This window comes from Lathyrus oleraceus, chromosome 5 (genome assembly GCF_024323335.1).
Source record: "Lathyrus oleraceus cultivar Zhongwan6 chromosome 5, CAAS_Psat_ZW6_1.0, whole genome shotgun sequence".
In the NCBI taxonomy this organism is placed as follows: Eukaryota; Viridiplantae; Streptophyta; class Magnoliopsida; order Fabales; family Fabaceae; genus Lathyrus; species Lathyrus oleraceus.
In genome coordinates, this window is record NC_066583.1 from 305703335 (window position 1) to 305775423 (window position 72089).

Below are 72089 nucleotides of genomic sequence, written 5' to 3' on the forward strand. Positions count from 1 at the left end.
CTTTGTCAATTTTGACAAATCTTTCGACTCTTCTATGGCTACTACCACGTGGTCGAACTTTGGAGCCAACGACCTCAAGATCTTTCCAACAACAGATATTGATGTCAACACTTCTCCATATACCTTGATTTGATTCACCAATTGTGTAACCTTGGTGAAGAAATCAGTTATACTTTCATTGTCTTCCATCTGAAGCAATTCATATGTTCTTTTGTGAGTTTGTAACCTCACCTATTTCACCTTCTCCGCGCCTCCAAACAATTTCTCAAGAATTTCTCATACTTCTTTCGCCGACTCTGCATCACTAACCTTTTCAAAGTTATCTGCATTAAGACATTGATGGATTATAAAGAGAGCTTTATAATCTTTCTTCTTCAATTCTTTATGTGCAGCCTTTTCTTGATCCATCGCAGCTTCTGCAAGCGTTGCTACTCATTCCTTCACGAGATCCCAAAGATCTTGATAACATAACACAACCTTTATCTGCTTGCACCAATTCTCATAATTTTTGTTCTTTAGAATCAGAAGATTTGCTGGAAAATACCCGTTTCGATGACTCGTTGCCATGGTGATTTTCTTCCCACAAATCGATTAAACCGGAGCTCTGATACCAGATGTTGAAAATCCCCAAAAATCTATGGAGAATTTCAATCAATCTTGATGAACAAGATTGTTATTACCCATACAATAGTAATGAAAAGAAAGGAATAATTGAGAAAGAGAGAGTGTATAGAACGATGAAGGAGAAGAGTAATATAATTCTGCAGAGTTTCTCTTTGTCCATAAATTGTGGAAAATTTGTTATTCACTTTGCAACTGCAAAATACTGTGAATACAATGTGTTGTGAATACTCTATTCACCTTTATTACAAAATAAGGGTTACTCCATCTATTTATAGATTTAGGTTAACTTGGACCTCAAGCCAATGCCCAAAACTGTAAAAGCCAAAAACAATAAAAGCCCAAAATAGCTAACACTATTAAATAGGTATAGGTGGTTTGACACTTTCTTACTCTGTCGAACAACCTGCTTCGACACAAGAAATTACAATTTAACAAACCATTGCAAACAAGTAAAATTACAGAAGTCTGATACACGGTGAATTAACAGAGTTAGTTCATTCCCTAAAAATTATTCTGTTGGTAAAAATTTAGTTAAAGGTTTGTCTCAAACGAAACTCTGTTAGTTACTTTGATAAAGTGGCTCTGCAATGTATATAAGAAATGCTTCAACTGTGTGATTGTTAACAACTTTACATTCTTTTCTTCTTTACAAAAGTTTCAGCTCTCAATATATAGTTCAATACATTTTCATATTTATCATGATATCATTTGGTTACGATCATATTCGCTTTTCTAAATCTTTTGCTACTTCTTGGTCCCTACTGAAAAGAGTGGGCCTATGCTCCTATTAAGATCATTATAATATTAAATTCTAATATTATAAATAATATAATTATATAATAAATATATTATAAATTAAAAAGAAAGTTCTATAATGACCCACTAAATAAATAAACTCTAATTAATATAATCTTTTATGCACATCCTTTTATTAAATTTAAAATTTATCTTACTTTTACTTCGTTTTTTAATTTATATTTTTGAAAAATAATTTGTTCCGTGTAAGAAATAAAATATATATTTTTAATAAAATAAAAGGTAATCAATTTTCTTTTATTTTCTTATTTTTTTGAAATAAATCGAATATGTATTATTTTTTCTCTCACGACAAAGTGTTTCTTAATTACTATTCTATTTTTTATTGATGATCTTTTAAAAGATAATTGATAAATTTTAATATATATATATATATATATATATATATATATATATATATATATATATATATATATATAATCCCACTACTCTTAATTGTTGGCTTTGTCCCTGGTCCCTGCTGTCCTACTCCAAACTTTATCCTATTTTTTTTTATTTTCATCTAGCCCATGACTAATTTCATCTGCATATCCACATGCCATAATCATCCATCATAACACATTCATTTACAATCGCATTCTCAAATAAGCATCATTGATTCAAGGGTCTTACTATTTATGATACAAAGTTATGGATTCATGACAAATAACTTTGCAAGTCTTATGGGCTATGTTTCCTTTTATGGTGTTCTTGAGAATCACGTCTAAGGTATCTTGGTGCTACTTTTGACTGGTGATGACCACTTCTCCTGAACTCAAAGCTTTGGAACCCTAATTTTGATCTTTGGCATTTATGGATCATGTGGATCACATCATATCATTGGATTTGATTATGGATTACAAGTTTCACCCAGTCAAGCATGAGAGGTTGACTTTTGTTTACCTAATCTCTTTTTGGGCATTGTTCAATACAGTAATCCCTCGGGTATTTGGTTGGATTCAAATTAATTCAAATCTCATTAAAAGATCAAGATTCATTAAAGTTCAATTCAAGTGTCAATTTTGGAGTGAAGCCATTTTTCTTAAGTTACATTTTATTTTAAAATGAAGCACCTTCAGATGATTGTAACAAATAGACCTAAGCACCTTCAGATGACTCATGTTTCTTCTTTATGCTATTCCATTATGTTAAGGTGTGTACGGAGTAGTTACCTCATGATCAATACCATGTTCTACACAGATTCTTCAAACATCTTAGATGTGTATTCACAACCTCCATCTATTCGCAGAACTTTGATCTTCTTCTCACTCTGGTTTTCAACAAGCATCTTGAATCTCTTAAAGATTTTGAATACTTTGTCCTTTCGTTTGATCACATATATCCATAACTTTCGACTAAACTCATCGACAAATGAAATAAAATACTTGTTTCGACCAATGGTATGCTCCTCAAAAGGGCCACATACATCTGAATGTATAACTTCGAGTATGCAAGAGGATCTCATTGGCCTAGTCGAAACAAAAGACTTTCTGGATTGCTTTCCAACTAAGAAAACTTCATAGAGTTTGTCGGATATCTCAAGACTTGGTATACCAATTACCATATCTTGAGTAATCTGTTGATTGAGTGATCGAAAGTTCAAATGTCCAAACCTCAAATGCCACAACCAACTATGCTTGTGGTCGACAATAGTTTTTAGGCAGTGTACTTCGGTCGAACTAATCATGATCTTGAATGTCCTATTCTTCGACAAAGGAGATTTCAAGACCAAAGTATTCTGAGTGTCGAATAGTTCCAAGGCTCCATCTTTCATAATCATTGTGAAACATTTTTTGACCAGTTGTCCAACACTTAGCAGATTTCACTTCATTCCAGGTACATATAGTACATCTTTGATAATAGCTTTTCCTCCATTGCTCTTTTGAATAACTATGTCGCCAGTACCTTCTGCTTGCAATGAGTTATTATTAGCAATTTTGATCTTGCTCTTCTTCGACGAGTCAAAATCTACTAACCACAATTTTCGACCAACCATGTGATTCGAGTAGCCCGAGTCAAGGAACCAGATCTTGGAGTCAACATGGTCATCTGCAACTGCAACCATAACCACTGCATCATCAAAATCATTTGAACCTTGGCGTGCAAGGTTTACTCCTTCCTTATTGCCTTTTGTCGCTCCCTTGTCTTTATTGTACTAATAATTCCTGGTCAAGTGATCCCATTTTTCATAGTTATAACAATGCACACCTTTTTTCTCTTTGACTTTTTGATAGGAGTTTCCTTCTCCTCTTTTGGAGGATTCAGAAGCCTTATCATAGACTTTATGCTTTTGAGGGTTCGACCAAGACTTCTTGGTGTGAGTATTTTCTCCATTTCTCTTAAACTTGTTGGAACCACCATATTTCTTCCATGTATGAGCTTATAGTACTTGTATCGAATCTTGAACCCCTTTCCTTTCGACAATCCTAATCTCACACGTGTCCAAAAAACCAACCAAATCTTTCATTCAGGGTTTCAAGATTGTTGGATTCTTGAATAGGTACAATAATATGATCAAAGTGAGAGGTCAACATACACATTACTTTCTCAACTATCATCTTATCAGTTAGGATTTCACCATAATCCTTCATGAGATGGACGAGATTCTGCTCCTTCGACACATAGCCCGCAATCTTTTCATCTTCTTCCATCTGCAGCAATTCATACTGTCATCTCAAGGTATGTAATTTGACGACTTTGATTTTCTCACCTCCTTCATAGAAGTTGACAAGAATATCCCATGCCTCCTTTGCCAATTCAGCATGAGAGATCTTGTCGAATTTCGCCGAATCTACCTCCGATTGAATACAATACGCAGCCTTGCAGTCTTTCTTCTTCGCCTCCATGTGCGCGACTCCTTGAGCATCAGTTGCATTTTCAACAAGCTCAAGGACACCATCAATAACCACTTCTTGGGTTTGATAAAAACCGAACAAGGATTGCATCTGTTTTCTCCATCAGATCCAATTCTTGCCGTCAAGAATTGGAAAAGAATTTAGAATGCCATTAGTATCATTCTTCTTTGCAGCAATTGATAACAATCCACGATTCCGGAAACACGATCACCGACATGTGATTCTTGAAAACACGATCAAGAATCTAACAGGAACTCTAGATACCAATTTTTACTGCGTGAGACATTTTTAGTGAGGAGAGAAAGAGAAAAAATAAGAAAATAAGAATTAATATTATTGAATTACATGATATATATATATATATATATATATATATATATATATATATATATATATATATATATATATATATATATATATATATATATATATATATATATATATATATATATATATATATATATATATTACTAAGTTGTCTATTAAATAAATAACAACCTTTAAACCCTAATTAATTTTAGATTTAGGTTATAAAACTTAGATTATATGACAAGATCGATAGCCAAGTAAATCTAACGGATACTCGGTAACCATGAGGAACTTACTAAGGTTTATTAACGAAACTTCATATGATTACCGATAAACTCCACAAAATTAAGAATTATTGTATACTAGCTTTTTTTCTTCTTCTTCTCTTTTTCTTCTTTTTTTTTATATAAGTAACTATCCCTTCTCTTAATTAAGGTGGGTGTCACTTTTGGTTTTTATTAAGGTGGCAATTGTATTTGAATACAAATATATTATATCATTCAATGAGATTGAGACACCCCAACTGATCTCTATACTAATTAATCATTGAATTATATATGAAATAGATTCACCTCCATATTTAATATATACATGTACGTTATTTCTCCACCTCATACACATGTATATGCATACTAATGCTATGCATATAAAGTCAAAGAAAACAAAGAGTTTAAGTCCAAAGTAATTTTCATACTCTTCAATCACTCCTTTCTTAAATCATATATATATATATATATATATATATATATATATATATATATATATATATATATATATATATATATATATATATATATATATATATATATATATATATATATATATCTTTCTCTATCTCTATATATAAACAAATGCCTAAGTAATTTATTTCTTGAATTAAGACCAAGCTAGCATCATCGTAAGGTGAAACAGAAAATGGGAGTACAAGGTACTTTGGAATACTTGTCTGATTTACTCAGTAGCACCACAAAGAAGAAGAAAAAGAAGCAAACCCAAACTGTAGCTCTTAAAATCAGAATGGATTGTGATGGCTGTGTTCGTAAAGTTAAGCATGTCCTTTCTGGTGTTAAAGGTACTTTCTTCTTGCAATTTAGAATTATGTATGATTGTGTTTTCTATTTTATTGAATGGTAATTGATTATTTTGAAATTTGAACAGGAGTTAAGAAAGTGGATGTGGATATGAAGCAGCAGAAAGTAACAGTGAGTGGATATGTTGAGCCAAAGAAAGTGTTGAAAGCTGCACAATCAACAAAGAAGAAGGTTGAACTTTGGCCTTATGTTCCATACACTATGGTGGCTCATCCATATGTTTCTCAAGCTTATGATAAAAAGGCTCCTCCTAATATGGTTAGAAAAGTTGGTGACACTTCCAACACAAAAGAGACCACCTTTGATGATAGCTATGTTGAAATGTTCAGTGATGAAAATCCAAATGCATGCTCTATAATGTAATAATATATAATCTTAATATTAAAATATATGTGTGTGATTAGGCTTTGAGTGTAGAAATTAATTAATGTGTATGAAAGTTAGTTATTATTATCTAATACTAGACAATAATATATTTTTGCATGGGTTTGTGCTGTCATTATGTAAATCTTAATTGTTGTTGGGGTAGTTGGAAGTGTATAGTGAATTAGTGTTGTTTATGCATAATTTGTACTATTGAACTTTTATCCTTTGTGGGTGGCTATATGTACGTTTCGTGTTTGGCAGCACATTGTTCTGTCTCTGTCTTTGTCTCTATTGCCATCTTTGAAATTGGACGTTTACAATCATTTCTGAAATGAATTTGGCGAGGTTTGGTTTTGATGTTAAGAACTCGTGAACTCTAAAATGGGACATCTCTCAACTTTATAGACTCCTAAAAAAGCAATAGAGAAATTTAAAAATGATATCACACACAAGAATCTATAATGTTGAACAAATGATTAGAAACATAACAAGGGACAGATGGATTGTATTATTTAGAAATTGAGATTATTTCTAAAAATTCTTTCTTAAAAATGGTTTGTGTCAATTCACCCGAGAGAAAGAAGTGAAGAAGAAAATAAAAATAAATGACAAAAATTTAAGAGATAGAGTTAAAAAGATATAATCAAATATTTATACACGTTCGATTTACCGTTTGACTTATTTTTGTTCTTAGGTGTTTTTTCTTGAGAGTTTCACTAGTAATGAGTCTTGAGATTTTTAAGAATATGCTCATGAATATTTTACAACAATGAGAAATTTTACCGAGGTTGATCCTAAAACCAAATAAAACTTTTATTAGATTGAACTCACAAATCAAATAAAAAATTTAACTGTCTGATCTCAATGTCATATCCCGATTTTGGTCCTGAATTTTTTCATTTTTTTCACTTTCTCTCCTCCTCATGACCATTTCATCTGGTCACGAGTCCATCCACCTACACTGACTGTTTAGATAATGCTGCTCTTGCTTATACACTTGGAAAGGATGGACGACGAGTGCATGTGATTGAAAGAGATTTGAGTGAACCGGATAGGATTGTAGGTGAATCGGTACAACCTGGTGGATACCTAAAGTTACTTGAGTGGGGTCTTGAAGACTGTGTGGATGAAATTGATGCGCAAAGAGTCTTTGGCTATGCTCTTTATAAGGATGAAAAAACACCCAGTTTGTCTTATCCCTTAGAAAATTTTGACTCTAATGTATATGGACGAAGCTTTCAAGGAAATATTGATCGTGCTAGAAATGTTATTGAGTTTATGAAAAATGATGGATGTTGTCCCAACTCAGCCCTAGTTGATGGATTATGTAAAGCAGGAAAACCGGAAGATGCAAAAGGGGTTTTGGCTGAAATGAAGAACTTTGTTTTGAAACCTGATACGGTTACCTACACTTCTTTGATCAATTTTTTCTGTAGGAATGGGCAAATTGATGAGGCTACAAAGTTGCTTAAAGAAATGAAGGAAAATGAATGTGAGGCTGATACTGTTACATTCAATGTGATACTCGGAGGCTTGAGCAGGGAAGGTAGATTTGACGAGGCTTTGGATATGATTGAGAAACTCCCACGCCAAGGTGTATATTTGAACAAGGGTAGTTACAGGATTGTACTAAACTCGTTAACTCAAAAATGTGAGTTGAGGAAGGTAAATAAATTATTAGGATTAATGCTAAGTAGAGGGTTTGTACCCCATTATGCTACCTCAAATGAATTATTGGTTCGTCCTTGTAAGGACGGGTTGGCTGATGATGCTGCTACAACTCTATTTGACTTGGTGGATATGGGGTTCCAGCCACAACTTGATTCTTGGGAACTTCTAATCGAATTAATCTGCAGAGACAGAAAATTATTGTACGTTTTGAGCTAATTGAAGAATTGGTGGTAACTGCAAATTCCCGATGTCTGCATTGTGGAATGATGTTTTATTTCTCAAGCAGTTTCGGTTTGGAATCCGTAACTTGGTGCAAAGGATGATACAAAAGTGAATTCAGATAAACAACGATGGGTAGGCAATAGACATTCTCTACCCACAATTCCAATAAAAGAATTGGATTTGATTAAGCACTTTAGTTATTCTTACTTATACTTAAGGGAGAGGAAAATACATCACAAATTCTACTACAAGCTCTACTTGAAATTCTTAATTCCACTGAGCCACACTACATTCGCTGTGTTAAACCCAATAATCTGCTAAAGCCGACAATTTTTTCTTTTTTAGCACAACAATGTTTTGCAGCAACTGCGCCGTGGAGGTGTCATGGAGGCAATCAGGATAAGTTGTGTTGGCTTTCCCACAAAAAAACATTTGATGAGTTCGTGGATAGATTCGGGCTTCTTGCACCTGAAGTTTTGGATCATAGTTCTGATAAGGTCACTTCTTGCAAGAGGATTTTGAACAAGGCCGAACTATTTTAACTCTGCATTGCACAAAACCGGGATCAATATAGAAGTCAAAGGAGAATGGAAAGGGTGTACAGTCTGTAGCTAATCTTACATCTTACCCACTAAAAAGTTCGCAAGAGCAGAACTTCACGATTCCAGTTCAGCCAGTGAACTTTTCTTACAAGCCGGGTGCAACATCTGATACGGTGGCGGAAACAGTAAGCAGCCACAAACTTAACAATGGAAGAAATGGCTTGGGATTTGTTCGGCAGCCTGTGATGGATTGGGGTGTCGGAGTTACAATAGAAAGGAAGGTCGACTTGATTCACTTTTGAACATAATACCTGCAGAATTTCCAGATGACAAGATCAGGAAGTCTCCCTTTTATGACTTATGAACAAAATGGAAGAAAGGCATCGTACCTAAGTGGGTAGTGAAGAAGAGACTGTCGTCAAAGAGCTCACCAGAATCTTGTGACACACCATTTCATTTTGTCTTGGACCCTGCAGTAGACCACAATTGTAAAGGCAAATTGTCAAACAACATACAATCAGAAGTTTCGATGATGACAAATGACCACCACGGACGAATCGGCGTTGTTGATTCCAAGTCTACAAACAAATGCAACACATCACCTATCGTATCCTTTCCTATGCTTATCTAAATCTGTTATAATTCTTAAAAACATATGTGGACAAAGTGTGATCATGACGAAATGCATGAAAATCACAAAACGCGAATTTTTGCAGATTTGAAGGCCTTAAGTCGACCATAAGGGCTGGCGCATAGCTCACGGCTCAGCGCATAACTCAGCCCAGTTGGTTACTGGTCAGCGCACGCTTGCTTGAGTCGACCACAGGTCGGCGCATGGCATAGTTCAGTTGGCCACGGGTCAGCTCATGGAGCACTTGAGTCGACCATAGGGGTCGGCGCATTTCCCACGGGTCAGCGCACGCCGACCTATGGTCGACCGCTCGTGCGTGAACTCAGTTTTCTGAGTATTTTTTTTACTGTTTGAAAAGCTATTATTTTGGTTGGAAAGCCAGTTACTATAAATAGAAGTCAAATCACTTTTATCAACTAACATTTGTCAATTTGAATTCAAGTGTTCAAGGAAACAAGAAAGAGTGAAAAAGGTGTCCAAGATTCATCATCTTCATCTTCAACATTTCACAACACATCAACTACACACAACCATTTTTGGTGTGCTTCGTGATCGGTTAAAGGTGATAAGGTTCGAAGCTGAGATTGGAGAATCCGGTTCGGGTTGAAGCTTGTGGCAGGTTCTTTCTTGAATAAAACCGTTAGGGTTTTGTCCTCCAATACCGGTTTGTGTTTGGGGGTTTTTGGACGAATTGCTTCATCAATATTCAGCTGAGCGAAGGTGATTGAGAAGAGGAAGTCTTCATCAGTCTAGTAGCGGATTTGGTGATATTGAAGGGAAGGATTCGGGTTTGATTCGTTGTGTTTGAGATCAGCCGGGCCGAGGGTTTGAAGAACGGAAGATTCTTCAACAAAGGGGCTGGAATCGGAGGTCTAGCAACAACGATCGAAGGTCTTGATTCATCTTGAATCAAGGAGCAAGGATAGGAAGCATCATTCAACACATTGGGAGTTCTGTTGTTTACTTGCTTTGCAATCCTTGTATAAACGGTTAAATTTCACAGGTGATATCTAATTAAATCATCTCAATTCTAAGTTTAGAATTGAGGGCAGACGTACCCCGAAGCGAGGACGACGGGGGAACTGTCTCATCAAATCTCTGTCTTCTTTGATTTTCTGCATAAGTGTTTTTCAGCTTAAAAATTAAGTGATTTTAGTTTAAGCAATTTTACCAAACATTGATATAAGTTGAGTAAGAGATTAAAACTCTGTTTTTTTGAATCCAAAGTACAATAGTATATTGTACTAGATTAATTTGAATTACTTACTCAACACAAATATCACTTGGAGTGTTTATGCACGCCAAGTGTTTGAAAATTTGCCTAAACCAAAGTTGTCTTAAGTTTGTATCTTGTTTAATTTGGTATTTGGATCATTGGAACTAGGAATCCTAGTAAGTGAAACATATCATTGATTGTGCAATTAGTGTAGTGATTTGTATTTCACTTTATCTCTAATCCATTAGCTTAACGCATATCCGGTTTTCCAATAACGGTTCGTTTTAGACTAAAATTTTCCTCGGCCGCTTCCGCACTTAAAACAATTTTTCAAAACCAATTTTAAATTGGTAGCGCCGACTCAAGTTTTTAATTGGGATCTATTCAACCCCCCTCCCCCCATCTAGATCCGTGCCATAGTCTAACAACAATCACCAAGCCTCATTTGAGCCAAAACCTGCAGTGGAAACATGTTACAAAAGTATAACCACCATGATCCTTAAACCTGCTACAAGTCCAAGTACCTGACTTGCAACATATATAAGATCCAAGCACCTGCTATTAAAATCAACCAGCGGCCAATGCAATTTCGTGCAGAGTTCCAAACTTGACAAACCTGCAGCGAAAAGAAATGAAGGTTAAGCATGTCAATCTAACAGAGCAATCTTATGCAGGTAAGAATACATAATCAATAGAGGATAGAGCTGTTGAACATAAGAATCAAGTGGTGGGGATGACTAGAACCCTGGTGTTTCACATTGGTAAAGCTCTTAAAGGAGACCGAACTGATTGGGTAATGCATGAATTCAGACTTGAAGACAAAAACTTAGCTGACAAGGGCATTGCACAGAATTCCTACGTGACTTGTAGGGTATTTCAAAAGGAGGGTCCTGGTCCCAGGAATGGTGCACATTATGACTAAACACAATTGAAGTTGGGGCTAAGATAAGCAGGCTTTGAAAACTGAAGAAGTGCAGGGAGAATTTGTTGGAACTATAGCTGCAAGCAACCTACAGCATACCATGAGTAAACCAAAACACGAATTGTAACAGAAAAATAGAAAGCAAGAAAAACAGAATAGGAGCGTTAAACCAAGGCCATGTGAAAACCGAAGCTCCTCATGTTTTCATCGTTTTCCCTGCAGTAAAAAAAACATAGCATTGGCAACAGTAAGATTTCAAAAAAAAAATATCCCAAAAGGGATTAAGACAAAACAGAGGGAGAAAGTACGTGGTTTGTGTTACCGTTTCCGAAGTTAGCATCAAATAGGGGAATCCCAACTGAGCACACCAAAAGGATTTTGTAGAAATACCCGTTTGGATCTGCATAGACCAAATCGAAACCCTAATCTGCAAGATATAAAGAGGGAAGAGAATCAGAAGAGAGGACGAAAAATTCGGAGGCGGACCGGAAATTGAAAAAACCTAACATCGAAAACACCACAAAACCCTAATCCCACAATCAATACAAACTTGGATTGAAGAGGCGAAGGAGTGAGGTTTAAGCTTCATCGTCGCCGTCGTCACCGCCGAAGGTGAGCCCTTTTTTGTTTCAGCCATGGATTCTTGCATGTTTCAGAGTGATTGAGTGAGACGTGAGCGATTGGGAACAGAATGAGAGATGATGAGCGAAGGAGAGACGTGAGCGATTGGGAACGGCGATGAGAGATTGAGAGAGGAAGAGTTCTGTCTTCGTGAGAAAGATAAACGAATCCTCTGGATTTGTCGTGTCCCCAATTCATTTTCTTTTTATTTATTTTAAGAGTATTTAAAATCCTTTTAAAAAGATTTAAGTGACCGTTTAGTGTTCCAAGTGGTCATTAACTTTGGTGTATAGTAATGATTTGCTTTTTGTTATTCCCAATCCATTAGTTCTAGAACCCAACAGCCAGGCGGCTGGGTTTAATTTCCTGTTTTTTTCTTGGTAGTCCAACAAACTGTTTTTTATCTTAGTTTTTATTTTTAATTCTAATTTTTAATCTATCTTGGTTTACTTATCCAAATTAGCATTAAGATAGCAAATAATCATGAATGGTCTAGTGGAGAGAGGGTAGTTTCATGATCTTTAGTGGAGCGGGTTCGATACTTGGGGATAGCCAATTTTTGTGTTTATATTTGTTATGTTTATTATTTTATTTAATTTCTTTTTCTATATAGTACCTTGCTATTTATTTTAATTTTAGCTTATTAATACCCATTTCCATACCTTTGTAAGTCAATTGCTTTTTAAGCATCGCCATCAACCTCACATAGCTTACTCTTGGGCTTTCTTACAATGAGCCAGTTCTCTTGCACTTACACTCATACATTGCATTATTTGTTGTTTGGGCCCGATTTAATTATTTCATGATTTTGAATCCCCATTTGACAAAATGTACCCCACTCCCCCGATGTGTAATAATTTTGTACTATTTTATTTCTTTATTTGTTTGACTGTTTAGTTAGATACTAAAACAAGAATAAAATCAACCATTTCCAAAAGATCAAAAATAATGACTCGATCCAACGTCGAGTATTTTCTCAATAAACAAATCAATTCATTTCTCCCTCCTATTCTATTCCATTTCTTTCAAACTTTCATCAAACGCTTGATTCAACGTCAAGTCAGTTTTCTTTATAAAAACTCAAAAAATATTAATTCATAGTTAAGACCTTTTCAATAAGATGGAAGTGGAACATGGTGTATACCGCGCACTCCTGAGATTAAGATTCGAGACGTATGCCTCGTCTATCTTAGCTCTCGCCATCATCCAAATTTATCCACTTTGTTCTCTCTCAAACACTCATTCAAATTTCTCTTAAACGTCCATCAATACTTGATCTAGGGTCAAGTCATTTTCACAACAAAACTCAAAATACCTAATTCTTATTTAACACTTTTTCAATAAAGGTGGAAATGGAACATGGTGTATACCGTGCACTCCTGAGATTAAGATTCGAGACGTATGCCTCGCCTATCTTGGCTCTCGCCATCGTCTAAAATTGTCAATGCGGTTTCTTCAAACCCTTTCTCAATCAAATTCAAAACACTTAATTCTTATTAAGCATTTTTTGCAAATAAGATGGAAATGGAACGTGGTGTATACCACGCACTCCTGAGACTAGGATTCGAGATGTATATCTCGCTCATCCAAGTTCTCGCCATTACTCAAAAATACATCCAACCAATCAAACTCTTTCTCGCCGCCGTGCGATTAATCAAAAACCTTTTTCATAAATGAAAGATATATTGTCCTAAGGTGATGCAAAACAATGTTTCGGCCACGATTGTTGAGTAGAGATAAATGACGCTTTTCCGAATGTAGATTTATAAATCCGTTCGATGTGTGGTATGCGTTCACTCCTCATCTGTTTTGGGTAAAATAATGTTTTCGTCGATTAATACACTATAGCTTTCGCTAAAATCGATCAACAAACAAACATTTTTCTACCCAGAACTACGTAAGCCTTGATTTCTCTTTTGAGATACGTAGGAGCAGGATTTTTAAATCTTGTCAGGCCCACTAATAAAAAACTTAGGTTTAGTCCTTCGTCAAAAATCCAAAAATATTCTCTTCTCATCCTTTCTTTCTTTCCCACCTAATAATTCGAAAAGCCTAATATTTCAACTAACACTAACGCACACAACTAACCTAATGGTTCCCGTTGAGTACAACGGACGTGAGGGGTTCTAATACCTTCCCCTTGCGTAATCGACTCCCGAACCCTGATATTGGTTGCGATGACCATATCTTATCCTTTCTTTTAAGGGTTTTATCGATATTTCCCCTTTCCTTTTTAGGAATAAATAAAGTTCGGTGGCGACTCTGTTCAGTCCATCATTGCGAGCGTGCGATCGCGCCTTCGCTTAAAGTCGTATCCCCATTTTTCGAGGTGCGACAGATGGCGACTCTGCTGGGGAAAACAATCCAATCCCTAAGCGAGTCAAACCTAGTTAGGACGTTTGTGTGCCTTTGTTTGTTTAATTTTGTGGCTTTTCCCTTATTTATTGCTTTTTAATATCTTTATTGTTATATTGATATTTGTTGTATATTGGTTCCACCGTGTTGGGTACTTGGATTTTGATTGCAAACCATGTGGGAAAGACTCTACACCCGAGTCTAGAGTGAAAAAAACATAAGATAGGACGATGGTTGAGTAGTACGGACTCCCGAGGTGAATACTTCGTAAGAGTCGGTACGAGAACCTCACTTAGAGTAGATTCTTTTGCAAATATTGTCGCCCGAGGTGTATACCTCGTAAGCTTCGATGTTTCAAAGGGGTCCATGACTCTAAGGACCTTTTAGAACATTGAACCTTTGGCCAACTAGAAATGATGGTTGCGTAGTATGGATTCCCGAGGTGAATACTTCGTAAGAATCAATACGAGAACCTCGCTCAGAATAGATTCTCTAGATGGAGTTGACGATCGGAAAGTATTTTCCGTAAGCGTCAAACAGTCTTTTGAATCCATGACTCTGAGTACCCTGTCTAGAACCCAGTCGATGGTTGCGTAGTACGGCATCCCGAGGTGAATACTTCGTAAGAGTCGGTACGAGAACCTCACCCAGAATAGATTCCCTTGATGGAGTTGACGACCGGAAAGTATTTCCCGTAAGCGTCAAACATTCTTGTGAATCAATGACTCTGGGGATCCTTTATGACAAAGCCCTAGATCATACCCGGTGAGAACCCCGTTTTGGAAAAGCAATCAAATTTATCCATACCTCCGACCTTTGAACCTATCCAAAGAAAAAACAAAAAAACATTGCATCCATCCATTCATTGCATACGCATAAAAAGCAAAACTCTTAGTTTGTTTCGCATTATTTCAGGAATCCAAGACTTGTTAGCAAGATGAATCCTGAGAGAAGAGGCACTTTTCAGTTCAAATACAAGAACGTGGACCTTACCAGCCTGCAGAAGTTGAGTGCCAAAATAACACCAATCAAACTCAACAGCTTTGTACAAAACTATGGAAGAATTCTGGACATCCTAAATGAGAAGATGGACATGATGACCGCAGTGACTATTGCTCAGTTCTATGATCCACCTCTACGTTGTTTCACATTTTCTGACTTCCAGTTGACTCCTACCTTGGAGGAGGTTGAGAGGATCATAGGCCGGAATTTGAAGGATCATAATCCATTTCCTAAGCTCGATGAAGATATTCCTCCCAAGAGGATAGCTTCAGCTTTGGGTCTGAAAGTTTCTGAAGTCGTGGACAATTGGGATGTGAAAGGACCTTTCAGTGGTTTTTCTAGGAAGTTCTTGGAAGATCAGACCAAGAAGATGGAAAAAGAAGGGAATTGGGAAGCCTTTTATGCTGTGTTAGCCGTGTTGGTATATGGGATAGTTCTCTTCCCAAATATTGACCATTTTGTGGACCACCTGGCGGTGAGAATTTTCCTCTCTGGTAACCCTGTACCGTTCCTCTTGGCAGATCTCTACTACACTCTCCATGATCGTCATGAGAAGAAGGGAGGAATCGTCTTATGTTGTGCGCAGTTGTTGCATGCCTGGTTTAGATCCCATATGCCCGAAGAAGGTCCTTTTGTCTCAAAGGAACTCAAGCCCTTCCAGAAGTTAGCTTCCCTCACCTCCAGTCATGTTAAGTGGTATATCAGGGATTGGGAAACCGAGAATGTGATTGTCAGCATTGGAGACTTCCCCAATGTGCCTTTGATAAGAACCAAGGGTTGCATCAACTATAACCCTGTGTTATCTCTGAGGCAGCATGGGTACCCTATGAATGGCCCTCCAAAAGTTGAAGCTCTAGAGCCTTTCATCTTACACAGTGCTGAAGCGGATCATCCCATGGTGAAAAAGATCAAGAGGTCTTGGCAAGCAGTTATCAGAAAAGGTAAGGAGTTGGGTAAGAGAAATGTCATTGCCCAAGAGCCTTACACTTGTTGGGTTAGAGAGAGGGTTCAGATGATTAAACTCCCTTTTCCATTTGATCCTTCTATCTATCCATTGGTTCCTGAGCCAGAACCCATATTACCTGAAGATGTAGAGAAGCTCAATGCCCGTATCAAGGAGTTGGAGTTGGAAAATGCTGATTTGAGAATCAAGCTTGGCCAAGTCTCGATAGAGAATGGGAACTTGAAAGACGGTCAACAAAAGAAGGACAAAGAGCTTGAAATCTCCAACAAAAGAGCTAGAGAGTCTGAAGCAAGGCGAGAAAAGTTTGGACAAGCGCTCTATAGCACCAAATCTGTGTTCAAATCAAAGGAAGAGGAGTTGGATAGAGCTCTACTCCGGATTCAAAAACTCAACAAGACTCTGGAACTGACCCTTGAAATGAAAAGGGAAGCACGGCTGATTTTTGAGATTCGTACTCGTGAACTGGAGAATACCATTCAGAAATACAAGGATACTCTGGAACGTGAGAAGTTGAAGACTGAAGAGTCAGAAAGAGTTTGCACACGGTTGAAATATCATTTGGAACAAGTCGATGCTAGAATCCAGGCACTTGAAGGTGGGGATCAGGACGCTGCCTATATGGTGTTGCTAGGTGAATGCAGATATTGGAGAAACCTCTATAGGGACATAGAGGTGACCAAGGCTGAAGACTTGCGCATCATCCAAGATCTCCAAGGGCTTTACACTGAGTGGAAGGGAAAATTTCTGAGGCTGTCCGGATTTGCGAGTTCCATCATGCGAGAGCTACCTGAGAAGCTACAAGAAGCTGATTGGTGCATGTGTCCAGAGAACACCCCGCATCAAGTCTTTAATTTCATTAAGTTTTGTAAGACAATGTTAGAAGGGTTAACTACCGACCTTGCTACGGTTCGGAAAGCCCATAAGCCATGAGCACGTTGTTTGTATTTGAACTTTGATATGAGATTAATGAAAAATCGCTTTTGAGATTCATTTTATTGTGTTTCATTTCCTTATTATTTTAAATATTTGCGAACAAGTGTTGTGACATTTTTGAAATGAATGATTGAAACTAACCAAGAGTTTTGCAAACAAAATGCATCCATACATGCATTCATGCATTTTCAAAACAGAGTCTCATTCTGTCCTTTCTTCCTCCAGTTTCACGCTGAATTTTCAACACCGGTATAATACTCGTGCCGGAGCAAGACAGAGAATGGCTGAACAAGAACAAGAATTGGAGCGAGTGAGCTCAGAGCTCGAAGACCTACGTGGAAACATGGGGCAAGTCATGGAGATACTACAGGTCATCAGGGCAAAGTTGGACGCCCAAACGACGGTCGTTTCAGAAATCGCCGGTCCCACGATTGAACCCCAACCTGCAAGGACAGTACCAACCACTTGGCCAACCTATGGTTTACCTCCCGGTTTCACACCTCCAGTTGAAGGCGCCCCTGGTTTTGCATAATCCGCTCAGCAGACGACTCCTCTACCGACCATCAATGAAAATCATCTAGTGGTCCACACGTTCGCACCTCCTCTCGTTCGTGCACATGTGCAACCTTACTTTGAGGATCAACAACATGCTCCGGACTTTTCAGACGAAGATGAGGAAAGGCAAGAAGACATAAGAGGGATGAAGGAGAATTACCAGATGCTTGAGAAAAGATTGAGGGCTATGGAAGGTGACCAAGTTTTTGGTGCTACTGCAAAGGAGATATGCTTAGTGTCAGGTCTTGTGATTCCTGCGAAGTTCAAGACCCCAGATTTCGATAGGTATGAGGGCCACTCGTGTCCTAAGAGTCACCTTATTATGTACTATCGAAAAATGGCTGCGCATGTAGAGGATGGCAAACTTATGATACATTGCTTCCAAGACAGCTTGAGGGGTGCTCCATCTAAATGGTACTTAAGCCTTGATCAGAGTAGGATTCGTTGTTTCCAAGACTTATCTGATGCTTTCATCCAACATTATAAGTATAACATGGATATGGCCCCAGATAGGAGGCAATTGCTCAGCATGTCCCAGAAAGATAAGGAGTCTTTTAAGGAATACGCGCAACGATTGAGGGAAGTGGCCTCGTAAGTCGAACCACCTCTGGCTGAGAAGGAGTTAGCGGATTGGTTCATGGATACAGTCAAACCTATGTTCTATGAAAAAATGGTGAGTAGTGTATCTGCAAGCTTCTCTGGCCTGGTCGCCGTGGGCATAAAGGTCGTGCTTGGATTGAAGAATGGAAAGATGATGACTACCTCTGAAACATCTAGTAGTAATGCCAAAAAGTTTCCTGGAGGATTTCAAAGAAAGAAGGAGGGTGATACAAATGCAGTGTCAACCAGTCAAATGAGGAGTCATTCATGGAAGAAACAACACCAATTTGCTCAACAACAACCGATTTATCCAGTACAATATGTTCAACAACCGTATGTGGTAGCAGTCACACCAAATTTCAACCAGTCACAAGCTCCTGTCTATCAACCTGCTCAACAAGCGTCGATATACCAGCAAGCGCCTGCGCCACCTACTTATCAACAGCCAAGGGCAAAGGCTCCTCGTCCACAAAATCCTCCAAATCAAAATAGGGTACAGAGAGGTAGACTTCCGTTTGCTTCAATCCCTATGACATACACTGAATTGTACCCATCGTTACTACAGAAAAGGTTAGTGACGCCCAGACCTTTGGGTCCTCCACCAAATCCTTTACCTCCATGGTACAATCCAGATGCCCATTTTCCTTTCCATGGGGGTGCCCCTGGACATGATTTAGAAGGATGTTATGCTTTAAAGCATATTGTGCGAGACCTGGTTGAGAAGAAGATTCTTTCATTTCGAGACGTCGGACCCAATGTCAAAAATAACCCTTTGCCAGCGCATGGTGATGTTAATGTCGTCGAGGATGCTTCTGATGTGTGTATAATCAAAAACGTGGAAGATGTTAAAACTCTGTTGCTAGCGCTTCATGCAGGATTGGTGGGGGATAGATTGATTGATACATGTCACGACAACTGTGAGGAATGTGTCGTTCATCCAAGAGGATGTAAAGTGGTACGAAATGACATTCAGAACTTGATGGATCAAGGTGTTTTACAAATTTGTGGTCCAACAACAAACGAGGAAGTTTCAGTCATTGAACCCGTTTTTAATATACCAGAACCGTTTGAGGTAACTTATCACAGAAGAGATGTTGTTCATCCATCACCCGTGGTAGTTTGCATGCCTACCCCATTTCCTTTTGAAAGCACCAAGGCGGTACCCTGGAAGTACGACATAACAGTGGTAGATGGAGTGGTAGATGGAAAACCCAAAACTGCTGAAAGTAAGAAAGGTTTGGAGAATGTTGACACCGACATCACTAACATCGCAAGGACAAGCAGGATGACCCGCAGTGGTCGGGTTTATACTCCCGATTTTAATGTGAACCCTCAAGAGCCAACAAGGGAAGCTGCAAATGTAAATCCTACCCCAAAGCATGGAGGGGCACAGCCGGCTGTGAAAACAGACGAAGCAAGTGAGTTCCTAAGGATAATAAAGAAATCTGACTACAAGATAGTTGATCAGTTACATCAAACACCATCAAAAATATCTATCTTATCTTTGCTTCTGAATTCCGAAGCTCATACGGAGGCTCTGCTGAAAGTGCTTGCTCAGGCTCATGTTACCCAAGATATAACGGCCGGCCAATTCGATGGAGTGGTCGCCAATATCACAGCCTGCAACACTCTAAGCTTCAGCAATGAAGAGCTACCCAAGGAGGGGAAGAATCACAACTGCGCCTTGCATGTGTCCATAAAATTCCAAGATGATGCTCTGGCCAGAGTTTTAGTTGACACTGGATCATCCCTCAATGTTCTACCAAAGAGGGCACTTGCTAAATTGTCTTACCAAGGTTCGGAGTTGAAACCTAGTGCGCTTGTGGTAAAAGCATTTGATGGTTCGCGAAGGACAGTAGTTGGGGAGGTAGAACTACCAATACAGATCGGACCGCATGTATTCCCCATCGATTTCCAAGTCATGGACATAAATCCAGCTTATAGCTGCCTTTTGGGACGCCCATGGATACATGCTTCTAGGGCAGTAACTTCTACTCTGCATCAAAAGATGAAGTTCGTTGTCGATGACAAGCTCGTCATTGTCTCGGGTGAAGAAGATTTTATCATCAGTCAACTCTCCTCTTTCCGTTATATTGAGGCTGATGAGGATGCCTTAGAAACCTCTTTTCAAGCCCTTGAAATATCCAATGCCACACTTGAAGAGGTTAAGGATCCTATTGATAAAACCAGTTTGTCGTTCGCTTCTTTGAAGAGTGCAAGATCAGCAGTTGAAAGTGGAGGCCCTGCAGGTTAGGGGCAAGTCATCAACGTCAGTGAGAAAAATGACCGTTTTGGTTTGGGGTACAAGCCTTCTGCTAATGGAGGAGCCCTGGTCCCTGCAAAGGACCGTGTGCGGAGCATACAAGAAGTTTTCCTGAGCAAAGGATTTATCCATGGAGATCAAGTTGGTGCAGTGGAAGATGACATCGAAGATGGAGAAGCATCAGATTTGATATACCGATGTGAAGCAGCCCTGACAAACTGGGAAGTGGTTGAGATTCTAGAAGTTTTTCCCGTGTTGAAGTAATTGTGTTTTCCTTTGTGTTTTTTGAAAATCCTTAGCTCTGCCCAAGGCTAATGGATCATTTGTAGGGCCCCTTTTGAATTTCAAAAAAAATCATTATGACAAATAAAGAGCATTTTGTTCAAATTCTTGTCGTTCATTTACTTTGTTTTTCTTTCCTTAAAATGGCAATCCTTTCAAAAACTACAAAAAATATTTTTTATTATTTCTTTTGCTTTTTATTCCCGTTTTACTAAAAAAACCATCATTAAAAAACATGCAGAATAATCAATAAACCAGTTGAATTCGATGACCCCACTACTTCCTATAATTTTGAACTCCCCATCTACCAAGCGGAAGAGGATAGTGAGGAAGATTGTGATTTCCCTGAAGAATTGGAAAGGATGCTCGAGCATGAGTCAAAGGCCCTTCAGCCGCATCAAGAACCAGTGGAAACAATCAACCTTGGCACTGAAGAAGATAAGAAAGAGGTCAAAGTTGGGACTACACTTGAGGCAAGCATTAAAGAAAGATTGATCAAATTGCTACAAGAATATGTAGATGTATTTGCTTGGTCGTATCAGGATATGCCAGGTTTAGATACTAATATTGTTGTCCACAAGCTACCACTACAGCCAGATTACCCTCCAGTGAAGCAGAAGCTCTGAAGAGCGAGACCCGACATGGCTCTAAAGATTTGTGACGAGGTGAAACGTCAATTTGATGCCGGTTTTCTAGCAGTTGCAAAGTACCCTCAATGGGTAGCTAACATAGTACCTGTACCCAAAAAGGATGGAAAGGTCGGGATGTGTGTTGATTACAGGGATCTAAACAAAGCTAGTCCAAAGGATGACTTCCCCCTGCCACATATTGACACTCTGGTAGACAACACTGCTAAGTTCGCAGTCTTCTCCTTTATGGACGGATTCTCGGGTTATAATCAAATCAAGATGGATCCAGAAGACATGGAAAAGACCACATTCATCACCCCCTTGGGGAACATTTTGCTACAAGGTAATGCCATTCGGTCTCAAAAATGCTGGGGCAACTTACCAAAGAGCAATGGTCACCCTTTTCCATGATATGATGCATAAGGAAATTGAGGTTTATGTGGATGATATGATTGCAAAATCCCAAAGTGAAGAGGATCACATAGACCACTTGCAAAAGCTATTTGAGCGTCTTCGGAAATTTCGACTACGGCTGAATCCTGCTAAATGCACCTTCGGTGTCCGATCCGGAAAGTTGCTAGGTTTCATTGTCAGTCAACGAGGAATTGAGGTAGATCCAGACAAGGTTAGGGCAATACAAGAAATGCCTGCCCCACGTACAGAGAAAGAAGTTAGAGGATTCCTGGGACGTTTGAACTACATCTCTAGGTTTATATCTCATATGACTGCTACGTGTGAACCTATATTCAAGTTGCTCAGAAAAGATCAAGCAGTTGAATGGAATTCTGACTGCCAAATGGCTTTTGAGAAAATTAGACAATACCTGCAAGAGCCCCCTATTCTAATTCCACCTGTCCAGGGGAAACCACTCTTTATGTACTTAACTGTGCTTGAAAAATCAATGGGATGTGTGCTGGGACAACATGACGAAACCGGTCGAAAGGAACATGCCATATATTATCTGAGTAAGAGATTTACTGATTGTGAATCCCGATATTCACTCTTAGAGAAAACTTGTTGTGCTTTAGCATGGGCCGCTCGTCGTCTAAGACAATACATGATTTGCCACACTACTTTGTTGATCTAAAAAATGGATCCAATAAAGTATATCTTTGAAAAGCCTGCTTTGACTGGAAGACTCGCCCGTTGGCAGATGTTACTATCTGAGTATGACATCCAATATGTATCTCAGAAAGCCATTAAAGGAAGTGTGTTGTCTGATTACTTGGCAAGCCAGCCCGTTGAAGATTACCAGTCGTTGAAGTTTGACTTCCCCGATGAAGACATTATGGTAGTAAAAGATTGTGAAATCCCAGGACTTGATGAAGGACCTGAACCCGGATCTCGGTGGAAGCTCATGTTCGATGGTTCCTCCAATTACATGGGGCATGGCGTAGGAGCTGTCCTGTTGAATCCAAATGGTGGATACACTCCTTTCACAACAAGGTTGTGTTTTGATTGCACAAATAATATAGCAGAATATGAGGCGTGCATCCTAGGCATTGAAGCAGCAATTGATCTCCGAATCAAAATCCTCGAAGTATGTGGAGACTCAGCCTTGGTGATATACCAAGTCAAGGGCGAATGGGAAACCCGTGATACCAAGTTGATCCCATATCGTGCCTATGTCATGGAATTAATAAAATACTTTGACGAAATCACTTTCCGTCATATCCCGAGAACTGAGAATCAAATTGTTGATGCTTTGGCTATGTTGGCTTCAATGTACCAAGTTAGATTCCATAATGAAGCACCTCTCATTCAGATCGAGCGGAAAGTTGAGCCTGCCTACTGTCAGTCAGTTGAAGAGGAAGCCGATGGTAAACCCTGGTTTCACGATATCAAATGCTTTTTGCAAAATCAAGAATATCCAACAGATGCAACAACCCTTGACAAGAAAACATTGAGGAGGTTAGCATCCAAATTCTTCTTAAGCAATGGTGTGTTGTACAAGAGAAATCACGACATGATTCTGCTCAGATGCGTGGATGGACGTGAAGCGGACCTGTTGATCAAGGAGATTCATGAAGGATCCTTTGGGACTCATGCCAATGGGCATGCCATGGCCAAGAATATTTTGAGAGCTGGTTATTACTGGTTGACCATGGAATCCGACTGCTTCAATTATGCTAGAAAATGTCATAAATGCCAAATCTATGCTGACAAGGTACATGTGCCTCCGACCCTACTAAACATTTTGACGTCACCTTGGCCTTTCTCAATGTGGGGCATTGACATGATTGGCACCATCGAGCCTAAAGCTTCCAATGGTCACCGCTTCATCCTAGTCGCCATTGATTACTTTACTAAATGGGTAGAAGCTGCCTCTTATGCTAATGTGACAAAACAAGTGGTTGCACGGTTCCTCAAGAAAGAGATCATTTACCGTTATGGAATTCCAAGCCGGATCATCACCGATGATGGGACGAATCTGAATAATAAGACCATGAAAGAATTATGCGAAAGCTTCAAGATTGAACACCATAACTCTTCACCATATCGTCCAAAGATGAACGGCGCTGTTGAAGCCGCTAATAAAAACATCAAGAAGATCCTGCAGAAAATGGTAAAAACCTATAAGGATTGGCACAAAATGCTACCCTTTGCACTGCATGGATATCGGACTTCCGTCTGCACTTCAACAGGGGCAACCCCTTTCTCTTTGGTATATGGGATGGAAGCAGTTCTCCTAATTGAAGTAGAGATACCTTCAATGAGAATCTTGATGGAGACCAAGCTAGAAGAGGCTGAGTGGATTCAAAATAGATTTGATCAGTTAAACCTCATAGACGAGAAGCGAATGACTTCTTTGTGCCATGGATAATTATACCAAAAATGGCTTAAAAGGGCTTTTGACAAGAAAGTACGTGTTCGGGAATTCAGAGAAGGAGACCTCGTGCTTAACAAGATCTTTCCAATACACAAGGACTCACGTGGGAAGTGGACTCCCAATTATGAAGGCCCATATGTTGTGAAGAAAGCTTTCTCCGGAGGCGCCTTGATTCTTACAACTATGGATGATGAAGAGCTCTCACACCCCGTGAACTCTGATGCAGTTAAAAAATACTATGCCTAATAAAGACCCGCTAAATCGAAAACCTGAAAGGGCGATTTAGGCAAAAAAGGAGCGTCCCGGTGGATTGAAAACCCGAAAGGGCGATCCAGGCAAAAGTTAGGGGCACAAGGCATAAACTGCATCAGTTGTTACTGATTAACACCAGAGAATTTAAGGCGGAAGATCAATCCAGTTACTCCCCTTAGAAGCAAAGTTTTGGGGAATCATATCTAGTAGGGATGTTAGTGATTACTGAATTCAACGTAAACCTTTCCTTATTGCCATTTTCCAAAATTTGTAACACTCTATGGAGCTACTCCATTTGTGTGCTACCATTCTTGAATAAAATACAAGTTTTCCCAATCATTGTTAGTTGTGTCCATCTACGCTTTTCTTTGTTATGCAAAATGTCATTTATTTGTTAATAATGAAATTTTGAAACTTGAAAAAGAATTTGAAATTTAGTGAAAAAACAAAATTACTTTGATATATGTGAAAATCAAAGGAAAATCATTTGTTTCCTCGAAAGCCTCGAGGTTGCATAAATATTCCTGGATCACCAACAAAAGTCCCCATGGAGTACAACTTATTAATCCTCTAGAAGGATGGACCTTTGGTTATTTATAACTGTCAATCATGATAGATTCTCCTCTGGATGCGCCTGTTAATTGTACGGGTATGAGTTAGTGGTGTTGAGGAATCAGAATCTCTGTAAACAGTCCCTACAAACTCCCAGTCTGCCAAGTGTCAGCAATCCCATAATCATGATCATTCATATATCATGCATTCAAATCATGCATAGCCGAAATGTACTTCGTGCTTATTATGCATTGACCTAGGTCTTGTTGTTGACCCTATGTCCTTTGACCTCTAATTCCAGTTTGTCTGTGGTATCCTTGAACCAACATCCAGTTTTCGCAGTCATTTTTCAAGTCCAATTGTTGTCGAACTTGATTCCATTATCAGGTCATATATGAACCTGTTGTTCAAGCCATTCAGGTCATATGTGAACCTGTTGTTGAACTTTATTCCATTATCAGGTCATATGTGAACCTGTTATTCAAGCCATTCAGGTCATATGTCCACCTGTTGTTGAACTTTATTCCATTCTCAGGTCATATATGAACTTGTTGTTCAATACTATTCAGGTCATATATGAACCTGTTGTTGAGCTTTTATTCCACCATCAGGTCATATATGAACCTGTTGTTCAGTGCTATTCAGGTCATATATGAACCTGTTATTGAACTTTATTCCATTGTCAGGTCATGTATGAACCTGTTTGTTCAATACTATTCAGGTCATATATGAACCTGTTGTTGACCCATTTTCCTGTTGTTGAACCTTTTTCCTGTTGTTGAACCTTTTTTCCTATTGTTAAACTTTATTCCATTGTCAGGTCATATATGAACCAGTTGTTCAATACTATTCAGGTCATATATGAACCTGTTGTTGAGCTTTATTCCAGTGTCAGGTCATATATGAACCTGTTCTGAAGAGTCTTTCTCTATGAATGTTTCAGTGTTGTCAGGTCATATATGAACCTGCTGTTGAACTTTCATTCCAGTATTGTCAGGTCATATATGAACCTGTTGATACACTCTTCTTGATTTTTTCTGAGTTTGTTAGGTCATATCTGAACCTGCTGTCAGAACTTCTTGATATTCCCCCAGCATTGTCAGGTCATATATGAACCTATTTGTTGTGTTTTATTCCAGTATTGCCAGGTCATATCTGAACCTGTTGTGACATTTTCTTTCTTATTCGGGTCTAGTAAGTCATATGTGAACTTACTACCGAAATCTCTTGTACTCTGAATGTTGTTTATCAACTTTCACTTCGATTACTCCCAAGTGTGTGTCTGATTCTCCAGCAGGATTTGTCTTCCCCAGCAAATTTGTTTTTTACCATTTGTCTGTCTCCTTGTGGACCATCAGCATTCCCCACAGGTTGGTTTGTCTAATAGCATCTCCTGTCAAGGGTCCACCACATCCCTAGCAGATAAAAATTACAAAAAAAAGAATCATGCATCCATGCATATCATATCATATCATATCATATCATATCACATCATGTCATAGGGATTCAGGATCAAAATCCGGGTCTTCTTAGTATTTAACCATCTCCCACTATGATCATATGAAGAGTGTCCTGCTTCATATTCTCTAGTTGAAGATACTTAAATAGGGGCAACTGTCATACCCCGATTTTGGTCCTGAATTTTTTCATTTTTTCACTTTCTCTCCTCCTCATGACCATTTCATCTAGTCATGAGTCCATCCACCTACACTGACTGTTTAGACAATGCTGCTCTTGCTTATACACTTGGAAAGGATGGACGACGAGTGCATGTGATTGAAAGAGATTTGAGTGAACCGGATAGGATTGTAGGTGAATCGGTACAACCTGGTGGATACCTAAAGTTACTTGAGTGGGGTCTTGAAGACTGTGTGGATGAAATTGATGCACAAAGAGTCTTTGGCTATGCTCTTTATAAGGATGAAAAAACACCCAGTTTGTCTTATCCCTTAGAAAATTTTGACTCTAATGTATATGGACGAAGCTTTCAAGGAAATATTGATCGTGCTAGAAATGTTATTGAGTTTATGAAAAATGATGGATGTTGTCCCAACTCAGCCCTAGTTGACGGATTATGTAAAGCAGGAAAACCGGAAGATGCAAAAGGGGTTTTGGCTGAAATGAAGAACTTTGTTTTGAAACCTGATACGGTTACCTACACTTCTTTGATCAATTTTTTCTGTAGGAATGGGCAAATTGATGAGGCTACAAAGTTGCTTAAAGAAATGAAGGAAAATGAATGTGAGGCTGATACTGTTACATTCAATGTGATACTCGGAGGCTTGAGCAGGGAAGGTAGATTTGACGAGGCTTTGGATATGATTGAGAAACTCCCACGCCAAGGTGTATATTTGAACAAGGGTAGTTACAGGATTGTACTAAACTCGTTAACTCAAAAATGTGAGTTGAGGAAGGCAAATAAATTATTAGGATTAATGCTAAGTAGAGGGTTTGTACCCCATTATGCTACCTCAAATGAATTATTGGTTCGTCCTTGTAAGGACGGGTTGGCTGATGATGCTGCTACAGCTCTATTTGACTTGGTGGATATGGGTTTCAGCCATAACTTGATTCTTGGGAACTTCTAATCGAATTAATCTGCAGAGACAGAAAATTATTGTACGTTTTGAGCTAATTGAAGAATTGGTGGTAACAGCAAATTCCTGATGTCTGCATTGTGGAATGATGTTTTATTTCTCAAGCAGTTTCGGTTTGGAATCCGTAACTTGGTGCAAAGGATGATACAAAAGTGAATTCAGATAAACAACGATGGGTAGGCAATAGACATTCTCTACCCACAATTCCAATAAAAGAATTGGATTTGATAAAGCACTTTAGTTATTCTTACTTATACTTAAGGGAGAGGAAAATACATCACAAATTCTACTACAAGCTCTACTTGAAATTCTTAATTCCACTGAGCCACACTACATTCGCTGTATTAAACCCAATAATCTGCTAAAGCCGATAATTTTTTCTTTTTTAGCACAACAATGTTTTGCAGCAACTGCGCCGTGGAGGTGTCATGGAGGCAATCGGGATAAGTTGTGTTGGCTTTCCCACAAAAAAACATTTGATGAGTTCGTGGATAGATTCGGGCTTCTTGCACCTGAAGTTTTGGATCATAGTTCTGATAAGGTCACTTCTTGCAAGAGGATTTTGAACAAGGCCGAACTATTTTAACCCTGCATTGCACAAAGCTGGGATCAATATAGAAGTCAAAGGCGAATGGAAAGGGTGTACAGTCTGTAGCTAATCTTGCATCTTACCCACTAAAAAGTTTGCAAGAGCAGAACTTTACGATTCCAGTTCAGCCAGTGAACTTTTCTTTCAAGCCGGGTGCAACATCTGATACGGTGGCGGAAACAGTAAGCAGTCACAAACTTAACAATGGAAGAAATGGCTTGGGATTTGTTCGGCAGCCTGTGATGGATTGGGGTGTCGGAGTTACAATAGAAAGGAAGGTCGACTTGATTCACTTTTGAACATAATACCTGCAGAATTTCCAGATGACAAGATCAGGAAGTCTCCCTTTTGTGACTTGTGAACAAAATGGAAGAAAGGCACCGTACCTAAGTGGGTAGTGAAGAAGAGACTGTCGTCAAAGAGCTCACCAGAATCTTGTGACACACCATTTCATTTTGTCTTGGACCCTGCAGTAGACCACAATCACAAGCCTCATTTGAGCCAAAACCTGCAGTGGAAACATGTTACAAAAGTATAACCACCATGATCCTTAAACCTGCTACAAGTCCAAGTACCTGACTTGCAACATATATAAGATTCAAGCACCTGCTATTAAAATCAACCAGCGGCCAATGCAATTTCGTGCAGAGTTCCAAACTTGACAAACCTGCAGCGAAAAGAAATGAAGGTTAAGCGTGTCAATCTAACAGAGCAATCTTATGCAGGTAAGAATACAGAATCAATAGAGGATAGAGCTGTTGAACATAAGAATCAAGTGGTGGGGATGACTAGAACCCTGGTGTTTCACATTGGTAAAGCTCCTAAAGGAGACCGAACTGATTGGGTAATGCATGAATTCAGACTTGAAGACAAAAACTTAGCTGACAAGGGCATTGCACAGAATTCCTACGTGACTTGTAGGGTATTTCAAAAGGAGGGTCCTGGTCCCAGGAATGGTGCACATTATGACTAAACACAATTGAAGTTGGGGCTAAGATAAGCAGGCTTTGAAAACTGGAGAAGTGCAGGGAGAATTTGTTGGAACTATAGCTGCAAGCAACCTGCAGCATACCATGAGTAAACCAAAACACGAATTGTAACAGAAAAATAGAAAGCAAGAAAAACAGAATAGGAGCGTTAAACCAAGGCCATGTGAAAACCGAAGCTCCTCATGTTTTCATCGTTTTCCCTGCAGTAAAAAAAACATAGCATTGGCAACAATAAGATTTCAAAAAAAATATCCCAAAAGGGATTAAGACAAAACAGAGGGAGAAAGTACGTGGTTTGTGTTACTGTTTCCGAAGTTAGCATCAAATAGGGGAATCCCAACTGAGCACACCAAAAGGATTTTGCAGAAATACCCGTTTGGATCTGCATAGACCAAATCGAAACCCTAATCTGCAAGATATAAAGAGGGAAGAGAATCAGAAGAGAGGACGAAAAAATTCGGAGGCGGACCGGAAATTGAAAAACCCTAACATCGAAAACACCACAAAACCCTAATCCCACAATCAATACAAACCTGGATTGAAGAGGCGAAGGAGTGAGGTTTAAGCTTCATCGTCGCCGTCGTCACCGCCGAAGGTGAGCCCTTTTTTGTTTCAGCCATGGATTCTTGCATGTTTCAGAGTGATTGAGTGAGACGTGAGCGATTGGGAACAGAATGAGAGATGATGAGCAAAGGAGAGACGTGAGCGATTGGGAACGGCGATGAGAGATTGAGAGAGGAAGAGTTCTGTCTTCGTGAGGAAGATAAACGAATCCTCTGGATTTGCCGTGTCCCCAATTCATTTTCTTTTTATTTATTTTAAGAGTATTTAAAATCCTTTTAAAAAGATTTAAGTGACCGTTTAGTGTTCCAAGTGGTCATTAACTTTGGTGTATAGTAATGATTTGCTTTTTGTTATTCCCAATCCATTAGTTCTAGAACCCAACAGCCAGGCGGCTGGGTTTAATTTCCTGTTTTTTTCTTGGTAGTCCAACAGACTGTTTTTTATCTTAGTTTTTATTTTTAATTCTAATTTTTAATCTATCTTGGTTTACTTATCCAAATTAGCATTAAGATAGCAAATAATCATGAATGGTCTAGTGGAGAGAGGGTAGTTTCATGATCTTTAGTGGAGCGGGTTCGATACTTGGGGATAGCCAATTTTTGTGTTTATATTTGTTATGTTTATTATTTTATTTAATTTCTTTTTCTATATAGTACCTTGCTATTTATTTTAATTTTAGGTTATTAATACCCATTTCCATACCCTTGTAAGTCGATTGCTTTTTAAGCATCGCCATCAACCTCACATAGCTTACTCTTGGGCTTTCTTACAATGAGTCAGTTCTCTTGCACTTACACTCATACATTGCATTATTTGTTGTTTGGGCCCGATTTAATTATTTCATGATTTTGAATCCCCATTTGACAAAATGTACCCCACTCCCCCGATGTGTAATAATTTTGTACTGTTTTATTTCTTTATTTGTTTGACTGTTTAGTTAGATACTAACACAAGAATAAAATCAACCATTTCCAAAAGATCAAAAATAATGACTCGATCCAACGTCGAGTATTTTCTCAATAAACAAATCAATTCATTTCTCCCTCCTATTCTATTCCATTTCTTTCAAACTTTCATCAAACGCTTGATTCAACGTCAAGCCAGTTTTCTTAATAAAAACTCAAAAAATATTAATTCATAGTTAAGACCTTTTCAATAAGATGGAAGTGGAACATGGTGTATACCGCGCACTCCTGAGATTAAGATTCGAGACGTATGCCTCGCCTATCTTAGCTCTCGCCATCATCCAAATTTATCCACTTTGTTCTCTCTCAAACACTCGTTCAAATTTCTCTTAAACGTCCATCAATACTTGATCTAGGGTCAAGTCATTTTCACAACAAAACTCAAAATACCTAATTCTTATTTAACACTTTTTCAATAAAGGTGGAAATGGAACATGGTGTATACCGTGCACTCCTGAGATTAAGATTCGAGACGTATGCCTCGCCTATCTTGGCTCTCGCCATCGTCTAAAATTGTCAATGCGGTTTCTTCAAACCCTTTCTCAATCAAATTCAAAACACTTAATTCTTATTATGCATTTTTTGCAAATAAGATGGAAATGAAACGTGGTGTATACCACGCACTCCTGAGACTAGGATTCGAGATGTATATTTCGCTCATCCAAGTTCTCGCCATTACTCAAAAATACATCCAACCAATCAAACTCTTTCTCGCCGCCGTGCGATTAATCAAAAACCTTTTTCATAAATGAAAGATATATTGTCCTAAGGTGATGCAAAACAATGTTTCGGCCACGATTGTTGAGTAGAGATAAATGACGCTTTTCCGAATGTAGATTTATAAATCCGTTTGATGTGTGGTATGCGTTCACTCCTCATCTGTTTTGGGTAAAATAATGTTTTCGTCGATTAATACACTATAGCTTTCGCTAAAATCGATCAACAAACAAACATTTTTCTACCCAGAACTACGTAAGCCTTGATTTCTCTTTTGAGATACGTAGGAGCAGGATTTTTAAATCTTGTCAGGCCCACTAATAAAAAACTTAGGTTTAATCCTTCGTCAAAAATCCAAAAATATTCTCTTCTCATCCTTTCTTTCTTTCCCACCTAATAATTCGAAAAGCCTAATATTTCAACTAACACTAACGCACACAACTAACCTAATGGTTCCCGTTGAGTACAACGGACGTGAGGGGTGTTAATACCTTCCCCTTGCGTAATCGACTCCCGAACCCTGATATTGGTTGCGATGACCATATCTTATCCTTTCTTTTAAGGGTTTTATCGATAATTCCCCTTTCCTTTTTAGGAATAAATAAAGTTCGGTGGCGACTCTGTTCAGTCCATCATTGCGAGCGTGCGATCGCGCCTTCGCTTAAAGTCGTATCCCCATTTTTCGAGGTGCGACACTCAAGAACCAAAAAGAAATCTTAACAGATTAATCTAAAAATCAAACATGAATATTGCTAAAGACAATCACAATGTTGAATAAGAACAAATTCAATATCCCATCAGTACATTCAAACTATGATAGATATTTTTCACTCTCTTACCACTAAGACAACTTTAGTAAAGAATAAAAAAATAGAGAAGAATGGAGTAGAAAATAATATAATATAGCTTTAATATCGAAATATAGTGCAAAGAAAAAATGAAAAGAAACTCTATATTTATAGAATAAGATTTGGCTCAAAAAAGAAAAGATCCATGAGCTTTTTTTTAATGATTTAATCGATTAACTCTAACATTTAATCGATTAGATAAATTAAATTAGAAAGTTTTGAAATTCGTCGGCACTAATTGATTAGAGACCTCCTTAAATGATTAAGAAGTGTTACAAAAGAATAATCGATTAACCCTATTGTGTTAATCGATTAACTAATGTAAAAATCACTCATAATTTCTTAAGCAGGTCATTAATTACTTAGGTACGTGAAAGAAAGTATGTTCAGGTGTTTTTAACAAAATAAGAGAGGCTTCAAGTCAATTTTAGGTGTAGGTGTAAGTTGCATTAGTACCTCAAGAGTTAATCTTATAACTTTGCATTAGACTAATCACTAAAACATAAGACTAGGCGAGATTTCACACTTTCTATCTTTCACAACCTTGAAGCTTCAAGGTCCCTTTAATGATTCATCAATGATTTAAAACTTCATCTAAGACTTGACTCTTCCAACTGATGATACTTTATATAAATTTTTTGATAAACGGGCCAAATATCACTAGGGACTTCATCGAACGCCATTTGAAATTAGGTGTTGTCATCATCGAAACCACAAAAGTTATCTGATGGTTGTAGAGAATTGTACCAGTAAGAACATAAATTCACATTATCCCTCTTTTTATGATGACAAAGTATCTCTTAGAGAGATGACATTATTTCGTTTTTGATGATTTAATTGATTAACTCTAACATTTAATCGATTAGATGACAAAGCATCGAAGTGGTTAAACTCCCCCTGAAAAATTCAAAGACGATACTCTAATCCCATTGAAAGTATACTTCTCCCCATCTGACATAAGCAAAAAGGCGGGAAACAAGAAAATCAAGCACATATAACATGTATAGCATATAGAGAAAATGAAGAAAAATAAGGAGAAGTATCTTGTAGATTTTAATTCATGCATGATTGATTTAATATTCCTAATCCATTTTTCAAGAAAAATAAATTTTCTTTAGGAAGATTTTTAGTAAAAATATATACCAGTTGATAAGATGAATACACGTGTTCAATTTCACAACGCCCTTTTTCGAAGTTGATCCCTAATAAAATAGTGCCTAAGATTAACAGGTTTCATTCGAGAGTGAAATATCAGATATTTCTTGAGGTTTATGGCACTAGTGTTGTCACATTTTATCGAGAAAGCTTTCACCCCGACCAACCAAAAACCGAGGTATATGTCTTGGGAGCGTCATTTTTATTTTTAATATATATATATATATATATATATATATATATATTATATATATATATATATATATATATATATATATATATATATATATATATATATATATATATATATATATATATATATATATATATATATATATATATATATATTAAGGATCAATTTAATCAAAGAGTAAGTTTTTTAACTTACTCCAAATTATAGTCAGAATTGATTCTAATTTAATGGTTAAATTAACTATTTTACTTAATTAACCATTATATTAGATTCAATTCAAAGGTTATGATTTGAAGTAAATTAAAAAACTTACTCTTGGAATAAGTTGATCCTCACTCATATATATATATATATATATATATATATATATATTGTGAAAATGATATCGGAATAACAAAGTATAATCGGTTTTTTGATTGTCAAGAAACCCATAAGGGTAGAAAATATGGAAGCAATAAGAACACAACAAGTTGGTTATAAACTACTACTCTTGACTTTCTATTTGAAACAAGACTACAAGTGTTACAAGAATAACAAATAATCTCTCTCGGTCTAATTAGGATTTGTGTTATGCAATGATGAGAAACTAGTATGATATTTATAAGAAAACTAACACACTAAACTAATGGGCTTTTACACACAAGCCCATTACTTAAGCCAACTTAAACAATTGAGCATAAAAAACAGGGCAAATTCGACATGTTAATAATCCTAGCATACTTCGACTACAGCATGTGAACAGACTTCTACGACATGCTAATGATCCTATCGGATTCTCGAACCAAGAAGCTATCCTTCGACCATACTAGAGTTCGATCCAATGTCTCATATATCTCCACCTTGGAGTAAACTCTATAACATCAAGGGAACAAACTAGTTTTCTTCATGCAGCTTTATCAACTACATACAATGGAAAAACTTGCAACTTGGTAATGTCTTGGTGGTCATATCAGCAACATTGTGATTTGTCGAAACCTTCAGCAGTTGGACTTCTCCATGCTCGATTACCCCTCTGACGAAATGCAGCCTCACATCGATGTGATTGGTTCGCTCATGAGAGGCTGAATTCGTCGACAAATGTATTACAGTTTGACTATCATATTTAACATTGATAACTTGACCTTGAAGTTTATACTCCTTAGCAAAACCTTCAAGCCACAATGCTTCTTTCACAGCTTCAGTGAGGGCGAGATATTCCGCTTCAGTTGTTGATAAGGCAACAACCTTCTGAAGTGTTGCTTTCCGACTAATTGTTATGCCAAACATAGTGAACACATATCCAGAAATAGATTTTCTTGAATCCATACAACCTGCATAATCAGAGTCGACATACCCTTTAATTTCTTCTTTACTATTTTCACCACATGCTCCACCATAAATCAGGACTCTTTTCAGATACCCATTTATGTACCTTAGAATCCACTTCAATGCTTTCCAGTGAGCCTTTTCAGGATTCTCCATGTACCTGCTTACAAAACTTACTACATATGTTATGTCGGGTCAAGTACAGACCATAACATACATCAAAGAACCTACTATGTTAGCATATGGGATGTTATTCATATAAGCTCTTTCCACCTCCTTATTGGGACACTGATATGTACTCAACTTGAATTGAGGGTTTTTTGGAGTCACAACAGGCATTAAATTCGACATACCAAATTTGTCGATAATCTTCCGTAGGTATATCTCTTGAGATAAGCATAATTTTGACTGCTTTTTGTCTCTTTGGATATCAATCCCAAGAATCCTAAATGCAGCTCCCGGATCCTTCATATTGAACTCCTTAATGAGTTCATCTTTCACCTTCATTACATCCTCAACATTGTTACTTTCTATGAGAATATCATCCACATAAAGCAACAAAATAACAAATGAATTTCCAGGTCGAAATCTGAAGTAAATATAGTGGTTGAACTGACTTCTAATGAAACCTATGTGTGCCATGAGGAGATTGATTCAGTCCATATAAAGATCTATTCAGCTTGCACACATAATCTTCATTTCCCTTTTCTGCATAACCTTCAGGTTACCTCATCAAGATTGTTTCATCTAGATCTCCATACAAGAAATCAGTCTTCACATCCATTTGTTCCAGTTCTAGGCCTAATTGTGCCACCATGGCAAGTAACATTCGAATGGAACTGTGCTTCACAATAGGAGAGAACACACCATTGAAGTCGACGCCTTCTTTATGAGTGAAACCCCTTGCGACTAATCATGCATTATATCTCTTCGACATCACTTATTTGATTCCTTCCTTAACTTTGAAAACCCACTTACAGTTGTCTAACTTGGCTCCAGTAGGTTTTTTGATCAATTCCCAAGTGTGGTTATCATGAAGAGACTTCATCATATCATCTATGGTCTTCAGCCATTCAGTCTTATTTCGAATCCTAATAACTTTTTTATAGTCTCTAGGTTCTTCATCTAGAACCTTACTTGCAGATATTAAGGCATAAGCTATGAGATATGCATACCCAAGTCTTTGAGGTGGCTTGATGACTCTTCTCGGCCTATCTCTTTCCAATAGGTAGTCAACGACGGTATCCTCGACCTCCTCAGTATCTTCCGCATCTTGTGCTTCTTCTTAGACTTGATCTGGGATACACAATTCAACATCGACATGCTCCACCTCAATAGGAATCTCTCCATGTTTCATCTCTTCTTCAAATATTTATGCATTTCAACTAGCATCATCAGTTTTATTGAAAGCCATCTCAGCTTCATTGAAAACTACATCTCGACTAATGATACACCTTATGTGACCTGGCTCTAGGAACCATAGCCTATAAGCTTTGACTCCTTTAGGGTATCCCATAAGCATGTATCTCAGAGCTCTAGGTTCGACCTTGTCTTGCCTAACGTGAGCATAGGTTATGCGTCCAAATACTCTAAGTTTTTCGAGATCTGGTGGGTGTCCCGACCAAACATCTTCAGGTGTTTTCATATTTACCGCAGTCGAAGGAAATATGTTTATTATATATGTTGCTATCGAAACAGCCTATGCCTAAAACACCTTCTTTAATCCAGTACTACTCAACATGCATCTAACTCTTTACAAAATGGTTCGATTAAATCTTTCATCCAAACTGTTTTTTGGGGAGTACCTGTAGTAGTTATATGCCTTGCAACATCAGAGGCTGCACAAAAACTATTGAACACCTCATTGCAAAATTCAAGGTCATTGTCGGTTCTCAACCTCTTGACCTTTCTGTCAGTCTGATTTTCGACCAGAGTCTTCCAAGTTTTGAAGTTCTCAAAATTTTCATCCTTAGTCTTATGGATGAATACCGATAACTTTCTGGAATAATCATCAACTATGGATAGAAAATACCTTGCTCCTGAATGTGATGGACACCTTGCAGGCCCCCATAGATCAACATGGATGTAATCAAGGGAACCATGTGTTCTTTGTTTGCCTTTATTGAACTTCACTTTTCAAGATTTTCCAAGTACACAAGGTTCACAAAAATTCAGCTTTTCGACTTTGTCTACCAAGTAGATTTTGTTTCCCCAATTCGACCAGACTCCTTTCATTGACATGACCCAATCTCATGTGCCAAAGTTTTGTCTTCGACAAAGGTTTCGTGGATGCAACATCTGCTGAACCACTGCCAACTTCATCCTCAAGGGTATACAAGTCTTGTTTCTTCCTGCCTCTTAAGACTTCCTTTGACCCCTTCATGACCTTTAGAATACTTTTCTCTCTTTGGAAAACATATCCTTTCTTGTCGAATTCACCAAGATAAATCAAATGTCTCTTCAAATCAGGTAAATACTTGACTTTGTTCAACAACTTTATTAACTCATCATGGAGTTTGAATTTCACATATCCAACACATGCAATCTTGCAAGCTTTATTGTTTTAAAGCAATATAGATCCATTATCTTGATCACATAGTTCCTCGAATAAGTCTTTGTTTGGAGTCATGTGCCAAGTGAAACCTGAATCCATAATCCATTCTTGACTTGAGTCGATGCTTGAAACCATAAGAACATCAGATGAGTCGTAATCATCTTGAGCAATGGCTGCATTTCCATTATCCTTAACTCTATGATCTTTCATGCGTCCAGGGCACACTTTTCTTGTATAACCCTCCTTCTTATAGTGATAATATTGAATACCGTATGCATCACCACTATAAGACTTATGTTGGCTTTTACCCTTCTTGTTGTCGAACTTGCCATCTCTCTTTGTGAATTTTGCCTTAATCGACAGGCCTTCACCAGTCGAAGATGGCTTGTGCTCCTTTCGTTTGTTTAAATCCTTAGAATACAAGGCTGGTTGAACTTCTTCAAAGGTCAGAGAATTTCTTCCATACAAGAGAGTTTCTTCGAAGTGAGCATGTGATCTGGGAAAACCACACAACAACCACAATGTTTGATCTTCATCCTCGATATTGACATCGATATTTTCAAGATCAAGAATCAGTTTATTCAACATATCCAACTTATTAGCCAAAACTTTTTCTTCACTCATCTTGAATGAATACATAGCTTGCTTCAGGTAGAGGCGATTGACCAACGATTTGGTCATGTATAAACTTTCGAGTTTCACCCATAACCCCGACACCGTCGTCTCCTTCGAAACCTGTCGAAGTATCTTATCACCAAGGCTCAATAAGACTCTTTTTTACTTCTATTCCAAAATATGTTGATGAATGATAATCATACAAATGAATTGTGAACAGAGAATTAAATGAAAAAATTATGATGGGATGAAATGAATGATGGTATGTATAATCAAATGGAATGATCATGCTATGTTGATGTAGAAAAAAAAACTTTGGATAAAATTTAGGATATGACAATTTCCCCTATTTAACTATCTTGAATCAGATGATATGATTGAAGGTAGTTAAATATAGAAGAGCCAAATTTTTCCCCTTGAAAGAAATAAAATACAATATAATGCAGTGAGACTAGATGTATTTCTTTTGAGAACTTATTTGCTAGGGATTTACTGAAATACTTTGTTGGGGAACAAATCAGTCATAAAAGAGATGTTTATGATCATATTTTGCATGTTGTATGATTTGAAATGCATTATGCATGAAGTGCTTATGCTTGACTTATATGATGCATGAGATTATGCATGTTATGCAATGATGCGGATTGCTAGGTGAAAGGAGTGATTGGTATCGACAGAGGTGGACTCTGGTTCTGGTTTTTGGTGTGATGGTGAATTTTGATTCTCTGACATTCGATAACTAAATCAAGGAACTCGCAAGTTGATTAAGAGAGTTAAGGATGTCACGGCTGCCGGAGGATCCAATTTGATCCTTTTTGAGAGGGATGTCTAACAAAAGGAAGATTTCCATCGACTCGTTGGTTGGAAACAACACGGTTATTGGAGACAAATCACGAACACAGAGGTTGAAAAAATATCATCAACACAGAGGTTGGAAAAAGATCAACAACACAAAGGTTGGAAAAAGATCAACAATACGAAGGTTTGAAAAATATTATCAATATAGAGGTTGGAAAAGATCGTCAACCATGGAGGTTGGAAAAATATCATCAACACAGAGGTTGAAAAAAGATCGTCAACCATGGAGGTTGAAAAAAGATCGTCAACCATGGAGGTTTGAAACATATCATTAACACGAAGGTTGGAAAAAGATTATCAACACGAAGGTTGGAAAAAGATCATCAACACAGAGGTTGGAAAAAAATCAACAACACGAAAGTGAAAATGAATGACAATATTATGGTGGTGAGACAACAAAAAGGATAATTGTCAACACAACGGCTGGAAAGTAACCTGAACAAATACATTTCAAGAGGGTTTACTGGAGAGAAACATGCCAAGGAAAAACTTCAAAAGAAAACCCTCTAGGGATATCAACTAGAAGTTCCGCGGGGATAATATTCTTTTTTGAGAAATACCACCATTTTAACTGAGGATTAATTTATCGGAAGTATACCAGTTATAAGGTATATGTTTATGGTGATAAGGATTTGGAAAAGATTGCTTGGGTTACAAGGTTTTATGATGATGTTGGACGAACGCGATGATATATGAGTGAAGGGACTTGATTAATGCATGACAATGATCTATGCGATGATGATTTGCACCCTTTGTTATTAGAGAGAAGCGTCTTGATTTTTGCATGATAAGGATTGATGTGCGGTTCACCAAATGCTCATGTGGCGGGAGATGGAAGATTTGAGGCTAGGAAATGGGTTATAATGACATAATTCTCCAACGCCTGCTTCAGACTCAACGATTGTTGATGAACTTTTGCACTTGCCTAAGAAACTTGAAACATGGAGAGAACTTGCACCTTCATAGCCTATCAATTCCCCAGTATGTTAGTTATTTGCATGGGTTGCCCCAATCACAAGTTATGAAGTAGTCTTTGTCATACCCCAAATTTTCCCTCCCACATTTTGTTTTCATCGGGCTAATAGCTTTGTTCATTTGTATACATTTTCCTATTGATCATACATTTAGGATCCATTCATACCATTCATTTGTATACACAAGTCTCCCATTGATTATTCATTTAGGTGAACCATTCATTCACATCATTTGCATCATACATAATTTTTAGGTCAAAGTTTTGGTAGGAATTCAATTGGTTTGGTCTGATCTCAATAGGTGAGAGAATTTTTAGGTCAAAGTTTTGGTATGAATTCAATTGGTTTGGTCTGATCTCAATAGGTGAGAGATTCTCTCAGTACTTGATAACCAAATTGCTAACATGGAAATTAGGTTTTTGCTCTCTATATTATGGTTACTTGTGATTCAAGTCATTGATGATTGGAAAAAGTAAGTAGAAAGACAAGAAGCTTGATTTTGGAAGGAAAAAGAGTTTCATTAACAAAAGAATATTACAAGCATTTTGTCACAAAGTTACTGTCGAGTTTACATGAAGAAAAGTACAAAAAATGTTATAGTTGACTTTTGGTCAACACAATTGACCATTGACCCCTTTGACCCAAAATCTGACTTGTTCTTGATTCTCCACACTTCAAGTCCAATGCACCTTCATTTTTCTTTGAGTAACTTCATAGGTAAGAAAGCCACTGATATCACAACTCCAATTTCCAATTCCAACTATACCAGCTTGTATTGTTTGATCACATTATCACAAGCCACCAATCCATGTGAAATGACAAAAGAAAGAATGAGTTATTTATATTGCAATTAAACTCAGCTGATAGCAAGCAATGGAAACTGGTAGAGGCAAAGAAAACAGACAGAGCAATCAAAATCAAGATGATTTCATCAACATAAAATGAGACAAGTGAAAAGCTTACCCCTTTAAATTGCATGATGAAGATCAAGTTAAATCAGTTCTGCATACTACCAGGGCACCATATCAAACTTCCGTGAACCATGTACAAACACCATCAATTCAATTTCAGGCATTCAAAGTCTAGCTCATGAAACCGGTGGTTCCTCAAGATGCAGCAAACCGTGTTCCAAAGCTTGCCTCATGATGAAGCTCAACAAGTCCTGCAAAATCATAATTGAGTCAGCAACATCACAAGCTCAAGTAGAGCATATTTAGTTCAATCAACCCACACGCAAACACTAACAGTAGATCAACTAACTTCTTCATTCAACAAACCTTCATTCAATAATTACACTTAAACTAACAGCCCTAACCACATTAACTAAATCCACAAATTAACACTATCCATCTCATTCTAACAGCCATGTTTTACTCTAACATTCAATAACCAAATAGCATAACTGAAATTCAAGCCAAAAATGATTTAACACAGCTCTAACCAAAGTTGACTGTTAACACACTAACTTTCTTTTTAACATAACTCTAACTGAAAATCAATTCAAAAATAATCTAACAGTTAACAGCCATAACAATATTCAAACATACCAATAGGTTAAGTCTAATTCCACCCAAGATACAACTAACAAACAAAATTCTCATGTGTCCAAGGACTATCCAATATTCAAACACTGCAGTACCTTCATTCTAATTCAGGAAAAGCACCAATAGCTAACTTTAACCAACAGTGAGCATGCCAGTTTTTCTGCATCAGACTAACTTAACATTAACCTAATTTTCACTAAAAATCCACTCTAATTAAACTCAAACTAACTCAATTAGCCTCTAACAGATTTAAACAATCAAACTTAACATTTTTTTAACAGAGTTTATTCATGATAACTAACTTACCTTTCTAACTGAGTTAACTTGCACTAAAAGAATTAACATCTTCCTCACTAACTAACTGAGTTCAAAGTAACTAACTCTAACTTTCTAACACAACTATTTAACTGAATCTAATAGTGTTATTAACACTTACCCAACTTACACCAGAGAAATTAACATCAACTTAGCTTGCCCTAACGGTTGCCCCAAGCTGCCCGATTCTGTTACAAGCTCACCACTCTATAAAATCCTTCAATCATCATGTAATCATGACCTTTCAATCATGACCTAACGGTTGCCCCAAGTTGAAATGAGATTGTGAGAATGAGTAAACACAGACCCCTTCACTCTCATGTTGGATTTTCTTGGGCTCCAAATGCCCTAAGCCGAAGCAGATTACTAATTTCACCCTACAATAGCCCTTGCACCCTTCCTGAGACTAACCCACACTTTGAGCTTTGATGAATTTGGGCCTATGCCCAAACTGCTTCCTGCACCCTCGTGTCCATGCGCACCCCCGCTGTTTGTGATTCAGAACAAACACTTTTTCAATTGGGCCTGCTGAAGCCCATTGCACTGGTTTTACTTGCCAGCACCCTTTCCTTTTTTTCATACACCCCTGTCTCACTCTTTGTCTTCATTTTTTATTATTCTATTTTTTTTAATATCATTTTTCTATATATGAAAAATAATTTGAAAGAATACTTAGATTCCTAGGTTAATCTTTTTTCATTTAATTCATTTTGAAAATTAACAAAATATTAATGCTTAGGATATTAATTAGGATTAATCCTTAGTTTTTTATTTTGATCTTAGTTTTCACTTTAATTCATTTCATCATGAAAATGCTTTGAAAATTATTGGTTAAAACCTAGAAATCAATTAGGTTTTAATTAGTGATTAGTCCTAGGAATTAATTTTTAATTAGAATCCATTAGAAATTAATTCTTTTGCATCTACTCTTGATTTCACTTTTATATGCATGGATTATTAATTGTGAATGTTCCTTGATTTTCTTCTTGTCACTTGAATGATTATTTGTACATGATTAATTATTAATGGTTGTATGCTTGTATGAGTTTTTCAATTCTTGCATGGTCTATGGTTCCATCCCCTCATTATGGGTAAAATGCTCCCCTCATCTCGTGGACATGTAATAGTGTAGGATTTACCTTTCTTTATCTCTTTCCTTTTGCATGTTAATAAACAAGATAAAATAAAAAGATAAAAAGAACCTTTTTACAAAAGAACAAAAATAAACTTGACCAAAGATAAAAAGTATCTCTCCTATTTCATTCACACAATTTTCACAATTGACAAAAACTTCACGCACTTGATCCAACGTCAAGTCATTTTCAAATATTTTCACAATAAATTGGATGAAGAATGATGGGGTGTACATACTTGTACACACCATTTCTCAAGTACTTGAGTTGTCGATCGTACTTAGCTTGTGGCCCAATACTTATCTTTCATTCAAAGCACATTAAATAAAAGAGTATTCTGATTGTCGGTCGTACTTAGCCTGTGGTCAAATGTGTGTCTCCCTCTAAGTGCCAATGATTAAACTCACCTAAAAAATTTCATAAACAAAAACTTTCAGGATGAAAAAGAGAGGTTAGGATGCAAATGTCCTCTCAGCTCCCAAGTACTCGGATTATCGGATGTACTTAGCTTGTGGTTTGATACTTGTCTCCGACTCTAAAATCAATCACGACCCGTCAAATCCAATTTTATACCTTAGGGAATCCAAAACCCTTTCAAAAAGGACATGTTACTTTCGTTCTACCGCAACATGAACAACGCTTAAGTCTCTCATACGTGAGCATACAAGTAACATTTAACTGCTAGAATGCGATCCAAGCGCATCCATCCTACCGCAAATAAACAAGCGTTTGAGTCTCCCATGCACGAGCATACAAGCAACATTTTACTGCTAGAACACGAACGTTAACACAGTTCGCTAAAAACAACCAACAAATCCGTATTTTCTACCACGAACTATGGAGCTCTGGTTTCTTTATTGCACTATGAGGATACGTAGGCACGAGGGTATGAATCCCTGGCGAACACACTAATTAAAAAAAAATACCCTTTGAGCAATCGCGAGTAACTTTTAGTTAGTAACACCCATTTGCATATAGGACAAACAAAATGGTTCCTGTTGAGTACAATGGATATGAGGGGTGCTAATACCTTCCCCTTGCATAATCGACTCCCGAATCTGCTCTTGGTTGCGACGACCATCTTTTAAGGGTTTTATCGATATTTTCCCTTTCCTTTAAAAAAAATAAAGTTTGGTGGTGACTCTGTATTTTACGCGGCGTGACAGTCTTGTCATAAGACGATCTCGATCTAACTTACCCTAGTATCTTGAAAATGTATTCCTCTGATTAACCATCTCCTGAAGCGGTTGACTTCTTGTGCTCTTGAAGTCGTATGCCCCTGTACGAGCCTTGAAGTAATTTTTCCCATGGGTGGCTAACCTTTAAGGGAACTTCCCAGGCTAACTGATTTTGGAGGAATTCCCCTGGTAGGACCATATGCTATAACTCATCATTGCATCCTCCTTGATGGTAGGTGTTGATTTGCGTATTAAATTTTTTTACTCAAAACTAGTAATTTTAATGTGACGCTCACACAAGTTTTGAGATCAAAATTATTATTTAAAGTTTGAAAGACGGTGTGGGAATTTGATATCAATACAAATGTTTTTAGCAAATCTCTAAGAGTCGAGTTTATGTAACCTCGTTGTAGTATGCCTACACAATACCTTTGCTTCAATTAGGTCTTTTGATGGTTGTAACGTTTCATGGTTTACGGTTTGAGAAATAAAGGATATAAGGCTCAAAACTTTATTTTAGCCCACCCCATTCTACTTGATATTCTCCAGTCCTATGTTCAGCTAACTCAGCAGGGGCATTCGGTTTCTGAAATAAATTTTGGTGATTTTTGGAATCAATGAGATTTTTCTTTCGTCCGCTTGAGTGACAGTCACCTTTTTTATTGGTAGTCACAACATTTTGCTCTTGCTTTTCTTTCTTTTCTTGCTAAAGATTTTTTTTATTCTTTTGTTATCCCTAATTTTTGCCTAAATCATTTCATCATTATTTTTTGTTTTTGACTTAGCGGATACTCCCAAACAAGATAAACCAATCAAGATAAACACCCAAACATGCAAAGAAAAACAAACAAAACTAGGCTTAACTTGCTTAGATACTCCCCAATAGAGTCGCTAGTTGTCGCGTCGCAAAAAATACCCGAGCGCATCGCACGCTCAAAATACAACAGAGTTGCCACTGAATTTTATTCATTCTAAGATAAAGGGAAAATATAAATAAAATCCAAAGGGAATAGAAAAATTGTAAGGAAGTCGGTTATGCAAGGGGAAGGTATTAGCACCCCTCACATCTGTTATACTCAACGGGGACTATTTTGATTGTTCTTTGCGTGAATGTGTATTATAATCTAAAGGTTACTTGCAGTTGGTTTTAATTAAGGGGAAAATAAGTTTTTAATTAATGTGCTCACCGAGATTTCAAAATCGTGTGCCTACGTATTCTCATAGTGCAATGAGAAAATCAGAACTCTATAGTTTGTAGGGTAAAAAATGAGTGTTTGTTGATTGATTTTAAGGAACGATATTATAATCGTATCCTAGAAGTGTTTTGGCGTTAGTTTTTTATCTTGGTTCGGATGCTCTAAGTTGTTAGTCTGACTGCTAAGGAATGGATTATAACAATTCTTTTTATGAAAAGAAATTGTTGTTTGGTCTGAATCAAGGACAAAAAATTGTAAAAATGGACAAAGAATTGTAAAGGTGGTGTCTAAACCAATGACAGAGAATTATAAAGGTGGTGTCCGAACCAAGGATAAAATTATAAAATGTGGTGTCTAAACCAAGAAAAGAATTGTCAAAGGTGGTGTCTGAACCAACGACAAAGAATTGTAAAGGTTTTTCTAAATAGGAGATTTACATGGCAATTGGGAAAAGGAATGGGAGTTTACCTAAACCAGAGGATTAACAAGGGAAACAGAAAAAAGGAAGAGAGTTTTCCTAAACCAAGGTATTAACAAGGCAAATGGGAAAAGGAATGAGAGTTTGCGCTGCTTTAAGAAGTTCATCATACTTTCCACTTTGCACTACTCTTCCTTCATGCATGACCATTATAGATTCAACAGTATGCAAGAAATCAACTTGGTGGGTTACAAGTAAAACAATCTTCAATTGATTTGAAATTTCTATCAATTGACTATATATAAATATTATCCTGTAACAGAAGAGAATGTGTTGCTCTGCGATTCTGAAATAGCGTGGGGTGTATGTGCCAACACACAACTCAAAGAAAATAGAAATCGAGGAGACATAATGGCGGTAGTGTTGTTGTTTTTACAGACATCAATTGATTTGAAAGTTCTATCAAGATTTCGGACACCAATGTGAGCATGATATCTCTGATGGATCAATTGAATATACTACTAAAAAAATCTCTATAACAGATAGATTGATCGCCAAGTCGTGAGAAAAATTCCCGTCAATCTACAGAGAGAGTTAAGGAACTATTTGCACTATAGGAGTTGGTTGTTGAAGGTTAAAAGATGAAGGTAGATGTTGTTGAGATTTTTGAGGAGTAAATGAAGCTTTGTTGCACAAGATTTGATACTACGCCAGTTTGAGGTTTATCAATTCCTAAAAGTTGCAGACCCACCAATTCGGATAATAAAGCTTTAGAACACCACCTATACCAGTTTTAGCGGTCTTAAATGTGATACAGTGCAGAGTTTTACAATGCTAAGTACATTGATCGACAACGACAAAAATCACAAGTAATGTGCTTAGGTAAGTTGCTTTAACATCAACAACCATTTGCTTTAGAGTTGTCAGCTTCAAATTGATAAACTGATTAGAACCAAACCAGTTTTTTGATGTCTGGTTGGAAAATAGCAAGTGTACTATTTTGCCTTTTATAGTAATAACGGGGAAATTCCCAGAATGTCGATCTCGAGGACTGCACGTCAATATCGAGTTCAAATTATCATTCAATTAAACAAAAAGCATGAACTTAGTTTTTAGAGGTAAAAATATAAAAATAAAGGCAAAGGCAAATAAGGATGAAAATAAAGGTTTGCAAGGTAAGAGGAACAATGCCAGGGAAGGTGTATGATTTATCCCTGTAACAACTCTGAATCACTATTGCATCAACAAGTATCAATTACTATCAGTTCTCAAGGGTATTTTCTCCCAAGTCCTTGGTGAGAAAACCTTTAATCAATCTACTCTAATTTCTATGTTCATAGGTAATTAAGGTGAAGTTAAGCTTTATTATATCAAGAATACCCTGATTCATACAGGTGTAGCACCTCAAATTTGCACCTCCCATTTGTATATACATTTCATTTTTAGGTCAATAACATCACATTAACATTGCATTGTCATTGCATAGTCCATTACATCTCATCAGGCAAGACTGGTCAGGAGATTCAACTGTGCAAGGCAACAAGAGCATTCTCCATGAAACCAAAGCCCTAGGGTGGTTCCAATGAACTTACATGACTCAAGGATCACTTTGAAGCAATTTGGCCAAGTGTTGAAGGCTCAGAACTCATCAATACATGTGCAAATCATCTGAGGCCCATAAAAGTCAACAGAAGTCAACTGCAAAGTCAACTGTAGATTTGGAGGTGGGAAGTGATTATAGATGACTCATTCATGTTCAAACAAGTCTCATTTGACATTTCAAGTATCAACATTGAAGAATTTGAAGTCAGATCAAGACTTTCCCAAAATAGCAAGTGACCTGTAATTTGAACTTTCCAAAAATGGAAAGGTTTTAGACCAACTTCAACTCAAGATTACATCATCAAGAAAGCTTCAAATGAGATTTTGTCCAACATGAAAGTTGAAGATCTTTCTCTCCCCTTTCCAAAAAGTCCAAGATCATGAATTTCTAATGTGTGGTTGAGGAGATATGATCCAATCATGGCAAAGTGTGTTTGAAAATTCAAATGAGCATAACTTTTCAACCAAAGCTCCAAAATGAGTGGTTCTTTTTGCAATATTCTCCTATTCACCTCTAATTTCCAAATCATGCATCACATTACATGAATTGTTATCACATGATCACTTGTTAATCCATGGTTTTTTTTGGAGGGAAATTATAAAATTCAAAAATGGTGCATTGTATGGACTTTCTACCATTGCCATTGGTTTTAAAAAATGATTTTAAGTGAAAATGATGAAGCAATTGGTACTGTTCACGTGCAATTGCTACATGCACCATGCAAATTTGATTTTTTGCAAAACACCTCATTTCACTTATCCAAACTAATTATGGATTAGCAAAGTGATTAGGAAAGCATATAAATACTCTAATCATAACAGAATTGAAGGGGGTTAATCACAATTCACATTTTCAAGATCCAAATTCTCTCTCACTTCAAATTTTTCTCTCATTCATAATTCCATTTTCTTCCAAATAGCATTGCAATATTACTTCATATTCGTGTTCCCTAGCATTGATTTAGTGCAAATCAAGTATTTGTTTGAAGAATTCGTGCAAGAATGGTGCATAGCAAGCTCATGAAGTTGAAAATGGAAAGTCAAGATTAAGCTAGATCTACACGTGTACAAGCTTCCTTTTCTTCACCAAACATCATTTCAAGCATTGTAGAGTGGATTTGGATACTTACAAGTTGTGGATCGTGCAAAATCAAGAACTGCTCTTCAAGAGGTTCAGTTTTCGAATCTCTTAATTCTTAAATTCATGTATATATTCTGGTAGATCTTGTTCTCCTGGTGATTCTGATCTAAAAATCGTGTGAATTGGTGCATTATTGAGCAAGATATGAGTGTTTAAAGTTTTACATCCATGAATGTTCTTGCTTGATTCTCTCTATTCTGGATGATTTGTGCTTAAATGTTTGTTGATCTTTGCTCTCCATTGCAAGAGCTTCATGATGATGTATTTGTTTTTGAGTTCTGGAAAAAATTCTGAAAAAACATTGAAGCTCGTGCACTGTTCATCTTCTTCTTCATGAAGAAGATGAAGATCTTCAGCCATGCGTCGACCATACAGCAATGTTGCGTCGACCGTTCGACAGCCTTGCGTCGACCGTAGCTGGCCTTGCGTCGACTCCTAGCTCTGTTAGGGTTTTGTGCTGGCGCGCTCAATTTGAATTTGTACATGGTTCGATCCCTGCTGAGCGCTGATTTTCAATAATGCTTTCATATTTTCATCTTTTCCCTCCACTTTGCCATGCTTTGATTTTAATTTTTCTTCCAATTTAGAAAAATCATAATAAATTGAAAAATGATCCAATTCATCTCCAATTTTTTGCAAAATGTTCCTTATTTTGTCTAGTTTTTTATGATCATGAATTTGAACGTTGTGCCTGGCTGGAAATTTATTTGCTCTAGGTTTATTGAACACGTGTGCATTTGTGACCTTGCCTTACTCTTTCCTTTGTGAAATGCTTGATTTTAATCCAATGAACTTGAAATTTTGCATGATGATTCTAGACACATTGTTAGACATTTTGGTTTTGGTTTGACATTTTTCTCAATTACCATTTCTGTTTTATGCATGTGCTAACTTAGTGTGACAATTTGTGTCACACCTTTGATTGTCTAACTTGTGCCATTTAATTTCCATGACAAATGATTTTTGTTGCTTCTGATTTTTTGTATGTTGATCATGTTAGATGTCTTGAATGTTCATGAAATTTTCCAGATTTATTTGAATCATTTCTGTTTTGATTGAGATTTTTCATTCATGTTGACCATTTGGATGCTTTGAAATCACCTTTGACTTCACTTGATCATGAAATGCATTTGGTGAATGATTTTGATGTGAGCCTTTTTAGGATATGTCAATGTGTGTTTGAAGTTGCTTTGTGTCAAGTTTGAGCTTCTGTTTTGGATTTTTGATCCTCTTTTGACCCTAGGCTTTGACCTAGTGGTTTGGACTTATCATTTGGGTTGTGATTTCAGGTTCAGATGCACATTGCCATGATTGGAGTGGCTCATTCATTTGAGCTTGATTATTGGTTGTTGTTGGATAAACTTTGTGTGTTTTGTAGGCTTTGAGGACATCTCATTTGTGCTTATGCTTGTGCCTTGCTCATTATTGTCTGATGATGCTTTGTCTGTCTGTATGATATGGATTGTTGATCTGTTTGTCTATACAGTTGAACTGATTGGTTTAGATTTTTTCACAGGTACTTAAGTTGCTCTAAGTTCATTTGAACTTGCTTTGCTAGCTTGTGGTTTGCTTACCACTGAGGTATAATTCCTTTGACTTCATGTAGTCTGGAAGACCTGTCATGTTATGTGGGTAGGCACCTGTCTGAAGCCCTCCTTAAGAGGCAATGCTTGTGTTTGTTTAAAGTTGTGCCTTGTACATTCAAAGACCTCCTAAGTGAAGAGGCATTGGCAGATACAAGGGATGTGCAATCCATCCCCTGCTATTCAGTTGAGTCATTCATCCTGCTCACACCATTGTGTTGATGCACTTTGAATACAAACCCAAGATCCAGTTGTGTCAGTCATGTGGAGAAGAGTTCCTACATTCTGAACTCCCACATTTTCTACTTTGAGTCAAGCTCTCCCAGGCCAGGGATAAGAGCTGTGAGGTCTTACCCTCACTTCCCATTTCATCTGCTTCACCCTAGCTCTCAATGTTAGGGTTAAAAGCTAACCACACCCTTTTCCAGTTGGCTTGTTTGTCGAGGTAGATTTGACCCCTTGACTAAAGCCTAGCCTTGTGTGAGCCGCTTGTTTGTATATAGTGTGTGTGCTTGCTTTTGTGCTTGTGTTTGACTGTGCTGTTTAGGATAGCTTGCTTCCTGTGCAAGTTAGGATAGAAACCTCAACATAGGGATCGTATGCATGACAACTTCTAGGCTCGAGTCGTAGTCTCCCTAGTAGTTTGTGTCTCCCTTTGTCTCTGGTTAGGATAGAAGTTCTTTCCCTATGTAGGGGAACTACGTCGCCTTGATCCTCATACCAGATGAGGTACGTAGGCAGGAGATGATCTGATCTCTCCGGGCGCCCTTTTTCTTTTTCAACCCCTTTGTGTGTGTTTGGAGTCTGACGTAAGGCCATCGATTGGCAGTTGGTTTCCTGTGTCTTGTTTGCTTGATGGAGTCTGACGTAAGTCCAGCGATTGGCAGTCGGTTTCCTGTGTGTGTGTTTGTTGGTTCGGAGTCTGATGTAAGTTCAGCGATTGGCATTCGGTTTCCATGTTTACCTGTTTGTGTGGAGTCTGACGTAAGTCCAGCGATTGGCAGTCAGTTTCCTATTTGTGTTTTGTTTGGCGTGCGTTAGCCGAGCTACGAGTGCTCTGATTCTTTCTATGGTTAGAGAAGATACGTATGCATAGGATGCGACATCCTAGCGAGCATGTTTCCTCTATTCCCGAACTACGTCGACTCTGATGTTTGTGTCTGACAGACTACGTATGCCCAGGATGCGATATCCTGCCGAGTCCCATTCCTTTGTCTTTCTGTGTTTCCTTCCAGCCTTGTGCAGTGTTTGTGAGCAATTTTTAGCAACCTTTCTTCTATTCTTTTGTGCGTGGATCCCGTCGAGTACGACGGATGCGAAGGGGTGCTAATACCTTCCCTTCGCATAACCGACTCCCGATCCCATCTTTCTCTGGTCGCGAGACCATGTCTTTTCCAGGTTTACTTCGAGCGTTTCCTTTCCCTTTTTTGGGATAAATAACGCACGGTGGCGGCTCTGTTGTTTCATTTTCCCGCCGATTTTTCGTGTAATGCGACAGCTGGCGACTCTGCTGGGGACTAAGAGAAGTTGACCTCTTGCTGGTCCATATTCCCTAAGCGAGTCTCTCCTAGCGCTCTCTAGGATAGGGTTTGGTTGCTTTTGTTGTTTCATTTATTGCATTTATTTGTGTATATTTGCATTTATGTTTGCATTTATGTTTGCATTCATCATATTTTCATCTGTGCTGGCTGGTTGTTTGTCTCTCTGTGGGGTGGGAGTTACATGAGGTAAAAGGCCCAATACCCAGGCTATGAGTGAACTCTAGGACACCTAGGAATAGAGTGATTCTTGGGAAGCGGGTGGTATTGCGCCACTTAGCGGAACTTGATATCACGAGCAGTTCAGATCCTGATGGGGTATTATCGGTGCATACATCGGGTGTGCACATGATGATATTCTATGAAAGGGTTGTTTATCCTACGTTTCTCTTGACCTTACCCTGGCCTAGATGACACCCATGAGTGGGGAGGGAATGATCATTATTATAGGTACCGTTGGTGACTTGTTGGTGACTTGTTGGTGACTCTTGGTCCTGTTGGTGATTTGGTTCAGATGACTTTGGGTCTCAGATGACTTTGGGTCTCAGATGAATTTGTGGTTCCAAATTCAAGCCGAAGGTTTGACCCTGTGCTCCGAGACACACAGCCAACCAGTCGTGTTTGCATCATTTGCATCATAGCATGTTTATTTTCAAAAAAAAAAATGAAAAATGAAAAAAAGAAAAAAAAAAGCTAATCTCTGCATGCATATCATTTCTCAGGTTCATTCAGGAGTCTATTCACTGTGAGAGATGGCATCCGTTCCAGAGTTGAAGAGGAAGACTTGCACCTACAGTTTTCACCGTGAGCCCTTGACATCTTTGATAGAGCTGAGCAATCTTGTGACCGGCGGTAATCAGAAGGTGTTTGTTGATCAGTATGGGGATTTGTTGACAATGCTGAAGATGGTGGTAGATCCAGTACCGTTGCAGACTCTTCTACAGTTCTATGACCCAGAGCTCCGTTGTTTCACTTTCCAGGATTATCAATTAGCGCCCACTCTTGAAGAGTACTCCATTCTGATGAATGTCCCGATCAGATACCAGGTTCCTTTCTTGGATGTTTCGAAGGAGGTTGATTTCAGGGTTGTTGCCAGAGCTTTTCATCTGAGTGTCGAGGAAGTGAGTGACAATTGGAAGTCGAGTGGTGATGTGGTGGGGTTGCCTTTGAAGTACTTAGTGAGGATGGCTAAAGAAGAAGCAAAGAAGGGAAATTGGGAAGCTTTTCATGCCCAGTTAGCCATCATGATTTATGGAATTGTGTTGTTCCCGAGTATGCCCAATTTTGTGGACTTTGCTGCTGTCACTATTTTCCTTGGAGGAAACCCAGTTCCTACTTTGTTAGCTGACACTTACTATGTTGTTCACAGTAGGCATGGTAAGGGTGGAGCTATCAGATGCTGTCTCCCTTTGTTGCTCAGATGGTTCTTGTCTCTTCTGCCAACCAGTGGACCTTTTGTGGATGCTCAGAGCACTCATAAGTGGACTCAGAGGATTATGTCTCTTACATCTTATGATATCAGGTGGCAATCTTACCGGATGGATGTGCGTAATGTCATCATGAGTTGTGGAGAGTTTCGTAATGTGCCACTCATAGGGACTAAGGGTTGCATCAATTACAACCCGGTTCTTTCTCTTCGCCAGTTGGGGTTTGTGATGAATGGAAGACCCCTTGATGCTAAGATAGCTGAGAGTGTGTATTTTGAGAAGCGAAGTGACCCTGCTAGATTGGAGCAAGTGGGAAGAGCTTGGAAGACCATTGGTGTCAAGGATGGAGCTGTTCTAGGGAAGAAGTTTGCCGTTGCTATGCCTGACTACAGTGATTGGGTGAAGAATAGAGTTGAAACTTTGTTGTTGCCCTATGATAGGATGGAGTCATTGCAAGAGCAACCACCTTTGATCCTTGCTGAGAATGTGTCTGCTGAGCAGTACAAACAAGCCTTGATGGAGAATCGTCGGTTGAAGAAGAAGGAACAGGATACCCAGATGGAGCTTTACAAAGCCAAAGCTGATAAGTTGAACTTGGCTCATCAACTCAAAGGCATGCAAGGTGAAGATGTTGCTAGATTGAAGAGCAAGAAGAGGTCCTATGAGGAGATGGAGACCTTGTTGAATGAAGAACACCGGGAGTGCTTGAGGTTGTAGAGAGCTGAAGCTAGTTATCAAAAGAAGATAAGAGACCTGGAAAAGCAGCTCAAAGACAAAGATATCCAGTTGAAGAAGGAGGTAGACTTGAGACGTGCATCAGAGAGCCAGCTTGGAGGAGAAGTTGTGAAGCTCAGAAGACAACTGAAGGAGAAGATCACTCCTCTGCCTGAATGTTCAGAGTGCGACCTATTGATAGACCAGTGTCAGTATCTGAAGACGCTTATTTCTGGAGGGCGTCTTTCTTAGCTTGTATCTATTGTTTATGTTGAGAATCACCTCCAGGCTTGTTGGATGGGATTCGTTGTTGTACTCTGATCATTTGGATCTTTGATGAATCTTTGTTGTATGATCCTTGTTGCTCATGTCTATAGATGAGATTGTTGATGTTTTGCTTCGTGCTCATTATCCTGTGTAGATTGCTTCGTTGCTGTTTGTATTGCAGGTTGCCATTTCTTGAAAGATGAATTAGGCTTTTGAATGCCTGAGAAATGAACATATCATGTGCATCATACGCATCATAAGCATCATACACATATCATTTTGCATTACAGGTGTTCTTGGTCGCGACTTCTCACTCTGGTTCCTGTTTTAGGCAGGATTGCTGATCAACGTCTGCATCGCTACGCAACCCGGTTGAATCAACAGAGGAACATGGACCAAGTGCAAGCTGAGTTGGCTGAGATGAGGGCTAACATGGCCCAATTCATGACAATGATGCAAAGGGTCGTTCAAGGGTAAGATGAGTTGCGTGCCTTAGCCCAGAGACAGGAAGTTGTGCTCCCACCGCCTAGTCGTGCTTCGCCAGTGGGTGTTCTTGTGAATGATAATGTTGCTACTGCTGCTCTCGTCAATGACTATGCCGTGGGTGATGAGTTGAGGGGTATCAGAATCAACGGTCAACCTATTGCTCCAGAGACTGCTAATGTCGGAGCAACTTGTGCTCCAGTTCGCCATCCTGCTCCGTTGGTTGACAGACAGGAAGACATGTTCACTCTCCTCAGTGAGGATGATGAAGTTGTGGGAAGAACTGACGAAAGAGATAGGAGGGTTGATGCCCTAGCTGAGAAGATCAGAGCCATGGAGTGTCAAAACTCTTTGGGGTTTGATGTTACAAATATGGGATTGGTTGAAGGGTTGAGGATTCCTTATAAGTTCAAGGTGCCATCTTTTGACAAATACAACGGTACCTCTTGTCCTCGCACCCACGTGCAGGCTTATTACAGAAAGATCTCTGCCTACACAGACGATGAGAAGATGTGGATGTACTTCTTCCAGGATAGCTTGTCTGGAGCTTCCTTGGACTGGTACATGGAGTTGAAGAGAGAATCCATTCGAAGTTGGAGAGATCTGGGTGAAGCCTTTCTGAGGAAATACAAACACAATATGGACATGGCTCCGAGCCGGACTCAGTTGCAGAGTCTATGTCAGAAATCTGGAGAGAGTTTCAAGGAGTACGCCCAGAGATGGCGGGAATTAGCTGCAAGGGTGCAACCTCCTATGCTGGAAAAGGAGTTGACTGATATGTTTATTGGAACTTTGCAAGGAGTGTTCATGGACCGGATGGGGAGTTGCCGATTTGGTAGTTTCTCTGATGTTGTGATTTGTGGAGAGAGGACAGAGAGTCTCATTAAGGCTGGAAAGATTCAGGATGTTGGTTCTTCATCTTCAAAGAAACCATTTGCTGGGGCACCCCGAAGAAGGGAGGGTGAAACTAATGTTGTGCAACATAGAAGAAATGTGAACAGAAGTCAGTACCGCCAGGTTGCTGCTGTAACTATCCCAGCACCTCAACCACGACAACAGCAACAACAGAGAGTTCAACCACCACCACCACCACAACAACAACAACAGCTGTTGCACCCCAAAATTTGCCCTCTATTTTTAACTCTAACCAATTTTTTGTTTCACATTCATTTGCATCATCTTCATAACATAACATTTTTTTTCTGTCTTAATATTAGCCGGAATAATTTCTCGGAATTTACAAACAGACTGGTCAAATTAACTTTTTAACTGTGCCTAAAATTAGTCAACGAAAAAATGTCAAGTTTAAGTTTGCAAATGTCGGTAACATTAATCTGCGGTTCACGTGGTTTAATTTGACATGCTAAAAATATTTTTACGACTATTTTTGGTCATATGTTGATCAGTCTGAGCAGTTTAAACGATCATAATTTTTATTTCAAAATCCGACCAAACGCTGTATTTTTCCGAGTCATTATTTCGCGCTGATTATTTTGACGTGTTCATTTTATTTTTTCGAGCATTTTGGTGTCCGACTTTTATTTTTTTTAGTCTATTTATTTTTATATTGGGTCTAGAATAAATAAATAGGTTAATTAGTTTTTATTTTAATTTTAACTATTTTAATTATTTAACTTTATTCAGTTTTTAATTTAATATTGGGTTTCAAAATAAACTTAGGCCCATTATCATTAACCTAATTTGTTCCTATATATATTTACTAGCATGACTGATAGAGAGAGGCCGAAAGACAGAACAAAGAAGAGAAACTGAGAGTGGCTGATCTATACTATCGTACACACAGTTTGGTAATAGTTTATATATGATATATACTTTATCTATTTTGTTGATATATTTGTTATTGTGTTTCAAATACATGTTCATATATGTAACTAGTGTGTTAAATATATATATATATATATATATATATTTCTATTTTATGTTATAATTTGATTATGTTTTCGGATCGGATCGTGTCAATACGCCGTTTTCACATATACGTGTATGAGGCGTGACATTTGTGTTATCCGATCCAGTTGCGATGATCGCAATTTTGCGCTAGCAACGCCGTTGTTTTTTTTAATTCATATTTTTTTATATACATATATTTAGATCTGCACATTTTTTTTCATAACTAACTACCCTGATTTTTTCTAAACCCTGACAATTTCGCCACAAACTCTAAATTTCAAACCTAAAACTTTAACCGTGTTATTTCCTTTAAACCATAAACCTTTTCTTAAACCTTAACAAACCTTATTATTATTTCCTATTTTCGCTCATATTTATGTTATTCATACACTGTAACTGCTTCGCCCTTGTAATATTTTAAGTTTTAACTTGTAATATTTTCAGTTTTACTTTTCGCCATCTTTATTATGTAACTGCACCAAAGCGTTGTAATAATTAGGGTTTTATTTTCTGCCATTGATTTTTCTGCCATTTATTTTTCTGCCATTTAAATTCCTGCCATTGATCCTATATTAACTGCGTGGTTTAGTAATGTAGGGCGTGAAAACCTACTAAATTAATTATTTAATATTTTTCTATAACCTTTATATTTTTTTGTAAATAAATAATAAATACTAACTATTTTAATAACTTTTTTTTATTACTTACTTATAATAATAAATCCTTATATATTTTGTAAATAAAATCTAATTGACCATTTTTCTAATTGAATAATAATAATAATAAACCTATTAATCTAATAATTTGATATTTTCTATAACCTTTATTTATTTTGTAAATAACTAACTTAATATTTTTCATATAACTCTTTTATTTTATAATTTGTACATTAATGTATTTTAAATTCTTTTATTATTACTAAATTATTTTAAACTCATATTTTTCTAATAACTTCTAAAAAATCTAACTTGTTTAACCTAAAATAATTTCTTTTAAAATTCTAACCTTTTTATTATCACTTTATTATTATTGTTATTTTATTATTGCTTTATTATCATTGTTTATTTATTATTTTATTATTATTTGCTTTTATCTATTCTATTTTTGCTTCATTATTTTCCTTATTTTAATTTTGTTTTATTTATAATATTAGGAACAAATGTATAGGTTGTAAATTTATTCTTTCTCGCCTGATTACTATGTATCTGTCCCATAGCCATGTAATAGTTTAGAAATTTATTTTTCTTGCTTTTATTTTTGTAAATATTTATTGCGTGGTTAGTAATTTAGGGAGTGCAAAAAAACTAACTGTAAATAATTGAACTTAGAAAATTAAATTCAAGACAAATATCTGAAAAATAACACTCACACACGTAAGTCGATCTTTGATCGCCATCTGTACTTCCTAGGGTATTCCTCTTGGGTGCCTTCTTTAAATGGTTAAGTCCCTCGAAAATAGGGGTGTCTTAAACAAAGTCCCTTCAAACAGAAAAATCATCAAGTCCCTATAAACTTAAAAGATCAAGTCCCTACGAGGTTGCCTACGATATAATGATCTTGTCCCTTCGGTAAATATGATGATAGTCCCTACGAGTTGCTAAAGACACCCCTTATGTTGCCTTCATTGACCATACGATGACCCTACGCACGTCCCTTAAACACATCCAAGGTAATGACTACCTATTCCTTAATAATAGGGACAGTCTTACCATTGAAAGAATATACGAGAACACGAAAGACTTAATCTAGGGTAAGTATCTCATAGTTACTTGCTCACACTTTTCGAAATTACTTTTACACCTCACAATTTCTAAACTAGGCTTTGTATACACCCATACGAGGGTCATTACAAAGTACTTAAAGAAATTTTTCTAATCACACACTACACTCTTGCAAACAAACAAAGTGAGCTAAGTAACTAAGAGCCCATGGATAACCATGGATATAAAGGGTGCTAATACCTTCCCTTTGTATAACCTACCCCCCCCCCCCCCCCCCCCCGAACTCAAAATCTTTTTAAGGTCTTTCTTGTTCTTTTATGTCCTTTCCTTTTGGATAAAATAAAAGTCGGTGGCGACTCTTGCTATCCGCAACATTTAACTAAAGTCAGTTCTCCCACCGTGTTACAACAGCAACGTCCTTTTCAGCCGAGACAGAGAATGTCGGATCGTCGGTTCGACCCGTTGCCGATGACATACGCTGAGTTGTTGCCCGAATTGCTTAGATTGGGGTTTGTTGAATTACGTACTATGGGTCCGGTGACGAAGGTACCACCTGGGTATGACGCCAACGTTCGTTGTGACTTCCACTCTGGTGCACCAGGGCACCATATTGAGAACTGTTGGGCTTTTCATCATAAGGTCCAGGACTTAGTTGACGCCAAAACTATCAATTTTGCTCATGTGCCTAATGTTGTGAACAATCTTATGCCTCAGCATGGTGCGCATAGGGTGAACAATGTGGAAAATGGAGAAGCTGAGGACTTGATGGTTGATGTTGGTGATGTTCAGACCTCGCTGTTGGTTGTAAAAGAGCGTCTGTTGAATGGGGGAGTGTTCCCAGGCTGTGACCAGGGCTGTTCGGAGTGTGAAAATGCAGTGAATGGTTGTTCAGAGCTGAAGAATGGTATCCAGGGTTTGATTGATGAGGGTTGTTTGCAGTTTGGTCGGGTTGTGAAAGATAATGGGGTGGTGTCAACTGTCACCATTTATTTCAAACCGTCCGAGGGACGTGGCCAGAGAACTGTCAATGCACCTACAACCGTTGGTACTCCTATCACCATATTCGCTTCAGTAACTGTCAGTGCTCCAACTACTATCGTTGCTTCTGGTAGAAGGTCTGTTGAGAATAGTAGGGTCGTGCCGTGGAAGTATGATAATGCTTACCGCAGTAACCGAAGGGCAGAGAATCAGATCCGGCCAGTTAACCAAGCTCCAGTGACCATTGGTTTGCCGAGTGGAGTTCCTGTGACTGTGGGTCCAGTTTTGGACAATGTAGGGGGACCTGGAGGCTTCACTAGGAGTGGTCATCTGTTTGCACCGCAACCTTTAAGAGACAACAATGCGGAGGCTCTCGCCAAAGCAAAGGGTAAGTAGGCTGTGGTTGAGGAAGAACCTGTTCAGAAGGAGGCGCCTGAGGGTTCGTTTGAGAAAGACGTGGAGGAGTTTATGAAGATTATTAAGAAGAGTGACTACAAGATCGTAGATCAGCTGAATCAGACTCCGTCCAAGATCTCTATACTCTCATTGCTATTGTGCTCTGAGGCACACCGTAACGCCTTGCTAAAAATGTTGAATCTGGCTTACGTGCCTCAGGAGATCTCGGTCAACCAGGTGGAGGGTGTCATTGCTAATGTCAGTACCAGGCATGGTTTGGGGTTTACAGACTTGGATCTGACACCTGAGGGTCGTAACCATAACAAAGCCCTGCATATCACTATGGAGTGTAAGGGTGCAGTGTTGTCTCATGTGCTGGTGGATACAGGATCTTCATTGAATGTGTTGCCCAAGAAGATTCTGAGCAAGATTGATGTTGAAGGGGTTGTCCTCACTCCGAGTGATCTTATTGTTCGTGCTTTTGATGGATCCAAACGGTCTGTTTTTGGTGAAGTCACGTTGCCGGTGAAGATTGGCCCGGAGGTTTTTGATATTATCTTCTATGTGATGGACATCCAGCCAGCATATAGTTGCTTATTGGGACGTCCCTAGATACATGGGGCTGGGGCAGTTTCGTCAACTCTCCATCAAAAGCTGAAGTATGTTTGGAACGGTCAGATTGTAACAGTGTGCGGCGAGGAGGACATTCTGGTGAGTCATTTATCCTCTTTCAAGTATGTGGAGGTGGATGGCGAGATCCATGAAACTCTGTGCCAGGCGTTTGAGACCGTTGCTCTTGAGAAGGTGGCTTTCGCTGAGCAGAAGAAGCCAAGTGCCTCAATTGCATCCTACAAGCAGGCTATGGAGGTTGTCAGCTCGGGCAATGCAGAAGGCTGGGGCAAGATGGTGGATTTGCCTGTCAAAGAAGACAAGTTCGGTATTGGTTATCAACCTCTGCAATCAGAGCAGATTGAGCAGAAAGGGCCGAGTACCTTTACCAGCGCTGGGCTGATGAATCATGGCGACGTCTTTGCAACCGGTAGTGAAGACTGTGACAGTGATTGTGATTTGAACGACTGGGTTCGCCCGTGTGCACCAGGGGAAACGATCAACAATTGGACGGCTGAAGAAGTGGTCCAAGTTACTCTTCAAACAGAGTAATTTTCTCTTGTTTTTCATTTTGCACGAAACCCTACGTTCTGCCCAAGGCGTAGTGGTTCATTGTAGGGCCTCATCATGTTTTTCCAATGAAATCATTAATAAAGGACGTTTTGCAAACAATTTTGTGATCCCTGTCTTTCTGATTTTGTTTTTCAAAATAATAAAAATGGCAATGTTTTTTTGTTTTAGTGACTTTCTTGAACTCTTTTTCTAAAATAAAGCATTAAACATGCAGAATTGATCTTACGAATCCCACTATAAACAGTTTTGTTATGGCTCAGTATGATTTCAATAATACCATCTACCAAGCTGAAGAGGAGAGTGAGGAAGATTGTGAACTCCCCAAAGAACTGGTCAGATTATTGAAGCAAGAGGAAAGGGTCATCCAACCTCATCAGGAGGAGTTGGAAATCATTAATCTGGGTACTGAGGACACCAGAAGAGAGATCAAAATCGGGGCTGCTTTGAAGGAAGATGTCAAGAGAGGGCTGATTGAGATGCTGAGAGAATATGTGGAGATATTCGCCTGGTCGTATCAATTTATGCCTGGGTTGGATACTGATATTGTGGTGCATAGGCTACCTCTCAGAGAAGATTGTCCTTCGGTCAAGCAGAAGCTTCGTAGAACTAGTCCTGATATGGCTGTTAAGATCAAGGAAGAGGTGCAAAAGCAGTGGGATGCGGGTTTTCTGGCAGTGACCAATTATCCCCCGTGGGTGGCCAACATCGTTCCTGTGCCAAAGAAGGATGGCAAAGTCAGAATGTGTGTCGAGTACCATGATTTAAACAGAGCTAGTCCGAAAGATGATTTCCCATTACCTCACATCGATGTATTGGTTGATAACACTGCTCAATCCTCGGTTTTCTCTTTCATGGACGGTTTCTCTGGTTATAATCAGATCAAGATGGCGCCAGAGGACATGGAAAAGACGACATTCATTACACCTTGGGGCATGTTCTGCTATAAGGTGATGCCATTTGGGCTGAAGAATGTCGGTGTTACCTATCAGAGGGCTATGACGACTCTCTTTCATGACATGATGCACAAAGAAATTGAAGTGTACGTGGATGATATGATTGCGAAGTCGCAGACGGAAGAGGGGCACCTGGTGAATTTGCAGAAGTTGTTTGAAAGGCTGAGAAAGTTCAAATTGAGGCTGAATCCAAACGAGTGTACGTTTGGGGTGAGATCCGGGAAGCTGTTGGGTTTCATTGTCAGTGAGAAAGGGATTGAGGTTGATCTAGCAAAAGTAAAAGCTATTCAAGAAATGCCTGAACCAAAAACTGAAAAGCAGGTTCGCGGGTTTTTAGGGAGATTGAACTACATTGCAAGGTTTGTATCTCACCTAACTGCCACGTGTGAACCGATATTCAAATTGCTAAGGAAAAATCAAGCAATCAGGTGGAATGATGACTGTCAAAAAGCTTTTGATAAGATAAAAGAGTATTTACAGAAACCTCCAATCCTTATACCTCCAGTCCCTGGGAGGCCTCTGATAATGTACCTGTCAGTGGCTGAGAACTCGATGGGGTGTGTATTGGGACAGCATGACGAGTCTGGTCGAAAAGAGCATGCCATATACTACCTTAGCAAAAAGTTTACCGACTGTGAAATCAAATATTCACAGCTTGAGAAAACTTGCTGTGCTTTGGCCTGGGCTGCTCGCCGACTGAGGCAGTATATGTTGAACCATACTACCTTGTTGATTTCTAAGATGGATCCAGTGAAGTACATCTTTGAGAAGCCGGCTCTCACCGGACGTGTTGCCCGTTGGCAGATGATTCTAACAGAGTATGATATCCAGTACACGTCGCAGAAGGCCATCAAAGGTAGTATTCTGTCAGACTACCTTGCCGAGCAACCGATTGATGATTATCAGCCAATGATGTTTGAATTCCCTGATGAAGACATCATGTATCTGAAGATGAAAGATTGTGAAGAGCCTCTTGTCGAGGAAGGACCGGATCCTGATGACAAGTGGACATTGATGTTTGATGGGGCTGTGAATGTGAATGGCAACGGTGTTGGGGCAGTGCTTATCAATCCAAAAGGTGCACATATACCTTTTTCTGCCAGGTTGACTTTCGATGTAACCAACAACGAGGCTGAGTATGAGGCTTGTATCATGGGGATAGAAGAAGCCATCGATCTGAGGATCAAAACTCTCGACATTTATGGAGATTTTGCTCTAGTGATTAACCAGGTCAATGGAGATTGGAATACTAATCAGCCGCATTTAATTCCTTATCGAGATTACACCAGAAGGATCCTGACATTCTTCAAGAAGGTGAAACTATATCATGTTCCCCGGGATGAGAATCAGATGGCTGATGCCTTGGCTACTTTATCTTCTATGATCAAAGTTCATTGGTGGAATCATGTGCCACATGTTGCGGTGAATCGACTCGAGAGGCCTGCGTATGTGTTTGCAGCCGAGTCTGTTGTTAATGAGAAACCGTGGTACCATGATATCAAGAATTTCCTCAAGAGCCAGGAATATCCTGAAGGTGCGTCAAAGAATGACAAGAAAACCCCGAGAAGGCTAGCTGGAAGCTTTTATTTGAATCAGGATGATGTGTTGTACAAGAGGAACTTTGACATGGTTCTGCTCAGATGCGTGGATAGACACGAAGCAGACATGTTGATGCAAGAAGTGCATGAAGGATCTTTTGGTACCCATGCTGGTGGGCATGCAATGTCCAAGAAATTGTTGAGAGCCGGTTATTACTGGATGACTATGGAATTCGATTGTTTCAAGTACGCTCGGAAGTGCCATAAATGCCAGATTTATGCTGATAAGGTGCATGTACCACCAAGCCCTCTGAATGTCATGAATTCGCCTTGGCCATTCGCGATGTGGGGCATTGATATGATTGGGAAGATTGAGCCTACTGCTTCTAATGGACATCGCTTCATCCTGGTTGCGATTGATTACTTCACCAAGTGGGTGGAAGCAGCTTCCTATGCCAATGTTACCAAACAAGTGGTTGCCCGGTTCATCAAGAAGGAAATCATTTGTCGTTATGGGGTTCCTGAGAGAATTATTACTGATAATGGTTCGAATCTCAATAACAAGATGATGAAAGAGCTTTGCAGAGATTTCAAGATTGAACATCACAATTCTTCTCCTTACAGACCAAAGATGAATGGTGTTGTAGAGGCGGCAAACAAGAATATCAAGAAGATTGTGCATAAGATGGTCGTGACGTACAAGGATTGGCATGAGATGTTGCCTTTCGCTTTGCATGGGTACCATACCTCAGTACGTACGTCGACCGGGGCAACCCCTTACTCCCTTGTGTATGGTATGGAAGCATTCCTACCTGTTGAAGTGGAGATTCCTTCTCTAAGAGTCCTGTTGGATGTCAAGCTTGACGAAGCTGAGTGGATTCGAACAAGGTTTAACGAGTTGAGCCTTATCGAAGAGAGACGGTTAGCAGCTGTGTTCCATGGGCAGTTGTATCAGAGAAGGATGAAGAGAGCCTTTGATCAGAAAGTGCGTCCTCGAAGCTATCAGGCTGGTGATCTAGTTTTGAAGAGGATCCTTCCTCCCGGTACAGATAATAGGGGCAAATGGACTCCTAATTACGAAGGTCCATATGTTGTTAAAAAGGTTTTCTCCGGTGGAGCCTTGATGCTTACAACTATGGATGGTGAAGATTTTACGTCCCCTGTTAACTCAGATGTAGTCAAAAAATACTTCGCATAAATTGACCCGCTGGACAAAAAGAATAAAAGAGTCCAAGCAAAAAAGGGCATCCCGGCGAACAAAAAAAAAAGAGAGAAAAGGTTCGGGCAAAAGTTAGGGATAAAAATGAAAAGAATATGTACACCCGGTAAGTCGAAAACCCGCAAGGGCGGCTTAGGCAAAAATGGGTATCCCGGTGGATTGAAAACCCGAAAGGGCGATCCAGGCAAAAGAGGGATTAGAGCGAAGACTACAGTCTGAGTTATCTGTACTTCATCGCGCTTCATTGACTACCATCTCGAAGAATATGATCAGTCCAATCACTCTTCTCAGAAAGCAGGGAATTTGGGGAGAAACTGATGATCTATGAGTCATAACAGAATTGGGAAATAGTGGATGTCGTGTTCACGTTGCCATTAGGATAGATTTTTCCTTTTGTGCGCAATTACCTCTTCCTAGGAATTACTTCCTGATGTATTCGCCTTTTCAGGCCCATTTTCAATCAATAAAAGTCGTTATTCAGATAAATTGCTCTCTTGTTTTTATTTTTACTGTTTTGTTTGCAAAAACGTCCGAATTTTTGATAAACATTGCATATAAAAACATGAAGGTTAGACAATAACGTGCAGAAAGATAAAACATTTGAAAATCATTTTGAATATTGAGTACACTTGGGTGTATCTTGTCCATGCAATCCCCTGGGGCATGTATGTCTTGCTGTTTTGCAGGTCATCACCTTTGGTTCCCGGTTGAAGCAGATAAGCCACGGTTTGTTCAGGGATGTTGTCAGCACTGTCCAGTAGTTTGAGAGGATGGGATCTTCCCCAGCAGATGAAGCAAGTTCAGGACTTGTCTCCCCAGCATAGTCAAGATCAGGAAGTCCCCAGCAGGCTTGGAAGTGGCTGTTTCCCCAAGCAAGTCTGAAAGCTGTTATAACTGTTCTTCCCTAGCAGTTGGGTAGCAGGCCTGAAAGTGGGTTTATCCCCAGCTAGTCTGAAGATTGTTAATCCCCACCGAGTCTGAAGGATGTTGTATCCCCAGCGGAGGTGTCAGTGAGTAGTTTATTCCTCAGTAGTCGGGTACGAAATACTGTAATCCTCAGCAGGATTGTGAATGCCTTTTCCCCATCAGGGTTGTGAATGTTTTCCCCTGGCAGATCTCCCTAGCAGAGGGTTGTGTTGATGGTTTTCCCCAGCAAGTTCCCCGAGTGGATCAGGTTCGGTGAAAATTATCCCCAGTAGAGTTTATCCTACCTGTGGATTGGCAGCTATCCTCAGCAGAGGTGAGCATTGGTTGTTTCCCTAGCAGAGTCCCCGAGTGGATTGGATCCGGTGAAGGTTGTCCCCGGTGGGATCCATTCTTTCTCCAGCAACAATGCTTTTCCCCAGCACGTTTGAGAAGTTGGTGTTATTCCCCCGCAGAGCACTCCCAGCAGTGCGTCTCCCCACAGAGTTGGAGAATCTATTCAGATTTGTGTGCTCAGCAGAGCAATCCGTTTGCTCCCCAGCAGGAGTTTTCATCATTTTGCATCTTGCATGTAGTGATCATTGCATCCTCAAAACGCGTAGCATTTCCATTCAATATGGAGCATTACGCCATAGAAAAATTTAAACATATGCATTCATGTGTTAAACCTAATCAGACCGTATCCCCGGCAGAGGCGGATCGTTGTTCAACATCTGTATGGCACATTTGCTACAGTTGCTCCTGACAGCATTCAGGATTGATAATTCCCCAGAAAGGTTTATTTCCTCAATCGTCCGTGAAAGGAAAGCTTGATTCTCCCCAGTGAGACCCCCAGCAAGTGTTTAGCCTTGCCTTGACGTATGAAGATGCCATCCTTATGATACCGATAAGTGTCATGTCAGCATCCGTGTGTGTTGTTTTTTGGTGTCGGTAAACACCATTCTTTCGGTGTCGGTAAACATCGAGTCTCACTCCAGTCATCGGTAAATGTCTGGTCCTTTTTGGTGTCAGTAAACATCATCTTTCGATGTCGGTAAACATCGAATCTTTCTCCCAGTCATCGGTAAATGTCTGGTCTTGCTTCACTTCTGAACGCATCATCTTTCGATGTCGGTAAACATTGCAGTCTTCCCAGTTCATCCGTTGATGTATGGTCACCTCTCTGTTGGTGTCGATAAACGTCGAGCTTCTCCCGTTCGTCCGTTGACGTCTGGTCGAGTCTTCCCAGTTCATCCGTTGATGTCTGGTCACCTCTCCGTTGGTATCGATAAACGTTGAGTTTTTCCCATTCGTCCGTTGACGTCTGGTTGTATCCCTTTATTCCATTCATCCGTTGATGTCTGGTCACCTCTCTGTTGGTATTGATAAACGTTGAGTTTTTCCCATTCGTCCGTTGACGTATGGTTGTATCCCTTTCTTCCCAGTTCATCCATTGATGTCTGGTCACCTCTCCGTTGGTGTCGATAAACGTCGAGCTTCTCCCGTTCGTCCGTTGACGTCTGGTCGAGTCTTCCCATTCATCCGTTGATGTCTGGTCACCTCTCCGTTGGTGTCGATAAACGTCGAGTTTTTCCTAGTCGTCCGTTGGCGTCTAGTTGTGATTTCTATTCCCATTCATCGTCTTTCGATGTCTGGATGTGGTTCCTTTTTTCTGAAAAAAATCAAAATCCCCAGTGGAGTCGTTGGTGAACATCTTGACTGGTTCAGTGACAAATATCAGATCCCAGTGGAAGCTTCCGTTGGTGAATTTTCCTTTCTTGGATCCCCGTAGAGTGCAAATTTCTACGGTTCTTTGGTATTCAATCCATGTTTACCTCGAAGGTCTGACAGTCGTTGCTCTCATCCGTTCAGGTTCCCAGTTGATTGAATAGGGGCAGCTGTAGCACCTCAAATTTGCACCTCCCATTTGTATATACATTTCATTTTTAGGTCAATAACATCACATTAACATTGCATTGTCATTGCATAGTCCATTACATCTCATCAGGCAAGACTGGTCAGGAGATTCAACTGTGCAAGGCAACAAGAGCATTCTCCATGAAACCAAAGCCCTAGGGTGGTTCCAATGAACTTACATGACTCAAGGATCACTTTGAAGCAATTTGGCCAAGTGTTGAAGGCTCAGAACTCATCAGTACATGTGCAAATCATCTGAGGCCCATAAAAGTCAACAAAAGTCAATTGCAAAGTCAACTGTAGATTTGGAGGTGGGAAGTGATTATAGATGACTCATTCATGTTCAAACAAGTCTCATTTGACATTTCAAGTATCAACATTGAAGAATTTGAAGTCAGATCAAGACTTTCCCAAAATAGCAAGTGACCTGTAATTTGAACTTTCCAAAAATGGAAAGGTTTTAGACCAACTTCAACTCAAGATTACATCATCAAGAAAGCTTCAAATGAGATTTTGTCCAACATGAAAGTTGAAGATCTTTCTCTCCCCTTTCCAAAAAGTCCAAGATCATGAATTTCTAATGTGTGGTTGAGGAGATATGATCCAATCATGGCAAAGTGTGTTTGAAAATTCAAATGAGCATAACTTTTCAACCAAAGCTCCAAAATGAGTGGTTCTTTTTGCAATATTCTCCTCTTCACCTCTAATTTCCAAATCATGCATCACATTACATGAATTGTTATCACATGATCACTTGTTAATCCATGGTTTTTTTTGGAGGGAAATTATAAAATTCAAAAATGGTGCATTGTATGGACTTTCTACCATTGCCATTGGTTTTAAAAAATGATTTTAAGTGAAAATGATGAAGCAATTGGTACTGTTCACGTGCAATTGCTACATGCACCATGCAAATTTGATTTTTTGCAAAACACCTCATTTCACTTAACCAAACTAATTATGGATTAGCAAAGTGATTAGGAAAGCATATAAATACTCTAATCATAACAGAATTGAAGGGGGTTAATCACAATTCACATTTTCAAGATCCAAATTCTCTCTCACTTCAAATTTTTCTCTCATTCATAATTCCATTTTCTTCCAAATAGCATTGCAATATTACTTCATATTCTTGTTCCCTAGCATTGATTTAGTGCAGATCAAGTATTTGTTTGAAGAATTCGTGCAAGAATGGTGCATAGCAAGCTCATGAAGTTGAAAATGGAAAGTCAAGATTAAGCTAGATCTACACGTGTACAAGCTTCCTTTTCTTCACCAAACATCATTTCAAGCATTGTAGAGTGGATTTGGATACTTACAAGTTGTGGATCGTGCAAAATCAAGAACTGCTCTTCAAGAGGTTCAGTTTTCGAATCTCTTAATTCTTAAATTCATGTATATATTCTGGTAGATCTTGTTCTCCTGGTGATTCTGATCTAAAAATCGTGTGAATTGGTGCATTATTGAGCAAGATATGAGTGTTTAAAGTTTTACATCCATGAATGTTCTTGCTTTATTCTCTCTATTCTGGATGATTTGTGCTTAAATGTTTGTTGCTCTTTGCTCTCCATTGCAAGAGCTTCATGATGATGTATTTGTTTTTGAGTTCTGGAAAAAATTCTGAAAAAACATTGAAGCTCGCGCACTGTTCATCTTCTTCTTCATGAAGAAGATGAAGATCTTCAGCCATGCGTCGACCATACAGCAATGTTGCATCGACCGTTCGACAGCCTTGCGTCGACCGTAGCTTGCCTTGCGTCGACTCCTAGCTCTGTTAGGGTTTTGTGCTGGCGCGCTCAATTTGAATTTGTACAGGGTTCGATCCCTGCTGAGCGCTGATTTTCAATAATGCTTTCATATTTTCATCTTTTCCCTCCACTTTGCCATGCTTTGATTTTAATTTTTCTTCCAATTTAGAAAAATCATAATAAATTGAAAAATGATCCAATTCATCTCCAATTTTTTGCAAAATGTTCCTTATTTTGTCTAGTTTTTTATGATCATGAATTTGAACGTTGTGCCTGTCTGGAAATTTATTTGCTCTAGGTTTATTGAACACGTGTGCATTTGTGACCTTGCCTTACTCTTTCCTTTGTGAAATGCTTGATTTTAATCCAATGAACTTGAAATTTTGCATGATGATTCTAGACACATTGCTGGACATTTTGGTTTTGGTTTGACATTTTTCTCAATTACCATTTCTATTTTATGCATGTTCTAACTTAGTGTGACAATTTGTGTCACACCTTTGATTGTCTAACTTGTGCCATTTAATTTCCATGACAAATGATTTTTGTTGCTTCTGATTTTTTGTATGTTGATCATGTTAGATGTCTTGAATGTTCATGAAATTTTCCAGATTTATTTGAATCATTTCTGTTTTGATTGAGATTTTTCATTCATGTTGACCATTTGGATGCTTTGAAATCACCTTTGACTTCACTTGATCATGAAATGCATTTGGTGAATGATTTTGATGTGAGCCTTTTTATGATATGTCAATGTGTGTTTGAAGTTGCTTTGTGTCAAGTTTGAGCTTCTGTTTTGGATTTTTGATCCTCTTTTGACCCTAGGCTTTGACCTAGTGGTGTGGACTTATCATTTGGGTTGTGATTTCAGGTTCAGATGCACATTGCCATGATTGGAGTGGCTCATTCATTTGAGCTTGATTATTGGATGTTGTTGGCTAACCTTTGTGTGTTTTGTAGGCTTTGAGGACATCTCATTTGTGCTTATGCTTGTGCCTTGCTCATTATTGTCTGATGATGCTTTGTCTGTCTGTATGATATGGATTGTTGATCTGTTTGTCTATACAGTTGAACTGATTGGTTTAGATTTTTTCACAGGTACTTAAGTTGCTCTAAGTTCATTTGAACTTGCTTTTCTAGCTTGTGGTTTGCTTACCACTGAGGTATAATTCCTTTGACTTCATGTAGTCTGGAAGACCTGTCATGTTATGTGGGTAGGCACCTGTCTGAAGCCCTCCTTAAGAGGCAATGCTTGTGTTTGTTTAAAGTTGTGCCTTGTACATTCAAAGACCTCCTAAGTGAAGAGGCATTGGCAGATACAAGGGATATGCAATCCATCCCCTGCTATTCAGTTGAGTCATTCATCCTGCTCACACCATTGTGTTGATGCACTTTGAATACAAACCCAAGATCCAGTTGTGTCAGTCATGTGGAGAAGAGTTCCTACATTCTGAACTCCCACATTTTCTACTTTGAGTCAAGCTCTCCCAGGCCAGGGATAAGAGCTGTGAGGTCTTACCCTCACTTCCCATTTCATCTGCTTCACCCTAGCTCTCAATGTTAGGGTTAAAAGCTAACCACACCCTTTTCCAGTTGGCTTGTTTGTCGAGATAGATTTGACCCATTGACTAAAGCCTATCCTTGTGTGAGCCGCTTGTTTGTATATAGTGTGTGTGCTTGCTTTTGTGCTTGTGTTTGACTGTGCTGTTTAGGATAGCTTGCTTCCTGTGCAAGTTAGGATAGAAACCTCAACATAGGGATCGTATGCATGACAACTTCTAGGCTCGAGTCGTAGTCTCCCTAGTAGTTTGTGTCTCCCTTTGTCTCTGGTTAGGATAGAAGTTCTTTCCCTGCGTAGGGGAACTACGTCGCCCTGATCCTCATACGAGATGAGGTACGTAGGCAGGAGATGAGCTGATCTCTCCGGGCGCCCTTTTTCTTTTTCAACCCCTTTGTGTGTGTTTGGAGTCTGACGTAAGGCCATCGATTGGCAGTTGGTTTCCTGTGTCTTGTTTTCTTGTTGGAGTCCGACGTAAGTCCAGCGATTGGCAGTCGGTTTCCTGTGTGTGTGTTTGTTGGTTCGGAGTCTGATGTAAGTCCATCGATTGGCATTCGGTTTCCATGTTTGCCTGTTTGTGTGGAGTCTGACGTAAGTTCAGCGATTGGCAGTCGGTTTCCTGTTTGTGTTTTGTTTGGCGTGCGTTAGCCGAGCTACGAGTGCTCTGATTCTTTCTCTGGTTAGAGAAGATACGTATGCATAGGATGCGACATCCTAGCGAGCACGTTTCCCCTATTCCCGAACTACGTCGACTCTGATGTCTGTGTCTGACAGACTACGTAGGCCCAGGATGCGATATCCTGCCGAGTCCCGTTCCTTTGTCTTTCTGTGTTTCCTTCCAGCCTTGTGCAGTGTTTGTGAGCAGTTTTTAGCAACCTTTCTTCTATTCTTTTGTGCGTGGATCCCGTCGAGTACGACGGATGCGTAGGGGTGCTAATACCTTCCCTTCGCATAACCGACTCCTGATCCCATCTTTCTCTGGTCGCGAGACCATGTCTTTTCCAGGTTTACTTCGAGCGTTTCCTTTCCCTTTTTTGGGATAAATAACGCACGGTGGCGGCTCTGTTGTTTCGTTTTCCCGCCGGTTTTTCGCGTAATGCGACAACAGGGTATCCCTAGTCCTATGTGATATCTACTGCAGAGTAACCTTATGAAAACCTTATCAATGGCGGTCCAGCCTAATTAATAACCACAAAATAATCGCGATTGGTCCGAAAGAGAAAGCGTTAAACACATCAAAAGGTTACCGTAAGAATAATATTATAAATGCAAAAGTATAGTTAAATTCGTTACAATTCTAAATCAGGGACACCCCATAGCATTGAGGGGTTTAGCTACTCATATTGTTCAAAACAAATTCAAGATAAAAAATACACATTACAAGTAATTGGATGACGTGGATCTTCAATCGCTTCCGCTCATGAAAACCTTTCGCTCTCCGAATTTCTTGATCTCTGTAATCCTTGCTTGTCTGACAATACTGTGTTCGCCTCGTTCCAAGATGATATTTTCTTTGGTAGA

The 72089-nt window shown here is 38.7% G+C and overlaps 1 protein-coding gene, 1 long non-coding RNA gene and 1 pseudogene across 2 annotated transcripts; 2 read left to right on the forward strand and 1 right to left on the reverse strand.

The window, feature by feature from the left end:
* The first annotated feature begins 5424 nt into the window (after window positions 1-5424).
* LOC127088231 (heavy metal-associated isoprenylated plant protein 24) lies at window positions 5425-6300 on the forward strand. The gene is made up of 2 exons (XM_051029143.1): window positions 5425-5655; window positions 5742-6300. The coding sequence occupies exons 1-2, from the start codon at window positions 5499-5501 to the stop codon at window positions 6035-6037; spliced, it is 453 nt and encodes a 150-aa protein (XP_050885100.1). The 5' UTR covers window positions 5425-5498; the 3' UTR covers window positions 6038-6300.
* Window positions 6301-6809: 509 nt separating this feature from the next.
* On the forward strand, window positions 6810-27749 carry LOC127080347 (pentatricopeptide repeat-containing protein At5g18475-like; annotated as a pseudogene).
* Window positions 27750-40498: 12749 nt separating this feature from the next.
* On the reverse strand, window positions 40499-42203 carry LOC127084169 (uncharacterized). The gene is made up of 3 exons (XR_007788642.1): window positions 41986-42203; window positions 40969-41167; window positions 40499-40885 (listed from the first exon to the last, which is right to left on the reverse strand). It is a non-coding gene; the product is annotated as an uncharacterized LOC127084169 (long non-coding RNA).
* Window positions 42204-72089: the final 29886 nt, after the last annotated feature.

Coding starts and splice junctions, on each gene's coding strand:
- LOC127088231 (XM_051029143.1), top strand. CDS start 5,499: ATGGGAGTACAAGGTACTTTGGAATACTTGTCTGATTTACTCAGTAGC. Junction 5,656..5,741: donor TGTCCTTTCTGGTGTTAAAG/GTACTTTCTTCT, acceptor AAATTTGAACAG/GAGTTAAGAAAGTGGATGTG.